The 72089-nt window shown below is 42.2% G+C and overlaps 1 protein-coding gene and 2 long non-coding RNA genes across 4 annotated transcripts; 1 reads left to right on the forward strand and 2 right to left on the reverse strand.

The window, feature by feature from the left end:
- The first annotated feature begins 27032 nt into the window (after positions 1-27032).
- On the forward strand, positions 27033-38506 carry ARL14EP (ADP ribosylation factor like GTPase 14 effector protein). Of its 2 annotated transcripts, XM_030560225.1 has the most exons (5): positions 27066-27120; positions 28468-28576; positions 33474-33982; positions 36250-36380; positions 37394-38506. In XM_030560225.1, exons 3-5 carry the CDS (start codon positions 33560-33562, stop codon positions 37620-37622), a joined length of 783 nt encoding a protein of 260 aa, XP_030416085.1. In that variant the 5' UTR covers positions 27066-27120; positions 28468-28576; positions 33474-33559; the 3' UTR covers positions 37623-38506. The 2 variants fall into 2 exon arrangements, with proteins under 2 accessions (XP_030416084.1, XP_030416085.1); XM_030560224.1 differs by lacking the exon at positions 28468-28576 and having other exon boundaries at positions 27033-27120.
- LOC115650373 lies at positions 27154-32889 on the reverse strand. The gene is made up of 4 exons (XR_004000075.1): positions 32782-32889; positions 31754-31829; positions 29069-29153; positions 27154-28113 (listed from the first exon to the last, which is right to left on the reverse strand). It is a non-coding gene; the product is annotated as an uncharacterized LOC115650373 (long non-coding RNA).
- On the reverse strand, positions 34631-50361 carry LOC115650374. The gene is made up of 3 exons (XR_004000076.1): positions 50349-50361; positions 47404-47408; positions 34631-35133 (listed from the first exon to the last, which is right to left on the reverse strand). It is a non-coding gene; the product is annotated as an uncharacterized LOC115650374 (long non-coding RNA).
- Positions 50362-72089: the final 21728 nt, after the last annotated feature.

The raw sequence follows: 72089 nt of genomic DNA on the forward strand, positions 1-72089 counted from the left end.
AGGGAATATTAGAAGCAGGCTTCTCGCAGAATATTGAGAGATCTGGGGAGAGGTTAGATCACATGTGGGTTGCTGCCCTAGTGAGAAGGAGAAACTAGCAGTAGGATTCACAGCAGAAAGAGCACCAGGGTAGGAGGCTGAGAGATCCATGGAAAGAAGCCTGTTGGAAAGGTCCAAGGAGAAGACCTAGAGGCAGGAAAGGTGATAAAGAACACCCCAGGGAAAGGTAAAAGTATGTTTGGGTAAAGATCCACATGTACATCCTGGAATCAGTGTCGTGAGGGTGAGCCCTGTTGTAAGGTATGAAGAAATTGAACTCATTTGATTAATGCAGGTGAAAGAAAGGGCTTCAGGCACATGAAGCAGTATGATCTTGAGACTAGTGTAGGCCCTGACTTATTGTAGGATGGGGGTTCCACAAAGGGTGGAAAGAAACCACCATGGCTTTGCTTTGAATCTAGGGGAAAATGTTGTATGTGTGATGGTGGACCTCCCGACTTGAAAGCTTGAGTCTTTTTCCAGCTTGAGCTAAAGGGACTCTCCCACTGAGAGTTGTACCAGGCCCATATCTTCTGTGGACTGGAAAAGATGGGGATGTGTAACATACACAGACCTACAGATGGATCATTGTTCCACATAGAGTGCAGATGATGCCTCTGGCCTAGGAAGGTGAATAATTTGTGTTTCTCATTTGAATTGTTGCTTGCTCTGGAAGAAGTTTACAGCTTTACTAGAGGGCTAAACAAATTGGCTTCCTATCTGCAATAGGGAAACAGAAGCATCGCTGGAGCAAGTAAAGCAGTCTGGCTATGGGGAGAAAGATTCATGTCTGTGTAACAAATACCAACAGTTCTTTAAGAATTCTCCGTGGGATTTATTTGCTATAAAGAAATGAAAAGAACAACTCACTATTGGAAATGAAGCATTGAGCATGATGCAAAGCAGAAACATCTTGTCCCATCCAGAACAGCTCTTCAATATGCATTGTTGCAGCTCTAGTGATTTTTGTCACAAGTCTCACAATATTCAATGGTTTTTCTTAAAGTTTTAGCTACAGGAGTAAGATAATTACATGAGACTCTCACCTTCATTTTTTAAAAAGTTTCTGCCCTTACGGTTGCAGAGAATACCCTGTGACTTAAGTTCACCCTAAGGGCTCAAACCAAAAGGCAAATAAAGAACCCAACATTTTTTTATCATTATTTTTAAGCTAATTGCAGATGTTTTGAGACCTGACTCGTGACTTTTGAAGGCTTGGGGTTGATAAGAGTGTACATGGTAGCATTTCTTTTCAGTGTAAACACAATGAGATGACTCTATCCATAGTCAGAGGTGAACAGGATCCACAGGAACAGGGGCAGCTCCAGGCCCCAGCACACCAAGCACGTGCTTGGGGTGGCAAGCCACAGGGGGGTGTTCTGCTGGCGCTGTAAGGGTGGCAGGCAGGCTGCCTTTGGCAGCTTGCCTGCGGAGATCCGCCGAAGCCACGAGACCAGCGGACCCTCCGCAGGCAAGCCGCCAAAGGCAGCCTGCCTGCCATGCTTGGGGCGGCAGAATGCCTAGAGCCGCCCTGGCCCTGAGAGCAGAGCTGAAGACAGTTTGTCCGGTCAGAGAGACACGAGCTTTCTGGTGATGAGTTTCGATGTTTCTTGCGGCCGCAGCTGGTTCTGTGGATTGTATTTAACTGACGTGACTGTGCTTGGGGAGGCCGATCGGGGTGTCTCTAGGAGCAGTCGCCTTCCGTTAAGTATTTTCCATGCTCTAAATAACCTTCAGACAAGGATGACCCAGTGGTTAGGAGACTAATTTGGGACACCTGGATTCAATTCCCAGCTCTGCCACGGACTGCCTATGGGACCTTGGGTGGCTCACTTAATTCCTCTGTACAATACAGTTAATAGAATTGCCCTTCCTCACAGGCTGGTGTGGCTATCAAGATTGTGAGGCACTCAGGCCCTATAGTAATGGGAGTCATCCATGTAGCTCTGATTGATAAAGAGACTCCAGCTTCACTAGAAAGCTTGCAGTGGCGCGGCTGTAGCAATGCAGCTGGAAGCTCTCTAGTGTAGCTGCACTAAGCGGATGGAAGAGAGCTCTCCCATCGGCATAATTACTCCAGCAAGCGGTTGCAGACACTCTCCCACCAACATAGCGCTGTCCACACTACCGCTAAGGTCAGTGTAAGTTATGTCGCTCGGGGATGGAGGAAGTGTGGGGGGGGGCTTGGTTCACTGGAGATTAAAGCATGTTAAGGAGAACTGGTTTCCCAATAACCCACTGAAACAATTTACCAAGGGTTGGGACAGATTCTCCACCCCGGGCAATTGTTACATCAAAACGAGATGTTTTTCTAAAAGATCTGCTCTGGCTGAAACAGGACGCTCTGCAGCCTGTTCTACACAAGAGGTCAGACAAGATCAACACAGTGGTCCCTTAAAACATACAACTCTACGAAAACTTGGGTGCAGTGCAGATCAGATAGAAGGGTTTTACAAAACACATCTCTGAACTTTGTGAGGTGTGTGTGTGTGTGTCTCTCTCTCTCTCCCTCTCTCTGTGGCAACCCAAGGGTCGAAGCCCCAGCATTTTGCACATTTAAAACCAGATTGAACAAAACACTAGTCGATAGACAACCAGGAATACTCCTTCCCTGATGAGAAGAAGGTCTCAATGACGTAACTGTTTTTCCAGCTCTCTTTCCTTTGGTAAATAGCAATGTAAAAAGTCCAGGTGTTTCTTAATGGGTTCTAAAATGAATTAGCGTGTATGTGTAAAATACACTAGGGCATACATGGGACTTAAGTGATGCATAACTAGAGCCAGAGTAGATCTGAAAAGGCCGGCAAACAAAGGGTTTGTTTCCATCCGATTTTTTCCCCCTTTTGGCAGAATGTCAGTTTTTTCTCAAAAAGCCCAACCTGAACCTTTGCTTGGGAGTGTAAAAAAAAAAAAGAGAGAGAGAGATTTTTCCCCCTTTTTTGACAGAAAATTAAACAAATGATAAAAATGGAATTTTTCTTGCAAAAACATCCATTTTGTTCGAAAGCCATTTTTAGTTGAAAAAAGGTTTGGATGACAAATGGTGCAGCCAGCTCTATGCAGAAACCACATGGGGGTTCTCTGCACAGGGGTCAATTGCCCCCAAGTGGAATTTCACCCAGTAGAAGAGTAGACTCACTCCTGGAGGGCCCCCTCATGGTTGTCTGTGGTGTAGCCATTCTTTCCTCTCTAGCACCCCCTGCTGATGGTCATTCTGGTCCCGTGGCAGTATGTCTCCTCTTGTGACTCAGCCCTCCAGCCAAGTCACATTTTAGTGCCTCCCCTTCTGGGGTAACACAACAAATAACAGTCCAATAGTCTTATAAAAGGTCTGCAGCCCTGACTCTGGGCCCCGTGGTCCTCACACCTTTCTCTCAGTCACAAATGTCTCCTTCTCGGGGACTTTACCCCACTGTCCCAGTGGCTGGTAGGGGAACCTAGGCCCTCCCCCTGCACTGGACAGCAGTCGAGAGACCCTATAACCAGTAGCCAAGCTCTGCTCTGTCAGACTGCTTGCCATCACCACCCTGGACTTCTTCCTAGCAACAGCCTTTCCAAATTCACCCTTCTCTCAGGGTTCTCCCCACAAAATCCCAAGCTAAAAATAACTCAGTTCTGCCCCCCCTCAGACTTAACCTTTCTATTCCTCTTACCTTTGCCTTCCTCAGGGGAACGTCTCCCAGGCCATGTCTACATCTAAAATATTGCACCGCTGGTTGTTACAGCTGTATTAGTACAGCTGTATAGGGCCAGCGCTGCAGAGTGGCCACACTTACAGCAACCAGCGCTGCAAGTGGTGTTAGATGTGGCCACACTGCAGCGCTGTTGGGCGGCTTCAAGGGGGGTTCGGAGAACGCGAGAGCAAACCGGGAAAGGAGACCAGCTTCGCCGCGGTTTGCTCTCGCGTTCCCCGAACCACCCTGCAAACCGCAGGGAAGGAGACCTGCTTGCTCGGGGTTCCGGGAACGAGAGAGCAAACCGGGAAAGGAGACCAGCTTCGCCGCGGTTTGCTCTCGCGTTCCCCGAACCACCCTGCAAACCGCAGGGAAGGAGACCTGCTTGCTCGGGGTTCCGGGAACGAGAGAGCAAACCGGGAAAGGAGACCAGCTTCGCCGCAGTTTGCTCTCGCGTTCCCCGAACCACCTTGCAAACCACAGGGAAGGAGACCTGCTTGCTCGGGGTTCCGGGAACGAGAGAGCAAACCGGGAAAGGAGACCAGCTTCGCCGCGGTTTGCTCTCGCGTTCCCCGAACCACCCTGCAAACCACAGGGAAGGAGACCTGCTTCCTCGGGGAACGCGAGAGCAAACCGCGGCGAAGCTGGTCTCCTTTCCCGGTTTGCTCTCGCGTTCCCTGAACCACCCTGCAAACCGCAGGGAAGGAGACCTGCTTGCTCGGGGTTCCGGGAACGCGAGAGCAAGCCGGGGAAGGAGACCAGCTTGATTACCAGAGGCTTCCTCCTTCCACGGAGGTCAAGAAAAGCGCTGGTAAGTGTCTACATTGGATTACCAGCGCTGGATCACCAGCGCTGGATCCTCTACACCCGAGACAAAACGGGAGTACGGCCAGCGCTGCAAACAGGGAGTTGCAGCGCTGGTGATGCCCTGCAGATGTGTACACCTTCAAAGTTGCAGCACTGTAACTCCCTCACCAGCGCTGCAACTTTCTGATGTAGACAAGCCTCCAGAGTTCGTTCTCTCCCTGGAAGTCCTGATCATGACATGCTCCTCGCTGCCAGAACCAGCTCCACTCCAGACTCCTCTGCTCAGCCGTGGATCCCAGAGCCAACTGCCCACGTGAGCGTCCTCCTGGATCCTGCGGAGAGCACCATGCTCTAGTCCCCAATGGCAATTGCAGAGTGTCTCCCTTGCAGCCCTCTTCTGTTCCAGACTTCCTTTCCTCATAGTCATCACCCAGCTCCTTTCCCAGTGTGGGCTTCATCTTTAATTAAGCCCACCAGGTAGGTTAAATAACCTCTCAGGCCCACCTTAACCCTTTCAGCGCCAGGATGAACCCTGTCACACACCCATGATGAACTTCACCCAAGTGGAATTTCCTACTCTTGTGACAAGTGACACGGGATCTTCAGTGAACACAAGGCCAGGCCTTCGTTTTCACATCTCATTCCAAAGATTCTCTTTAAAGTCTTGAGCCTGTGGGATGGGGAAAAGCAGAGACAAAATTAAGTCCCTGACTCAGTATGTTAAGGACGTTACAGCAAAATCCATCTGCTTGGCTGTACTTACAGTGCTAAAGTCATCCCCAAAGCCTTCATTAAGAGGGTTCGTGGCTAGGTAGGTAGTTTGGGGAGACTCTAACAGGGCTCTGAAGCCTAGGATCTAACAGGTGATGGTAGGTGATGAGAGAAATAGTTAGCTAAATACAGAAACTATTGATAACCCTTGCACCAAGTCTCTATAATTTGTTACAAGTGATGCCTAGCAGGGCCTAGGCAGTGCCATTGCAGCCCCAGATTGTGCTGCCATCCGGAGGCCCAACTTGGCTCTTGGGCCATGGTCCCAAGCTGCCTGCGGCCTGCTGCAATGAAGCTGATACCCACAGGGCTCCTGGAGGGCTGTTCATCTGCATATCCCCTCGCATCCGTACACAACTCAGAGCAGCCAACCTCACAGCAGTGCCACCCTTGGGCTACTCGCCCTGGGGAGGGGATTGAAGCTGGCTGCCCTTTTGGCAGTGAAATAGGGGGAAGAGGATGAAGTCATGAATGTCTGCCAGGTGGCCAGTCACTTCAGGAACAGGGGCCATATTATCTGCAGTGCACTAGCTGAGGGGCCTCCAGTCAGACTGGGCCCCATGCGTTACGTGCTGGGCTGACACATGTTCGGAGACAAGAGACTGTCGTTGAAGCAGACAGAAAGTGGGGGGAGGCCAGGGCCGGCTCTAGGCAGCAGTGAAGGAAGCAGGTGCTCGGGTCGGCCAATAAAAAGGGGCGGCACTCCATCCGTTATTGGGGTAGCACGTCCGGGTCTCCAGCAGCACTTCAGCAGCGGCTGAAGTGCTCCACTGTAGTCTTCAGAGGCAATTCGGCGGCGAGTCCTTCACTTCGTCTCTTCCTCTTCTGCGGCGGCAGCTCAATCGGGTTTTTCTTTTTCCTTTTTTTTTTTTCCTTCACCGCTTGGGACGGCAAAAAAACTGGAGCCGACCCCGCACAGGAAGTGCTTTCATGGCTCTTCACTTACATTTTGTGACACTTTACTCCATGTACTCATTTGGTACGTTTAGCAAGATATATCAGCCAGTGCCTGAGTTTCTCAGAACATGCCTGAAGCACTCCATAGTAAGTCACCAACCACTTGTAAAAGCCTCAGATGGATTCAGATGGTATAATGAGACAATCTTATAGAATATGGTAATCTATAAGAACAGCTAAATTTCAAGTTTGATTTCCTGATGCAAACCACGTTATAGATTTTCCCCCTTCTTACTATTTTTATGCTGATGGTCCAAGTAATGAAAAATAGGGTCTGTCTTAAAAAAATAAAAACAGTCAGTTATGGAAGCATGGGGGAATGGAACAAGCGCTCTCCAGTGTCTATTAAAGGGACAGTGTCAAAATGTATTTAACCAAACGTTGATTTTTGTTAATTAGAGACTTACTTACAGAATCTGAAGTAACTTAAAACATTATTGTGTTTTTAAACCTTTAATGCCATGTTAACATCTGACCCAGACAATCTAAATCTGCTTTAACATGTTAAAGACTATTCACCAGTGGCTAGATCCTTTGTAACGTTGCAGTGTAAGGGGACTGTAATGTGATGGATAATTTGGCCTCACTTCTTCATAAGGCTGAACTTTTTCTTTGCTTTTATTTCTGTTGCTTTATTTCGTGACCTGTGTGCGCTAATGCTTTCAAGCACTAAATGTACAGATTATACCATACTAAGTAAAAGAAGAAAAGCAGACTGTCCAGTACAGGAACATAACGTTTTGGTTATGAGTCATCAAAACAAATAAATGGTCCAGTGGAACATTCTTACACTTAAAATGACACATTAGTAAATATTCTGCTCAGAGATGTAAGGAAATTAATGTCCCAGGTGGTAGCCTCCTATGGCTAGAGGAAGAATCAAGTAGGGTGGGGAGAGAGATTGCAAGGGGAGGGAGAAAAAGTGAGAGGATATAATAGGTCAACTGCACTCAGGGAGGGTCCTCTTTTTCACGCAGATGTGTTTGTAGGCATTCAGGTGAAACTGGGGCTAATGAGAACTTGAACAAAGAATCTGAATGATACTCACTCCCCCTCTCAATTAATCATACTTAATTGCCCGGGGTCTATGATGTGGTCATCTTTCTTGTTCTCAAGTCAGGAAATAAAACAAAGTCAAGGAAGGCAGAGAAAAGTCCAGCTTCATGAAGTTGTAGGCCCAAAATAGTGTAGGGAGATGCAGGGAAAAATAGCATAGAATAGCTGTGAATTTGTAATATGAACAAAAGACCTTTCAGCACATGGCATAACAAAGCACAAAATGGCATGAGTCCAACATTTTTTTTATTGAAGGTCATCTTTAATGAAATTATTTATGAATGATCTTAGATGTTAGTGTTTGTCATAATGCTATTATTATTTACTTATATAGCACCCAAAATGTCCTTTTCTAAGCGTATATGTACTTGGATTAAGTTAAATCCATAATCAAAGCTATTCCAGTCACTTATAAAATATTGTATGACATTCCTGTGTTAGACTGATTTACTGTAAATTGACTTATGCCAGCATAATAAGTAGTAGTTTGGCTTTGACATTCTAAAGTAAATCAATCAAGCAATCTCAGGCTGAAATTTCACACCACGCTTTTTAGGTCTTGTGCAGAACTTAAATTAACATTTACAAACATAATTTATCATAGGTATTTTTATTTAGCTTTCAAAAGGACAAAGAAAGGCAAAGTGTAAAAATTCAAGCTGAGATTTCTAGATTGAAGGGCTTTTAAATAATGTTACCAAGCATAATGTATAACAGTGTCGTATTAGCTTTCAAAAGTTAAAAACCACATAAATTTAAAATAAGACTATTCATACTAGTACCTGCTAACATCACTATCATTTATAGACATACAATTGTGCTATTCTCTCTACAGATACATAATGATGCTTGAAATCCAGGGGCAAACGGAGTGCGGTCAGGTCACTCTGATGTGTCACAAAGCTGTAAAACTGCTGGACAATGCAACTGTCTCCTGCATTTAAGACAAAGTTGTGGAAGAGAAGGAATATAAATAAAACCTGATATTAGTAAAGGTTTCATGGAACAACTGCCTCATGTTTCTATAAGATTCTGAAGCTACACTGGTGATTCTCACAACCGCAGTTTACTGGTAAGTTTAGTAGGACCATTATTCTACAGTCATTCATGGACTACAAAGCCAGAGCCCTTTGTACCCGGCAATAACACAGCTGTGGAATTTGGGATAGAACTGAATCCCTACTGCAGAACAGCATTGCAGAATCTAAGGTTTCTAATCATTTTTTAAGAAATCATTTTCTGATTGTGTAACTTTGTACAGCTTCCTTGAAGTTTAATGGAGTTGTTATTTACTCCAGCAGAGAATGTTGATTTAAATTTCTAGCATTTATGGTTACAATAAAACCTAAATGTGAACCAAGTGGAAACCAATTCAGCAAAATCTGTGTTAATATGCAGAGACTATGAAATTTAGCACAGAGAGCTGTGAACTGACCCATTCATACAAATGGGATTGTTAATTCTGAAATCTTATGCTGGCAACTTCAATGTCAAGATTGATAACTGTTTCACTGCTGATCGCATTAGCAGAAACATCCAGCTAATGTGCTATTCTCAAACAACCTTCTGCATCTTTCCAGGTGCTAACAGCCCCAAATGTTTCCTTCCCAACTGTCCAAATCTCCAGAACAGTTCTCTCAGCACACTGACAACCAAGGCCATGTCTATACGCAGTGCCTCTGGTGAAGATGCTCTACACTGATAAGAGAGCTCTCCTGTCAGCATAAAAAGCCCACTTCCGCAAGCAGCATAAACTATGTCAGTGGGAGAAGCTCTCCGCTGACAGCGCTGTGCACACAAGCGCTTATGTCGCTCAGGGGATAGAATATTCACTGCTCTGAGCAATATAAGCTTTGCCAACACAAGCTATAGTGTAGACATAAATGTATAGGGCCAAATTCTTCCACCCTCATTCACAGAGTAGTACCTTATTCCATTAAAGTCCTTGTGTACAGGTGGCAGAATTGGGCCACTCGGAGCAGTATAAAATTAATGAAATTGATATTAAATGAAGGCGTGTCTACACAAACATTCATGGCAAGCTGGGGTGTGAATCTATCCTACACTAACCTACAGTGGAGGATTTGTCCCTTTGTTGATGCACATGAACAGTTTGTTAATGCACTTTGAGCTATTCCTGTTTCAGAAGGCTAGCTCAAAGTGCATTAATGAAGTGTTGATGCTCGACAGCAGTGTGCACACACAGTTGGTCTGCAGCAGGTTGGTGAAAGGTAGAGTAACACCCCAGCTTGTTGCGAACTAAGGGCTTGTCTTCCTGTACAGCAACACAGCTGCACTGCTGCTGTAGCGCTTGAGTGAAGATGCTACTACTCCCAACAGGAGAGCTTCTCCCGGTGGTATAGTTAATCCACCTTCCCCAAGAGGCTTCTTCCATCAAAATAGCACTGTCTACACAGGTGGGGGGGGGGGCAGGTCAATATAACTGTGATGCTTAGGGTGTGGATTCTTCACACCCCAGAGCCGTGTAGTTATACTGATATAGGTCTGTAGTGTAGCCCTGGCCTAAATGTTTGCTAGAGAAGCCCCAACGACCTATCAAAGTCAATACATTTTGGATCAGCTGCAAAAAGAATGTTGTATCCACTGTATTACTCATTTTCATATTTAATTCAATAAATCTTTTTAAAAAATAAGTTTTTAGCTGAAAGAATCACAGAATTGTACTCTGTTGTACTGTGTGCTGCAGAAATTAGATCAAGGTTGGCATGGAGTGCACAGGGCCCTGTATGAGAGATAATAGTGTAAGGCTGAATTAATGTAATGTGAACAAGTAATTCTTGTGCCCAATAGTAAAAATGAAAATGTGTGAAGGAAACAGATTATGTGGCACTCTGATTTAGCGATACACTTGCATTTTCTTGCAAATGAGGAACTAAAATTCCAGTCATTTGTATTTTGTTTTCAAAGGGATTTGTTTATATGTAAGCAGAGTCAGGATGAGCTCTACCCTGACATCTGGTGGTGAATTATGGGGAGTGTGGAAAGGAATTTCAGGTATTTGCACTGGCACACCCACCTCACCTAGCATAGCCCACGGCAGCCTGGGATGGTTATTTTGACAGCTCTGGGATCCCCAGTTACTTTGTTATTGGGGCAGGAAGAATAAAGTGGTGTTACCCTGATTATGTGAATGAGGAACTATGAGACTGCTTTAAGAAAGAAATGACTCAACCTCAATTAACTAGCACTTGCTAGACAAGGGACATGGGTTCCAAAACCCAGTGAATTGAGAGAGGTTGGGGACTGGTGTGTGTGTGCCTGATGGTATGGGCCCCTTTTGAGAGCCTTGAACACCAATTGCACATCCTCCTCTGTCCACTGTTAAAGAGTAGAGCTAATTTTGATTCCATTAGGAGTCCATCTAAAGGCTGCTGAGCTGAATTCATTTTGGGCCAATGGTGCACCAGCACTGGGGCTCCCCTACTATGAGCTGAAATCGCTAAGAGTTGAAATCACTGAAGAGCTGGAATTACTGAGCTGAGATCACAGAGTGCTGTGCTAACTAGTGGGGGAGCCTGAAGACCTATTGCTAAGCGGCTGGCAGAGTGGAGCAGTTTGCAGCATGTTGGAGCAGCCCATGGAACAGTGAGCGGAGTGGAGCGGTTTGCGGGGACAGTTGGAGTGGCTTGTGGGTGGCTGGAGGAGCAGCACAGCTGGTGTAGTGGAGCTGGTCGTGGTGAAGGCTGCAGCAGAACTCCACGGAGGGGCGGAGCAGTTGGCCTTGGCCCACGTAAGGTGCCCCTTACCACTCTGTGTGGGCCCCACCACCCTGTGTGGGCCCCCTCCCATTTCCACCCAGGCTGAGAGGGGTAAAACTCTGCACATAAACTTTTGAACTCTGGGGTGGCATTGACCAGAGACTTTTGGGTTGTTGGACTTTGGGGTGATTGGACTTAAGACCCTAAGGGGGAAAGGCCATTGCCAAACGTACTTGGAGGTGGGTTTTTTGCTTATGGTTTGTGTTATAATCCTGTTTGTGGTGTTTCTCCAATGTGATGCTGCATTGTTTCCCTCCTTTATTAAAAAGATTTTGCTACACTCAGACTCGGTGCTTGCAAAAGGGGAAGTATTGCCTCCTAGAGGCGCCCAGGGGGGTGGTATGTAAGTGTCCCAGGTCACTGGGTGGGGGCTTGAGCCGGTTATGCATTGTGTTATTGAAACAGAACCCCTGGATACTGAACCCGGCCTTTGTTGCTGCCAACTCAGAGGGGCAGAAGGATTACATGTATTATGAGTTTTATCAGGGGACACATTCCGCGAAGATTGGGCAACCTTCGAAGTACTGTCCTACAAACTGAGATACTCTACAGGGAGAGAAGCCACCATCAGGGAAGACCAGTATAGCCATTACTCTGAACTCCTGACTGAGTGCCCCACTTCTTCTGCTGCTGTTGTCTGATCTTTGGTGACTGGTTTAAATGGTCTGACATCATTGTTATGTAAAGGACTTGAAGGGCAACCATGAATCATCACCTGGACCAACAAGGTGCATATCTCCAACTCCTACCTGCTAGAAGAACCCTCATCTCAGATCATCTAGAGCTACTGATCTAGCATGATGCATTGAACAGGAAGCTGAGCTCCTTGCTTCAGCTCTTCAGTCTATTTTTGATCATTTAAGGGCAGATATTCCCTTCCTCAGGTGGGAGACAACATGGGGAGGGAAATGGGAGGGAAGGAACAGAAGGAAAATAGGCAGATCACTTGGATGTAAATCAGAACAATATTTTTTTTGTTTTCCTGGTTTTGTTTGGGAACAAGAAAATTTTGCTTGTCTTTGCACCATCTAGCTTTCCTTAATCCAGATTTATCTGAGATATTCTATGATTAAAGGCCCCATCCTGAATTCCTGGCATACCCCAAACTCATATTAAAGTAAAAGGGCAATTAGCATTACTGGAACTATTGACTGTGCAAGAAATGCAAGATCAGAACCTAAATTATTTGGAAGACTACAAAGAGTCAAAACAGGATTATAAAAGATAAAGATGAATTCTCATTGTTCCTGTGTCAGAAATATGCAAGATCACTTTACAGAAGAGCAAGCAGACTAAGTCTGTGGAAAATTGGTGCAAGCTGAGGTGCAGTTGTCAAAGCAAAATGCTATTAGCATTTTATGCTAGAATGAGAAACAGAGCAGGCAGGAAGATGCTGCACAGATTCTACACATCCGTGTTTCAAAGCACATTCTCTTCAGCCCTGAAGCAAAGAACACAGTATAGCACCAGCAGGATGTGCCTGTTCCCACATCATCTGTGAAGCTTCTCAAACAAGATGTGCAAATTTGAAGCAGCAGCCAAATCCTGCTCGGTGCAGAAAGAAGAAAGACATCAGTGAGTAGACAGCATGTTCCAGGCAATAAATTTGTAAAGGATATTAAGAAATCAGGGCAGAAAGGGCAGACTATTCCCATAGCGACTTCTCAAAGTTAGATGCCAGCAAGGCAGATGATTACCACTGAAACTGTTGAAATGGCAATAGAGAGAATCAGTAGTTTAAAAAAAGACAGTTACTGTACATTTGACCAAATAGATATTTATGCATTTAGCCTAGAAATGGGTCTGAGTCAAAACTCAGATCTAAACACTCGCAGAGTTTGTGGCTCAAAATCTGAATCCATTTTGAAAATATTCCCCTAACTCCACACACTTGCTTTGGGGTGTTAAAAATGCACATCTGCAATTGGTGGTTTGAGAGCATATCCATTCCCATTTGTGGAATATGGATTTAAAATAAAAATAAGCATGGAAAGGTCCCCAGGTATCTTTAGTTAAGGGTGATTTTTGTTTTTTACTCATTAGTTCTACAGCAATCTCCAAACTTTTGGCGACTTTAAGATCCAGTGTGAAATAAACAGCTATGCTGGTGACAAATATCAAAGGTGAACTTCAGTTCATGGCTCAGAGTTAAAAGAAAGTTCTTGACAACACATTTTTCACAGGACAATTGGAATCAACTAACTATGTGAGTTTGGTGTTTGCACTTGGGTTTGAGGTTTAATGTGTGAGTTTGTGGGGGACAAAATAAACATTTGTTCATATCTGTGATAAGGTATGTTTTATTTAAGAGTCATTCAAATGAAACCATTCATAGCTCCATACAAATGATAAAAGCAAATAGGGCAACTAAGCAAATAGCAACAGATTTAGGAAGAATGCATAAACAAATCAGATCAAAGTAACAGTCAAATAAGTGCTTTGGGGCCCATTTCTGCCACCTTTCCTCACATGGAATAGTGCTGTAGAGCAACTTGTGCACCCTTGCTTATGCTGATGAGTACTTACTGTGGCCCTGACTCCATATACCCCACTGATGTGAGACTACCTGCAGAGTAAGGTACTACTTATTGTGAGGAAGGGTGACAGGATTACTCTCAATGTCCTGATTCAGTACAGCTCTTCATCGTGTGCTGCAGTGCTTTGATGAATAGGGATGAAATTACTCCTATGCTTAAAGTTAAGTGCTTTGCTGAATCAGAGCCTCTTGAAAATCCATTCACTAGAAGCTAGAAAAAGGGTGTGCTAGGCAGGTGGAGCTGCACAGCCATCCCCCTCTACTCTTACTCCTCAGGAGAGACATTTTTCAGTCTTCACTTGTATCCTAAATCTTCTTCCATCCACTTAGATCTGGTGGCATCTTTTGCCTTCTGCCACAAATGATTTGTTCTCACCAACAATGGTTGAGCCACATTTTGCTATTGGAAGGGAGCAATGGCTGAGGGAACACGAACCACCTGCAGCAGCACTCGCCGTCACCGTAACCCTAATCCTAGAGCAGTGCAAATGGAAGGCCCCGGTGGAAAGCAAAGCCCCGCCCTGCACTCACCCAGGAGCAGTGGGTTCCTGTCCCCTGGGATTGGGCCAAGTTCTCTACTCCAGCCATTGCAAACTGGTGCCTGGGATTGCAGCGCCACACAGATTTGGCCTGCCGGAGAGGTGGACGGCCCAAATTTCAGTGAATGAGGTTATGATCCCGTGCCCGGGAATGGAGCACCATGCAACTCTGTGAGCCATGTCAACAGATCAAGAGCAGGGAACCAAGTCCAGCCCTGCAGCACAGGAGCCACTGCTGCCATGTGAATGTGGGGCACTCCCACTCTCCAGCCCCATGTGAAAAGGCACTAGGCGTACATCTAAAGGCACCTGGGGGTGGGGCTCTCACCCTTCCCCTGATCCTCCTATTAGCCCTGACACTGATCACAAATGCAGAGCGCTGAAAATGAGGTGGCAGATTATGCTAAAGAAACTAAGCACATCATGTTGAGGCTTCCTTCATGGTTCTTTTTCTTCATTATCCTTAAAGATAAATACCCCCCCACTGAGTTCAAGGATCATGAGATCAGGCCTTTAGTACCCAAATCCACATCAGGATCTGCTAGTGCAGACTACTGTGCATGTGTAGGGTACACAATTGATGGACCTTAATGCAGGAGTTTGGAGCCTTAGACAGGTTTAACCTTGTTGTAAAGACCTTTGTGTATATCAACAGGGAACCAAAAAAAACCCAAAATAACATGTTTTAAAATGAATTTTTTAAATAATCTGAAACACACCTGTTTGGTTTCCCATTTACATTTTGAAACCATATATTTATCCAGTTTTAAATTCATTTAATGCTAATTTTCTGTTCTACTTTTTTAATCCAAATGTTATCCAGTACTAAGTCAAATATCATACAGAAGTCTATATATATTACATCAGTGCTATTACCTTATCAACAAAACCTGTAATCTCATCAAAATAGGCATTAATTATATAACTAATTGCTCTAATTGTTTATTTCTTGAGTCCTGTATCAACTGTTCCATTATTTTGTCTGGGATGGATGTCAGGCTTACAGCCTGGTGGTCCAGTTAGCTTTCTCCCAGTCTTCTGGAACTTCCCCAGTGTTCCAAGGGTTACTGAAAATCAACATTAATGAGCTCCTTAGCCAGACATATTCAAACTCTTGGATAAAAGTGATTTGGACCTACTAATTTAAAAATGTCATAATCTAGTAGCTATTATTTAACATACTCTTGAGTTACAGTGGTAATGGAAGTGTTTCATCATCACATATGATTACATCAGCTGTTTTTTCCAAATATAGAACAGAAATACACCTCTGCCCCCATATAATGTGACCCGATATAACACGAATTCAGATATAATGTGGTAAAGCAGCATTTTGGGGGGGGGGGTAGGGCTGCACGCCCAGGTGGATCAAAGCAAGTTCAATATAATGCGGTTTTAGCTATAATGTGGTAAGATTTTTTTGGCTCCCAAGGACAACGTTATATCAGGGTAGAAGTGTATTTATTGAACACACTGTAAATAATAATGGAAGAAAGGCAGTTCTACCTTTCCATCTAGTAATGGATCAATACTATTATTAAGATCATTGTTTGATCTTAATATACTTTTGAAAAACCTCCTTATTGCCCTTAACACTGCTGTTCATAGAGGTCTCTTTATGTCCTTTTGCTTCCCTTATCAATTTTCTACAATTACTAATGCTTTATCGTTATTACTATCAATTTACCCTCTTTTTTCAATTTGGTATATATTGTTTTATTTTTTAAAGCTGCCTTCACCTTCCCTAACCAAGCTGGTTATTTTTAAATATACTATTAATAGCATCTTGAGGCTCTCGCAGTGCTTTGCAAGCATTCCTTAAGGGCAAATCTGTCATTGTCTTTTATACTGCATGATCAGGACCACAGAAAGCTGCAAAAAGGCAAGGACAGTGATAAGCCTTCCTCTACTAAGTGATGTGACCTGTGATGAAGCGTGAAATTAATGAAGGAGAATAATTCATGAGGTAAAAAAGTCACTAGAACAAATGCTTTATTTATTATATCCAATCTTAAAGATGGGGAAACTGAGATACAGACTGGTTAAATGATTTGATCAATGCCACCAGAAACTAATCAAAACTGAACTCACATCACTAGACCAATTAGAAAATCCTTTAGGAGCCCACTCATTACTTTGCAGCATCTGCTTTAATACAACAGTTTTAAAGCTTGGATATGTAATAAATATAGGTGTGAATAAACCTGCATTGGGAGAGAAACAGATTGGATGACTTAAGTCCCCATCCTGTACTCTGACAACTGTTATGGGACCTTACACTTCATTCATCTGTAATCTTGATAACCCTTTTACTCTAGAACTGAAGGGTCTTCCTCGCTATTGATTGGATTCTGATTTCATTTACACAGATGTAAAGCCAATCTAGATCCACTGAAGATGGATTTACTCTGGATTGACAGTAGTGTGGATGAAATCAGGATCTGGCCCAATAGTATCATCCTTACTGATAGACACTAGCTCTAAAAAATGTGAATACTCAGACTTGAGTGCTGTCCCCTGATATTTAATATAAATTGATGTCACAACTTGTATCAGGAAAATTTCACCTCATGAATTATTCTCCTTCATTAATTTCACACATTTCATCACAAGCCTTTCTCCACTGAGTGGTATTGCCTATCACCTTTTTTGACTGATAGCACTTTATGGTTTCTCTGTCAGTGACTTAAGCAATATAAATTGACTTTAGAATGGTTTTCTATTAATAGTTAGATGGAGAAATCGCAAATGTAGTAGTCTAAATCCAGTATCTGACACATTAAGAGCTATGCAATGTATTTTGGTGCTTTAGAATCCTGTCTGAATATCTGCTGCCATAAGTGTAAATTCCCTTTCTCACCTCTTTTAATATACTATATATAGGGTGACCAGATAGCAACTATGAAAAAACGGGACGGGGTGGAGGGTAATAGATGCCTATAGAAGAAAAATCCCCAAAAACGGGACTGTCCCTTTAAAAATGGGACATCTGGTCACCCTAATTATATATATATATATAACTATTTAACCCATTCTACAACACTCTAACAAAGAGTTCAAAGAAAGGGCATCATGACTCAATCATTACATATTAAAGGGATACAGTCAATTTAAAAATCACATTTGTATGAATTTTTTTACCTATTAAGTTTATACCAAAGGTTACTGTAAATTACAGATTAGCTGGAAAACATCTTCTATTTTTCAGTTTGTTTACTTTGTGCATTTGACAGTGTGTAGTGAGCTACAGTTTTTCCTTTTGTTGGTGTGGAGAGAAAAAAATAAAAAAATAGGAAAACATTAATATAAAGACACAAATTAGCTGAAGTTCTCAATTGTAACACCCAAACTAATTTTTGGATCTGTTTTTAAACTAGCTATATATATCAACTGTATGGTGGCATTAAAGGCCAAAATACTCCATTCAGACTTGTAAAGGACCTCTCTGCTCCAGTAATCTGCTCCGGCTACAGGCTGTCAGATATGCTTCTGCCAGAACCATGCCTGAAAGCTGTTTATAGCACCGTTTTAGCTAGCTGGTTCTGCTCCCATTGTTGGCTTGTCCCTAATGATACAAAGAACCAAAACAGGCTTCCATCACAATCTCTTTCATACTCTTCTAACTCATGTCCACAGTGAGTCCTCATACCATGATTATATGTAGAATGTCATCTGTTACCATATTATGCACCAGCTGTGTTTTGCCTGAGGTCATAGGTCGTAGGCTGTTATCCACTACCCTGTTACCAAAATTAGTTTCTTTGGATCACTAAAGTGACTTTTTTGGTTCACATTATGGCTTGCTGTATTTGTTCTGCCTAAAATTTACCTTTTTATTATCATCTGCTTAGACTCTGCTAAAAATATCAGATATTCAGCTACTAAATGATGGGCAAAATGGGGCTGGGGGGGCTCTACAATCACAAAGATGTCTTACTTTGTCCATGCTGTTATTGGCTTCTTGTGTACTGTGGGGAACAATTCAGAATTGTCAGGGAAATAAAATGATCGTATAAGTCTCTTCCATTTCTTAGTTCTATGATTTTATAAAATGCATAGTGCTGTGCAGCATGATAGCAAATCAGGTTAAGGGGACTAGGTCATTACAGAACAAGGGCATTACAGAACAAGGGCACATATAATTATAACCAGCGCTGTGTTGATAAGGCCTCAGCTGAAGTATTGTGTCCAGTTTGAGGCACCACGTTTCAGGAAAGATATGAATAAATTGGAGAAAGTCCAAAGGAGAGCAACAAAAATGATTAAAGGTCTAGAAAACATGACCTGTGAGGGAAGATTGAAAAATTGGATTTGTTTAGTCTGGGGAAGAGAAGACTGAAGGGGGACATAACAGTTTTCAAGTACATAAAAGGTTATTACAAGGAAGAGGGCAAAAAATTGTTCTCGTTCTCCTCTGAAAATAGGACAAGAAGCAATGGGCAAGATAGGTTTAGATTGGACATTAAGGAAAACTTCCTATCTGTCAGGGAACTGGAAAAAATTGACTAGGGAGTTCATGGAATCTCCATCATTGGAGGTTTGTAAGAACAGGTTAGACATCAGGGATGGTCTAGTTATTACATAGTCCTGCTTTGAGTGCAGGGGACTGGACAAGATGACCTCTCAAGGTCCCTTCCAGTCCTATTCTTCTTTAATTAGAAAGCTAGAAGTGCAGTGCCTCTGGCTGGACAGAAATGTCACCAGTGGAAAACTATCCATTTCTGCTTAAGTATATGGTACTACTATCAAAGCATGTATCAAAGCATCTATTAAAGCATGTATGCTCTACTTACTTATTAACTATTATTATTATTTTATTATAGCACCACTGATGTGCATGATGCTTTGCATACATGTAGGAATACACCACCTGCATAAACATAGCTGGAATTGCATAGCATCTCTCAGGATCAGACCAATGGTCTCTGCCCCAAAGATATTACATTTTTAAAAGACAAAGAACAGGCAACAATTAAGACTCACAAAATATTGGGTGACCTGGAGGTGGTTTCATCACAAATAGTGATGCAGCAGATTTTCTCGCGTTTTTTAGGATAAGTAATACTTCAATGCATGGTGGATTACTGCTAGCCTTCGGGGAAGATGTGCATTAAGGAGGTATTTAAAAGAGAACAAATTTAGGTTGTTTGCCTAAAATTGTCCTAGTCTAATAACAGTGAAAGTCTTCAGAATTTGAATTATATGGAATCTACAACTACATTGTTAATTTTTTTTTTTAAACAGCAACCCAAATGTCTGAAAAACCTATCAAAAAAAAGTTTGGCATGCCCTCTTCTGGCTCTATTGCATCACTGCACCCATAGTTGGTAGCTATAACTGAACATGCTGACAAACACAGCTGTGAGAAATTCCGCAGTTTCAATTCACCTGCACATGAACTTTATTTTTCAGTTATGATTACTGTGGGTTTGCACAGCCTGAGGGTACATTTACAGTTAAAACACTACAGTGGCACAGCTGCATCACTGCAGCTGTGCCGCTACAGTGCTTCAGTATAGACATTCACTGGTGATGTGCGGGGTTCTTTCCTGTAGTTAATCCATATCCCTGAGTGGCAGTGACTAGTTTCACCTAATGCTGCCTACACTGGGGGTTAGATCTGCATAGTGACATCTCTCAGGGGTGTGGATTTTTCAAACTTTTGAGAAACGTAACTATGCTGTTGTATGTTCCAAGTGTAGACCAGTCCTGAGTTTCACTTTGGGATTTGGCTTCATTTTAAAATTTTAGTCAATTTCTGTGCACTATGAGCCAAATTCTGTCCTCACATAGATACATGGGGCTTCCAGTGCCCTCAGTGCAGTATAGCATGTGTAACTGAGAGTATGTCTATACTACAGTGACACAGCAGCAGCTATGCTGCTTTAGCGCTATAGTGTAGACACTACAGAGATGGAAGAGGTTTTCTGTAGCTGTAGTAAATCCATTCCCTCGAGAGGTAGTAGCTAGGTCCAGTGATCCAGCAATGTCTACACCAGTGCTTAGGTCAGCTTAACTACATATTCAGGGGTGTGGATTTTGCACACTTCAGAGCAACGCAGCTAGCTCAACCCGTTTTACATGTAGACCAGGCCTGAAAGTGGAATTCATATCACATTTGACCATTCAGCTTTCACAAAAAAATCTGTGTATGGCTTTGGTTGCAGAAAGAACTAGAAGATCCAATGAGAAAGCTCTTCTTCAGGTCTGTGTGGCTTGAAAGCCTATCTCCCTCACCAACAGAAGTCAGTCCAATAAAAGATATTATCTCACCCACCTTGTCTCTCTAGTATCCTGGGACTGACACGACTACTACACTATACATAAAAGGTCCAGTGTCTGTCAAACATGTAGTTTTTAATGTATACTGATTGCGATGCTGGCAGACCAGGTGTTAGCTCATTCCAGAGTGCTAGGCCAATTCATTTGTGTATTAGCATAGATCAAAGTGATTGTTAAATATATGAGTGTGTATTTGGTGTTTAAACTTCATGAAAATTACTGGGATGTTACTTGCATTGTTTTCACTTATTTGTATCCTGTTATAATGTTGTAGCAAACATTTAAATTGTTCATAACCCTGTAACTAAATAACCCATCAAACAAGAAAGAAGCCTCGTGGAATGCAAATTAAGAACTTTAAGAAAAAAATGCTAATTTCAAAGCAAGTGATCATTGTGTGTGATGATCAGAGGTCAAAGACTCAAAATGCATTCCTTACTTTCCATCATCAAAGGAAAAACTTATGTGGATACTGACACCGTCAGTTTATTTTCTGTGAGAAGAAGCTGTAAATATGGATTCAAGGAAAGATCTTGCATCTTTGGACTGTGGACACTTACAGGGAGGTGTAGCAGATGAAAGCAGAAATTCCCAGAGACAATCTGAGTACCCTGAAAAGACTTTTGGGAACTGGTAGTTTATTATATCACTGTCACCATTTGGAAATACAAATTGTGACCCACCTGTGCATATATTTTACCTGCTTTAACCTTCAAAAACTCTCATTTCCCTTTTTTAGCTAATAGAACTTTAGTTAACTATAGCTTGGCTACCAGCATTGTCTTTGGTGTAAGATCTAGAGTACCAATTGATCTGGGTTAAGTTACTGGTCTCTTGAAACTGGGAGCAACCCGATGTGATTTTTGGTATAAGTGACCATTTTACCACAAAGTCCAGTTTGTCTGGGTGGCAAAATAGACTGGAGAGTCTAAAGGGGATTTCTATGACTCCATGGTAAGACTGGTATAATGATCCAGGAGTTCACATTTGTCACTGGCTTAGTGCAATCTAATTATAGAACACAGCGCTTGTTTGCGGTGTCTGCCCCGTTTTCTTACAGTCTTCCCTGAGCTTTGCACTCCAGACAGTGTGAGTGACACCTATGCATTTAAGTGGGTCTCTGTTTAGGTGTTTTGGGGCCAGAAAGTTCAGACTGTACTTAAGATTTACATGTGCAAAACTCCCACAGAAGTCAACAGGACAAAGCCTGAAGTCTTTTTATAATTTGTATCTGATAATTATTCAGGCAAAACTCCCACTGAAATCAATGGGAGAAAAATGCAGTAAAAACCCGCATAAAGAGTTAACTATTGGCCAGGCTATTTTACATTTTGTATTATAGAGTTAATCATTTTGCCTGAGCTAGTCACAAGTAAGGATGGCAATACACCTCTACCTCGATACAACGCTGTCCTCAGGAGCCAAAAAATCTTACCGAGTTATCGGTGAAACCACATTATATCGAACTTGATTTGATCCGTGGGAGCACGCAGCCCCCCACCTCCCGAGCGCTGCTTTACCGTGTTATATTCGAATTAATGTTATATTGAGTGGCTTTATAATGGGGTAGAGATGTATTTTGCTTTTTGTGTCTCCCTTGCGGTTTGTTTCCACTATAGGCCAGTATGGGATACCTAATCCTATCTTTATTTGACATGGCACAGATAGGCATACAGTTGTAACCATAATGAAGAATAAACCCTCTTCAAATTAACTTAATTTGTTGATTCAAGATCTTAATGGCTTAAACTGGAGTGCAATTACTATAAGCTTCCTGATTAAAAATGCACGTTTAGTCCATTTTTAATTTCTTTTTAATACAATCTACCACCACAAACATGAAGGTGGAGTTTAAAATTTCACAGGAAGACTCACCCTTTGACCAGTCCCCGTACTACCATCTGATTGTAATTTAAACAAACAGTCTGGTGTCAGCACCACAGCTGTTTAACTTGTCACATCATTCAGGACTTAACTGTGCAGAAATAAAAGCTGAGTTTGACTCTAAATCTATCTTGAAAGATCCCTTTTCACAGATCTCTCCAAATGCAATCAACAGCCACCAACAAAACAGCAACAACTACTTAAAAGATTCTAATGGTCTCTACTGCAACTTCCTATTTCCATGAGACAAAATTATGGCATTCCAGTGTTATAATGTTTATTTCATGACAGTGTATGAACACATTGCATTGATTCCCCAAAATGTTTCATAACTCTTTGTAATTGTGCCAGGAACCAACCACCCCACACTCAAAATGACTGAAGGGGAAAAGGAAAAGCTGGCAACTAGAACTGTGCAAAATTGTAAATATGAAACAAGTGAAACTTGTGTGGCTTCATTATACAGTGGATCAAAAACTTTCCAAAGGAGCATTTTTCCTTTGCAAAAAATCTCAGTGGGAACTGTGACTGTGACTCAGTGTTGCCACTGGGGGAGAGGAAGAATCTGAATGAAGCATTTTGATAAGGCTAAAACAGCCTGGGAACAGACAATGTACTTATACTTTGTTGTGGAGACAAACAGAGACACAGAGTGGGTGAGGTAACAACAACAAAAGATCACAGTATCCAGGGCCAGTGCAAGGATATTTTGCGCCCTAGATGAAACTTCCATCTTGCGCTCCCCCCCAAAAAAAATCACATACATTATACACAATACACAGTCACAAAATTGTGCCGCAGACCTTTTTTTTTTATCTGCCATGAGGCTGCATCAACTGTAAATGAAAAAAAATGAAATTTTATTCCTATCAGTCCTTTTTCTTGTTCACTATTAAAAGTAAAGGATAGAGAATGCATGTCACTTACTATAATTAACTATTTGAATTTCATCAACTGTTTGACGTAAATATTGATTAAGAGAGCAAGATGACTTTCCCTTAAAATTAAGCAATGTTGATTGTAATCAGAAATACACCTTTTTTAGTCACGTATACGTCCTTCCTTCATATCAAAATCTGACTGGGAGTGCTGCGGAACCCATTCTGCCTAACTAGCCATGCACCTCCAAATGATTAAAAACATCAAATGGTACAAACTCAATTTGAATGAAAATTTCCATTTTCTAACTAAATAGGTCACACACACTCAAATGGTTGCCAAGTGCTCTCTGTGGTGGTATGTTCATCTGCTCTAAATGCCTACTAACTTCCCTGTGAAAATAATCTTTGGCTTTGATCCAATTAAAGCAGGATGGAAAAGCTCCCCCTCCGGAAGACCTAAGACATGATGGCTGGATGACATAAACAGACACCTGTCCCTCACAGGCACTACCTCATAGCATGCCAATTGTGCTCAGGACAGAACATCACAGAGGAATATTATGCATTCAGTGGTCTCTACACTGGCCAAGCAACAGCACGACAACTAACCTAACCAGTCCATCCAACTTTTTTGACTGCTTCTTGGGCACTGGTGAGGGGTAACGGTGCCAGACTGAGCCCGGTGATGGGTGCAGTACAAGTCCACAAATTGAGGCAAAGTGCTGGGCCTAGAGTCCTGCTGAGACTGCTGTCCTGCACCAAGTGGAGCACAGCCTCCATGAGGAGAGAACTCAAATAAATATCACGCTCCTTCTGCATGATTCCCCCAAGCACTTCTTCAGGCAGCTGCTATGGGGGTCACTCACAGGCTTAGGCCTGCCTGTTGCAGGCAAACACAGCAGCAGGGCTTAAAACTCAGACAGGGCTGCCCAGAGTATTCAGGGGGCCTTGGGCAAAGCAAAATTGGGGGCCCCTTCCATAAAACATTTGCAATACTATAGTAACATATATTAGGAAATGTAAAAAATAACTAGCGAAATACATTCAAAAATTAACTTGTAATAATTTGAAAATACACTAAATACATTATTTAAAAACATTAAAAGCTATAATGGTCTGTATACATTTGCAATTACATAATGGGCAGATGATGGGTGATTGTGATGGTTGGCACCAATGGGCTGTCGCTGCCTGGGGGTGGTGCTGTTGTTGCCCAGGGCTGGGTGGGGAGCTGGGCTCTGGGTTCAGGGGTGCCCAGCTCACAGGGGCTGGGCTCAGGGATGTGGGGAGATGGGGTCAGGATGGTGTCCAGCTCAGAGGGGCTGGGCTCAGAGCTGGGTGTCAGGGCTGTGGGAGGATGGGGTCAAGGGAGGGGCCTGGGTGCACTGGGGCAGCTCAGCTCTGCAGGCTGCTGTTCTCTCAAGCCACCCACATACAAGAGGAGCAGGAGCAGGGACCAGCCAAGGACCAAAGGGGCAGGAGCACAGGCACCTGAGGCCGAACTGTGGGGAAGCACTTGCTTACCTTGTCCAGCACATGAGCATCAGGGTCTTCTTTCTTCCTCCACTCCACCAGACCACCGCTGAGGCTCTTCCCTTCTCCTGCCCCTCGCTGGGGCTGATGTGGCGGCTGATCCAGGGAGCAGCCCCCGCTTTCCTCCAGAAGCCCTTGTGTTGCGCCGTCGCAGGGCTCCTACCACGTGCGCTAAGCAGAGCTGCGCAGCTCTGCCCAGCCACCGCCCGCCCGCAATGAGAAAAATTGCATAGGCTGGAGCCCCTGCTCTGGGAGGGAGAGGGATTCTGATTTCTGAGCCTCTGCTAGCAGCCCAGGGATTCCCCTGGGTCAGCGCGCCTCCGGCAGCCTGAATCTCTGGGCAGTCGCAGCGGGACTCCCTGGGCTGCCGGCTGCCGTGGCGGCGCCCTGACCCAGGGGGCCCCTGGACTGCCGGCTGCCCGGTGTTTCCCTGGGCCAGGGGAACCCCTGGGCTGCCGGCTGCCGCGGTGGCGCCCTGACCCTGGGGACCCCCTGGGCTGCCGACTGCCGCGGCGGCGCCCTGACCCAAGGTCAGTGCACCTCTGCGGCAGCTGGCAACCCGGGGTTTCCCTGGGTCAGGGGATCCCCTGGGCTGCGGGCTGCCGCGCCGGCGCTCTGACCCGGGGGACCCCCTGGGCTGCCGGCTGCTGCGGCGGCGCCCTGACCCAGGGGGTCCCTGGCTTGCCGGCTGCGGCAACGGTGTGCGCTGACCCAGGGTCAGTGCACCTCCAAGGCAGCCGGCAGCCTGGGGTTTCCCTGGGCCAGGGGATCCCCTGGGCTGCCGGCTGCCGCAGCGGCGCACTGACCCGGGGGACGCCCTGGCTGCGGGCTGCAGCAGCGGCGCTCTGACCCAGGGAACCCCCTGGGCTGCCGGGGCGGTGCACACTGACCCAGGGTCAGCACGCCTCCGCGGCAGCCGGCAGCCCGGGGTTTCCCTTGGCCAGGGGATCCCCTGGGCTGCCGGCTGCCACGGCAGCAGGCTGACCCGGGGGACACCCTGGGCTGCCGGCTGCCACAGCGGCGCGCTGACCCGGGGGACACCCTGGGCTGCGGGCTGCCACGGCAGCGCGCTGACCCGGGGGACACCCTGGGCTGCCGGCTCCCGCCGGCAGCTCAGACTCCCTCTCTGTCAGAGCAGCAGTGGCCAGTCAACCATTTAAAATAAAAATTGGGGGGTGCTTTTTGGCGCCCTCAAATCTCGGCACCCTAGGCAACCGCCTAGTTCGCCTAAATGGTTGCATCGGCCCTGACAGTATCAAGAGGTCATGATTTTGTACCAGGAGCTGCTTATTTTGAAACATTGTGGAGTGACCTTATTGGAATGGAATTTTTGTTTCATTTCAAAATGCCTCTGTACAAGTTTATTTTCGATATTTTATTCATTTTTACTTTTCATATACAGCTTGGGGTAAATGTTATATAAATGTTGAACTCTTCAGATTTGGAACCAATTTTTTTTCAGAAGGGTGGAATGCCTGTAAAACAGAAATATCAACTTTTGACCCGCTCTTAGAGCATTGGTCTGCGGGGTGGATGCTGCCCTGGGTTTCTGAGCCTCACCCTGATCATTTGCTACCTCTACATCTCGTTCTCATTTCACACTGGAGAAGTAAGAAGAGTGGGTCAGGTCAGTTCCCAGCTCTGGGCTGGGCACTATTGTTTCAGGCTGGCTGTAGGGCCACACTGCTGCACGGGATGCCAGAGCAAAGCTTCGGGTTGCCAGCCAGGCTCGAATGCCCTGACCAGCCACACGCTTCCTGCGCCATCCGGGACAAGCCCGACGCTCTCAGTGCAGGCCTGGCAGAGCTCTGCCGGCGGGGCAGGGAGAGCGGTCCGGCCGGCACAAGCCCACGGGAGGGCAGACGAGCGCCGCAGCTTCCGCCGAACTGCTCCAAGCCGCCGGTTCTGCTCTGCTGGGCGGTTACCAAGGCAGCCCCGGCCTCAACCTGGGAACTGGGCCAGCAGCCGCCCATCCCCCACGCGGCTCGGCAGTCACGAGCCCCCGAACGGTATCGCCAGCAGGACGCCTCGCGCTGGGTTCTGGCGGCGGGGCAGGACTCGCCTCCGACTCCCTGTCGGAGGACTGCAGCCCGAGCCCCTCGCGCCCGGCCAGGCTCCCCGCGAAAGCAAGCAACGCGCAGGCGCAGCTTCGCTTCGCTTGCGCAGTAGCGTAGTCACGTGGGCGTCGCCACTCGCCTCTCTCTGGGGGTGGTGTGTGGCGCGCTACACGGCAGCGACTCTCTAGCCTTCCCGGCGGGCTCGGTACTCTGTGGTGCGCGGCGAGGTTTAATGGCGGCCCCTAGTACCGCGGCTCTGGTGGGGGGCACTCGGGAGTCGGGTTCCGGGGTGGCGGCACAAGGGCGGAAGAAAGTCTACGGCAAGGTACGGGGCGGCGGGGGAGGGGTTGGTGGAAGGTTCGCGGGATGGGGGAGTCGGAGCCGGGGGGCCCAGTGTGGCTGCCCTTAGCTGCGTCTACACCCGGGCTAGGTGGCGTGGCTGCAGTCGGGGCGGGGGTAGATTTCTTCATAGCCCTGAGCTCCGTAGCTGGGTCGATCTGAGTTTCCGGGGTAGACCAGGCCTCAGCGTCTGCACCGCTCTGTTCTGCAGCAGGCTGCGCATAGGTGTATTTCCTCTTCTTTTAAATGTACTTGCTATTAACTTTGATCTCTTGGTCTTGTATTATGGAATTGCCTACAATGTACATCTCTGTCACCAGCAGTGCTTGTGTGATTTTGTCTCTAATAAACCTTGCTTTGCTCCAAGTTTTGTCTTTGTATGCGGTTTACTCTAAAATCACTGATTTTCCCCAACCGTGCATCTAAGTGATAAAATAAGAGTCAAATGCAATATAAAGCCGACTTTGGTAGTACAGTACTGTGGTATGTTGAGGTAGATAACTGAAAGTTCCAGCTTAAGTAGCATTTGTCAAAAGTAGTGGTTGATGTTGTCTCAAAACTAAAGCATGTAAAACTTCAAACATCTAATAAAGCTGGCTATAACTAGTACCACTGTTTGGATATATATGAGCAACATGCTCTTCTACTGTAAATAAAAAGCAGCAATTTGACATGCCTAATCTCTGTCTAATTGGGAATGGAACAACCTGAAGTTGCAACTTCTGGTTGTTCTCCCATTTTCTCCTCATAATGCAGTCCTATCAGTCTAATTTTATTTCATTTCTTGCCACCTTTGCTTCAGTTTTCAGCTCTTGTTTCCTGCTTTCCCACTGTACTACTCCAAGTGTTCTTGGCTTGGCTTACACAAGTGCTTCATTGTGCCTTGAACATTTTTGTCACACATCACTTTGATCTGTTTGGGTTTGCACTGTTCAAGCAGTAAGTGCCAATTAGGAAATCCTGGAGATGTGAATTCAAGCTATTTAAAAAACAAAACAAAAAAAGCTCTGCTATTTATTGTGTGAAATTTTGTTCTGTTTCATTTTTGCACTATTCTAGATTAAAAAGAATTGTATATACTACATTTTTCCAGTTTGGAAATCCATCGGTTACATGTATGCCAACGAGTCACACACAAAACAAAGAAATGAGAACTAAACTTATTGTCCTATAAACTTTGTATTCTTATTGAATGCAAAGTTTATAAGACAATACGTTTAGTTTTCATTCATTTGATTTATATGTGACTCATTGGCATACACATAGAATGCCACATAGTATTCTTGTTGAATGCACCGTTGTGTCCCATTTAAAAGGTGCTTTCTCAAAGCAGAGCACAGCTGGAGCTTCAGGTAGCAGAATCCTCCATTAGTGTGGGTTCCTGCCAAGAACAGCAATTTGAAAACTGGATGGAAGTTTCATTTTAAGGAAAATGGATGCAGGTGAACTGCAAATACTTCTATAGTATTAATCTACTTTATTATTTCAAGTTCAGCTTCCAAGTATTCAACTTTTGAATGCATCTGCAAAATTGGGAACCTGTTTAATTATATATTGACTGTGTAATATGTGCTGTTTTTAAAGTATCAGGGGCAGGAATCATTCAGGCATACACACATAGTGAAGGATAAAACAAACACTTTTTTTTTTTCCTCCAGCACATAGTCAAATCTAGACTACCCATATGCAGTTTACACCACTTCCAGAATCATTCATTGTTTGTTAAATTTAACCCAAAGCAGATTTTTGGTAAAGGCCATAGAACTAAATGTTTTATATTTTATGTAAATATTTGATTTTATGGTTGTTCTGATTCACTCTAAAATGTAATCTGTAAAGTACAAGAATACTTGTCTAGCAATTCTTTTTGATATTTAATCTTACAAGTGAGGTCATTAGCAAAATAAAGCTAAAAAAAAGATTGGAAATCTTACCATACTTAAGAAATTGATCAGTGCAGCATGTACTAAAATAAACCCTGACAAGTATCTGAGTTGTTATATTTTCAGCTGATGAGTTCTGAAAACAAAAAGTCAACAATTTACATACCAGCCATAAGACTTTAAAGGAACACCGTCAAAGATCAGTTCTGTCTAGGGAAGAAATCACTTTCTATTGCTCAAAGTAAACAGTAAAATTCTAACAATTCAAAAATATTGGCAGGGGAAGTATTATCTAATTTGTTTACTTTGTTCACTTGATAGTTCTTCCTTTATAGCCAGTTTTGTTGTTTTGCCTACTGTAGTCAGTCATTTTGGTCAGTTTCTGTGGCTCTCTTAGGCCATGTCTACATCTAAAATTTTGCAGCGCTGGTAGTTACAGCTGTATTAGTACAGCTGTATAGGGCCAGCGCTGCAGAGTGGCCACACTTACAGCAACCAGCGCTGCAAGTGATGTTAGATGTGGCCACACTGCAGCGCTGTTGGGCGGCTTCAAGGGGGGGTTCGGGAACGGGAGAGCAAACCGGGAAAGGAGACCAGTTTCGCCGCGGTTTGCTCTCGCATTCCCCGAACCCCTCTGCAAACCGCAGGGAAGGAGACCAGCTTGCTCGGGGTTCGGGGAACTAGAGAGCAAACCGGAAAGGAGACCAGCTTCGCCGCGGTTTGCTCTCGCGTTCCCGAACCCCCTGCAAACCGCAGGGAAGGAGACCTGCTTGCTCGGGGTTCCGGGAACGAGAGAGCAAACCGGGAAAGGAGACCCGCTTCGCCGCGGTTTGCTCTCGCGTTCCCGGAGCCACCCAGCAAACCGCAGGGAAGGAGACCTGCTTGCTCGGGGAACGGGAGAGCAAACCGCGGCGAAGTGGGTCTCCTTTCCCGGTTTGCTCTCGCGTTCCCGGAGCCACCCAGCAAACCGCAGGGAAGGAGACCTGCTTGCTCGGGGTTCCGGGAACGAGAGAGCAAACCGGGAAAGGAGACCAGCTTCGCCGCGGTTTGCTCTCGCGTTCCCGGAGCCACCCAGCAAACCTCAGGGAAGGAGACCTGCTTGCTCGGGGAACGGGAGAGCAAACCGCGGCGAAGCTGGTCTCCTTTCCCGGTTTGCTCTCGCGTTCCCGGAGCCACCCTGCAAACCGCAGGGAAGGAGACCTGCTTGCTCGGGGAACAGGAGAGCAAACCGCGGCGAAGCTGGTCTCCTTTCCCGGTTTGCTCTCGCGTTCCCGAACCCCCCTGCAAACCGCAGGGAAGGAGACCTGCTTGCTCGGGGTTCCGGGAACGCGAGAGCAAGCTGGGGAAGGAGACCAGCTTGATTACCAGAGGCTTCCTCCTTCCACGGAGGTCAAGAAAAGCGCTGGTAAGTGTTTACATTGGATTACCAGCGCTGGATCACCAGCGCTGGATCCTCTACACCCGAGACAAAACGGGAGTACGGCCAGCGCTGCAAACAGGGAGTTGCAGCGCTGGTGATGCCCTGCAGATGTGTACACCTTCAAAGTTGCAGCGCTGTAACTCCCTCACCAGCGCTGCAACTTTCTGATGTAGACAAGCCCTTAAAAAACAAGGGAGAGGAGAAAAATATGTTAAATAAAAAAAATTTGGAATAACATTTTTTTTCAAAGCTCTTAAGTCCCCATTGGTTTCCAAATGTTATGTAATTGTAGAAACAGAGGGTAAATTCTTCCATTTCAGTCATGCAGCCCTTAGGAGCTCTTCAGGGCCAGAATGTCAATCAGTTCTCACATAGTTAAGCAGACTTTTCAGATAACCAAGAATTTTGATTAAGCAGAGTTTAGATCTATGTTTGACTGTAAATACATTCCTTTAAATACAGGATTGAGGGCTGCAGCCTGTAATCAGTTAAGCAAATAGCCAATGCATTTCAAATATAGCCAACAAAAACAAACTTGCTGCTCTTAAAATGAAAACCGCATCTATTTCTCAACCACTTGAGTAGTGTCAAGTTTTTTTTTTTATTATTTTTACTGTTGCCATAGCATTGAATGCTATTGCTGAGGGTTCTGGTATGTCTCATGGAATTTTTTTTAAAACTCAGAAAATTAACATAGCTTTGCTTAATTGCAAAGCCTGCGATAATACACAAACCAAGGCACAAAAATGTTCAGGAATAATAAATATAGTAAAAACTATTATTCTGTAGTATGCTTACTTCTGTCTTCAAACTGCTATAGAATTGTGCACTGGAAACTGGTTTGATGCTCACTGAAAATAGTGCCCTAGAAAGCCATTTGGTTTTGGATTTTTACTTTTAGAAACAACTGTCTCGTGCAAGACACCTGTGAACTGTGTGTGTCTGCAGTGACTAAATGGTAACATTCTGATGTGTTCCTCATTTATTCATATTTATATTTTAACTGTAACTACATTTTGAATATACATTTTGAACATATAGGTAACATTGATGTTAGGTTTAGGAAAACTCTGAAGCATTACAATCAAGGGGATTTCTGCTGCAAAAATGCATGCAATTGATTTTCATGGTCTCTGTTTTTAAAAGATATATTATCTAGTCACTGTCCTGTGTCAGGAAACCTTTCTAACCTTTAGACACTTACATAAACTGCTAGCATCATTTTTATATTGGTTCGGGTCTGAAACACTTTTTTTCGTTAAATATTAGTTTTTATTGTTGCTAGAATATTACATTTTGTGTGCTGAGTATCTTACTTTTATCTTGTTGGAAGCAGTAACTCAAGTAGTTCCAAAATACCTTTTTCCAGTGTACAGCTGGCTTTTGATATAGCTATAAATAAAAGATTGATAGTATTGTCTTCATATTTAGCTAAATATGTACACTTTATTCTTGTTAATGTTTCCCAATTTATATATTTGCCTAATCCTTTATTTAAAAAAAAAAATCATTTGGTTGAATTTATATCTCCAAGTTACGTTTATGTTCTTAGTTCAAGATTACTTGTGAGTGGGCCTGGCATTTTGAAAAGCAAGCTAACTCAATATGAATGCTTCTGTCATAACATTTTTCCCAGATCTGGACCTTAGCGTCCAAAATATGGGTGTTAGCATGAAAACCTCCAAGCTTAGTTACCAGCTTGGACCTGGTAAAGCTGCCACCAGCCAGGAATCTATAGAGTGCCTGGCGCACTGTGGTCTCCCCAAAACCTTCCCTGGGGGACCCCCAGACTCAGATTCCTTGAGTCTCACAACAAAGGGGAATAAACCATTTCTCTTCCCCCTCCTCCCCTCCAGGTGTTCCCTCTCTGTGTTCCTGGAGAGATATACAGAAGCAAGCTCCATGAATCTAAACAGAGGGACTCCACCCTCCCTGTTTCCAGTCCTGGAAAACACAAGTACCGAGATAGCTAATCTCCCTTCCCCCTTACACAGAGGGTATGCAAAGTCAGGCTTAGTAAATCTAACACAAAAAGATTTTCCCCCTGACTTCTTCCTCCTACCAATTCCCTGCTGAGCTGCAGACTTAATTCCCTGGAGTCCCCACTAAAGAAAAACTCCAACAGGTCTTAAAAAGAAAGCTTTATAAAAGAAAGAAAAATACATAAAAATGGTCTCTCCGTATTAAGGTGACAAATACAGGGTCATTTGCTTAAAAGAAAAAAAAATGAATAAACAGCCTTATCCAAAAAAGAATACAATTTAAACATTCCAGCAACTACACACATGTAAATACAAAAGAAAACAATATAAACCTATTATTGTCTTACTATTCTTGTACTTACAACTTGGAAACAGAGATTAAAAAGCCAGGAGACACAAAGATCACTCTCAGAGCCGAGAGGGTCAGACACAAGACGAAGAACAAAGAACTCACACACAAACTTCCCTCCACCCAGATTTGAAAAAGTCTTGTTTCCTGATTGGTCCTCTGGTCAGGTGTTTCAGATTACTGGTGTTACCCCTTTACAGGTAAAAGAACATTAACCCTTAGCTATCTGTTTATGACAGCTTCTTAACCCTTTGGCTTCAAGCACATGCAACTTGCACCATTGTGTTGCCCTAGAAAATCTCACAAAGCTTTTATTAAACATTTTTACACTTTTAAGGGCTAATGTTGGGCTTGCAACTAGCTTCGATGTGCGTATCTTACCAAATGACAGTGTATCTAAGATAGTACAGTTGGAATTTGTACTTTTCCATAGATGAGTTTAGATATTTAAAGTAGGTCAACATTTACCATAAACGTGAATACGAGCCTCCCCCCTTCCTGAAAGGACTATAAATATATACTATAGCTTAATTTCTGAATAAAATCCAACATATCCTCAGCCTTATCAAGTATAATACAAGGAAATAGAACACTAATATTTCTTAAAACTTAATTTTAGGGTTTTTTAACACTTGAACCTAGTCTCTCAAGCTCACAGATAAAGATTTGCAGCACAAATCTGATTGATTTTAATGCTTTCTCCAGGGTGATCCTCATAGAAACTACTAAAGACTACAAAGAATTGATTCTAGGCAAAGTAACAGTGAAATAGATTATACTGATCGAGTAACATGGATCCATGTTCAGTTGGAATTCAGCTCCATACTGCTAATGAATGTCATAAAATATACTATACCCGTCATGCTGGCTTCAAGACTAAGCAAGATCTATCTTCATCCGATCTGTTACTACTTCAGCTTAGGACTGGAATTACTCTTTCTGAGAACAATACAATCTGCTTCCATCATGCAAAAATTTACATTGACAAATTTGAAGATCTGCAAAAATCATGTTGTGACCCATTTAACATACACAGGAAAGTATCAAAGAAAAACTTGCGTGCAATCGACTTAGATGATGCAGCTTTTCTAAGTGCCAAGTTTGGAAGACAATTTGTACCTGGTTGGAAGCTTTGTCCAAAGTGTACACAGATAATCAATGGAAGTGTGGATGTTGACACTGAAGATCGTCAAAGAAGGAAACTTGATTCAGACGTATGTATATGGATCGATTTTTTTTCACCCCTCTAACCTCTACAAGCTAATGGGGTGGGGCTTGATTTGAGTCCTACATAAAGAAAGCTCTTAACTTGTTTCCTTAAAATGTGAAAGTTTTTTAATTTTTTTAATGTACAAGAGTTAATATTTATAAACCTTCTTTTAATGGGTATGTACTTTAAAGGGAGACTATCAGTCTCTTTTGTTTTTATACTAACTTTTTTAAAAAAATCTACTTTCTGTCTTGACGTTTTAGGGGAAAAAAAGGGAGGAGGTTTCTGCTCCCCCGTAGATGTGCGTAAAGGTCTCTTGTTGGGCTACTAGCTAACAAATTCTAACACGTTACTAAAATCTAGTGTAGACAAGGCTGGATGTACTTTTGATGTGTTAAACTGATCCTGTTAAAAGATCACACTTTTCCCGGGATTTTAATGCCGCTAGCTTAGCAGGTGATAAAGTGTTCACTGCCTGTCTACAGTAGTTATTTAGAACATGTTAGCTAACCTGTACTAACATGCTTGTAAGTCCTAGTCTAGACTCAGATATGTCTATATTGGCAAGTGAAGGACACAACTTTTGTCATTAATATTTTAAAAAAAAAAAAAAAAAAAAAAACCCTCCCGAAAGACAAAAGTTTTGTCGACGACAAGTGCCAGTGTGAACAGCACTTTGTTGGGAGTAGAGCTGACAAACAGCGGCTACACTGCGCACCTATTAGCGGCATGGCTATAGCGGCACGGCTGTGTCACTAAAAGCTGCGTAGTGTAGACATAGCCTAAATCATAGTGCTGCTAAATGTTCAGTTTGTAAATTTTTTTTTGTACAATGCTGGCTTTTTTGTCAGACTAAAGTATTGTGTAATCCAGCAGTTCTCAAACTTCATTGCACTGTGACCCCCTTCTGATAACAAAAATTACTACACGACCCCAGGAGAGGACCAAAAACCGAGCCCCACCACCGGGGCGGGGCCAAAGCTGAAGTCCAAGGGCTTCTGCCCTGGGTGGAGGGCATGTAACCTTAGCTCTGGGCAGTGGGGCGGGGGTTGGGCTTGGGACTTCCTGGAGCCCAGGGCCAACACCAGCCTTGGCAACCCCATTCAGATGGGGGCGTGACTCACTTTGGGGTCTTGACTCACAGTTTGAGAACCCCTAGTTAATCAAACAAAATCTGAATGATACATTAATTGCAGACTTTTTCAGTATTGCATACTGTACAGAAATCATTCTTACCACAAAAAATTGGCTGGAATTGTTTATGGTGGACTGAGTCTGTGATGTTGTGGTCTCAGTCCTACAAGGTTACTGTACTAAATTTGGCATATTTGTACTGCTGAACTTGACAAAATGATTTATTGTGTTACTTGTCTAGAAGGTAAACAAGACAAACTCATTGGTAGGAAGGAATCCTCCCTTTATGTACATACATTATTTCAGAAATATGGCACAAAGTTTATTTTTATTAGTTTTACTGTATATCCTCAATGTCCAATAGAATTGGTTTAGGAATTTCTGCATTTTGACTTGTCATTATCTGAGGCGCTATCCGGAACATGTCCGATCTCCTTTTTATTATAAAAATTCTCATCAAAAGTTTAGTGGCATCATGGGACAGTTTTTCAAATTCTACTACTCAGCTGATGTAAATGTGTTTAATATTTAAAATTACAAGCCATTTTCCTGTACATATTAACTCTTTTGGAGAGAATTATTTCTTGATCCAGTGATGTGAAGAAATGGAGATGGAAACTTTTTTTCTTTTATGTATTCAGAGGTTATAAGAGAAGAAATGGAAAACCAAAGACTTAATGGGAATAAAACCAGTATGTTAATTTACCATTTTGGGTTGCAGATTATGCTTCTAAGAGAAGATAGCCTTTGAAATTTAGAATCAGCTGTCCATATAGCTGTAGAGCATTCCCCAAAACTATATTTTAACAACAACAAAATCTGATAACCCTTATTAGGAAAGGGATAGAGATCAGAGTGAGTGAGAACCAGAAAGTAAGAACTCTTACAATTATTAAAGTAAGGCTTATATTACTATTTATTCATATAACTTGCATCTCTAAGGGTGGTACGGTTACCTCGTGTAATTGTTTTCTTTTAAGATTCAGATAGTCCACTGCTGATAGATGCAGCACTTGGCCTCAGCTTTGTGCTTAACAATTTACTTGAGGCTTCACAACATCCCAGCTTGATTGTCAACTCTCCTATGGATTTGGTTTGGTATTAATATTTAAAATGAAAATTTCTATCTTTGTTCAGGGGCGAACAGCTAAAGCTTTGAAGTCCTTGCAGTTTGCTAATCCAGGACGACAGACTGAATTTGCTCCAGAAAGCAGTAAAAGGGAAAAGAGAAGGCTACAAACAAAAAGCACATCGGTTAATTCAGACAGGTGGGCTGTTTACTATGTTAGTTCATGTTTAAAAATTGGGATGTTTGGATTCTCTTTCTTTTTTAAAGCTTGGAGGAGTGATGACAGAACTAAGCCTTTATTATATAGCCCAATCTCATTTTTGAGGTAACCTGTTAATTTTGTTTCAATATATAGAATATTACAATAAAATATTTTGTCAAACCAGAATAGAATAAAATATTAGTTAAAACGTGGCAACGCTAACTGACTGAATGTAGACGTAGCAATTAATTCCATGTATTATTGTGCAAAGTAAAGTGTGATGGTAGGCAAAACAAACTAAGCCAAATAATGCAGGCCTTATGAGAGGGAAATATTCATGCGACTAATCACCTTTCATTGCACTAAATTCAGTATAATTTTTGTCACACTTCTAAGGCATAAAAAAACTATATATATAAAAATAAATAAAAATCTTCCAAGTTAGAAAAGGGTTATCCATCATTTTGGGCAAGACCCCACAACTTCAGCTTTTTTTAATGTGGTTTTCCCACACACACACTTGGCTTTTTTTGTTTTCACTTTTTGGATTGACTAGAATTAACTGAGACATAAGCTCTGAGTAAAGTGTAAAAGGAATATTTCCTCAGCTGTCAAAGTACATCGTATATTGTTGTGTACAGTCTCTTGAAATGCAGCTCTACCTCTTGCAAAAGATTATTTTATTGTGTATTTGTAAACTGAATTGCAAGTGGCTTAATATGGAATGATGGTAAGGAAGAGATTGAGAACCTTCCTGTTAACAATATCTGCTCAAATGAGCTACAAAAATTGTGGCTCCAGTTTTCAAAGGTTTTAATGTATGTGGTTGGCAATAAGCAGTGAAGTATGTGTAATTTTTAGAATGGCTTGGTGTTAAACCTTTCAGCACAAGAAAATTGCTGACAAAGTTTAATTCCTCTCTTCGTCCATTGCTAACTATTTGTAATCAAGTAAACTGGAAGGTCTTCTGTTGTGAATTCTGCAAGTAACAACTGTTTTTCATTATACAGGCAAGTAATCCCAGCAAAGAGTAAAGTCTATGATAGCCAGGGACTTCTGCTTTATAGTGGGATGGACCTCTGTGACTGTCTTGATGAAGATTGCCTGGGATGCTTCTATGCTTGTCCCAAGTGTGGTTCCAACAAATGTGGAGCTGAATGCCGCTGTGATCGCAAGTGGTTATATGAACAAATTGAGATAGAAGGAGGAGAAATTATTCGCAATAAGCATGTGGGTTAATTTATAAATTTTTGTGTTGCATTCCAATACAGAATTTGATGGTCTAATGAAAAATCAGAGGAACCTATCATAACACAGATGAACAGTCTGTTCAGACTTACAAATTCATTGGTTGATATGGTTTTAGAAAGGTTCTTACTCATACTAATTGTGTATTGTCACACTTCATTCCACCTTGTACTCATTCATACAAACCAGCAAAAAAGGGATGGAACAATGCAGTGCTTGACTGTTCAGTGAGAGTTTTAAACTGAGTGGCTGGTTAAGGGCTAAAAGAAATTTGGGATTAGCCGCTGCATATGCCCTGCTCTGTAGGGAGAGCTCTTTCTCCATGCATCTCTCCTTTCTCACCTCTCTCCTTGAAGACTTAGTAAAAACAAACATGAACACCATCTTTTAAAAAGAAATTTAGTCTCTTTTTAAGTTTAAAATGTAAGCAGTGGCAATCATGACCAGTATTAGCAAGTGTATAACAAATAGTAAATGCTGTATTTTATAAAATGAGTCTTGGGACTGTTATAACATAGTTAAATATCTAACAATATAGGGGTTAAATCAACATGTTCATTGCACTGGTTTGCTATAAATATACTTTTAAAATATAAATAAGCTCTGTCCTAATTATTTAACAGTATTTAGCACTTAGGGGTGCTCTCTCACAGATAGCAGTTGAAGTTTCTGCTAGTTGCACCACTGTAAAATCCTGACTTTAACACCAAAGGTATAAAGACTGTCAGCACTACTTGTACAAACCCATTGTTTTGGAACTTGATAACTGGGATGTGTGCTTAAAAAAAAAACAAAAAACAAACAAAAAAAACCAAAACCTTTCCTGAATGAAACTTGACACATACTGTGTCTATTCGGTTTTGAAATAAAACTCAGTAACTAACTGATTCCTAATGACAGGAGCACAGGTATGGAGGCAGGACTCAGCAACACATTGTTTAAATAGATCTTTCCCAGGTAACCTAGCTGTGGTTTGTCTTCTGTTTTTCGTTTGTTCGGGTGGGGGAAGGGTGCCTTTCTTTTGAAGATACCTGAGTATTACAGCACATTTGCTAAAAATATCTTTGATTCCAGTTGAGAAGGCTAGATCATCTTTCCTGCTATGGCTACTCTGTGCATCCTGCTTAAACAATCACTTGCAGATTCTCGCTAAATAGATTAATTAAAGTGGCTTAGAATCGTAGGCCTGGTCTACACTGTGGGGGTGGAATCGATCTAAGTTATGCGACTTCAGCTACATGAATAACATAGCTGAAGTTGATGTACTTAGATCTACTTACCATGGTGTCTTCACTGCGGTATGTCGACTGCTGACGCTCCCCCGTCGACTCCGCTTGCACCTCTTGCTCCAGTGGAGTACCGGCGTCGACAGGAGAGCGCTCGGCGGTCAATTTATTGCATCTTCACTAGAGGCAATAAATCAACCTCTGCTGGATCGATCACTCCGGAGGTAAATGTAGACATCCCCATACAATGCTGTTACAGCCCCAACCGCCCTGTCCTCAGCCAGGATACTGGTTATGGCCAGTTGCTGACGCTGCCCCTTGAAACTATGGATAGTTGACAAAATGTAGAACAACCTGAACGCTGTTCTCTTCCACTGGGGACTGGTTCAGCAGTGGACAAGAGCAAAGCCATCTTTCAACCCACTTCCTAAACTGAACTGAGTGAGCAAAAGCTGAATCTGGCATACTTTACGTTTGTGGCCATGTGCATGTGTGGCATCTGGATTGTAGTGACTTCCATAACATTTGTTATCACAAGCCTATGATGGAATTGCTTCTCACTGTTTCGCTTCTCTCTTCAGCTGCTACAGGGGATCATAGCATAAAGAAACTACTTTGTGATATAGTTCTGTAACCACCTGCCAGATTAAATATCTAGTTTTACACGTAAACATTTTTTCATGTTCTTTGGAATTGTCAGTGCATTGACATAATTTGATGTACTGCTTTACTATAAAATCATCTTTGGTTTCTAAATAGACTTGTAGTTAATTCTGTAGTAAATGAAAGTTCAACGTGGCTAATCCACAGTAGACTGAACTGCATATTTTAATGGCTTTTTTAGGTAAAGGTTTACACATGCAGCTGAAAATAGTCCAAATGTCTTTCCTCTGTTGTTTAGACTAAAATAGTCAAACTGCTGTGCAAACCAACTGGGTTTAAATAATTTCAACCCAAGAGTAACTTTATTATATCTAGCTTCAGACAGAATTAAGATTTCACATCTGAGTTTTACAAAACTCCTGGAAATAAAATTTTATAGTAGAAATGCTAATAAATCCTTAACAAGTAAGACCTAGCAGCTGTACAGTTAAACACAGCATTGTTTTTGAATAAGAGAAACATAGAAACATAGTCTTACTGAGGCTTCAGACTTATTTTGTCAGACTTTTGGACTATTTTGCATAAATTTTGCTCAAGGATGCCATGTAACTATTGCTGTTTGAAGGATTGTCTTGGTAAAATTTTGTAATCATGTAATTTTGCTGTTTAATACAGGGGTTCTCAGGACAAATTTTTTGGTGGCCTCAGAGTGTGGCCACCAATTTTTGCTGGTGACCACTCACACTTTTCCCTAAAATACTTAATTAACTTTAGGAAAAAATAAATATACACGTCCAAATCATTGTAATTTATTTTTTACTAGCTAATAAGCCTGTTGTGAAAGTGATATTAACAAACATACAAGTATCACTTTTCACAGCAGACGTACTCAGCCCCAGCAAGCCTGGGTACAAATTAAGCCCTTGATGGAGGGGAGGAGGGCCAAGAGAGGCTGCAGGGGGCTGCAGCCTAAAGCTCCATGGCTGGAGGATGTAGCCCAAAGCTGCTCAGCTGGGAACCCAGGGCTGGAATCGAAGCCCCGTGGCAAGAGCCTGCCCCCTGCAACCTCAGGGCTGAAGTCCAAAGCCTGAGCCCTACTTCTCCTGGGAAGGTGAGGAAGTCACTGGCTGCCTGCTTCTCCAGCATTGTGACCCAGGTGTCTCCAGGGGTGAGGGTAACCCTGCTGGTGGCCCCAGTAACCAACACCAAGGCAGTGCATCCAGGAGCACCAGGGAGGGCCACTGCTTTGTACTTTCGAGCTCTTCCCCCTCCCCCCGCCCTAATAACAGTCCAGGAGGCTGTGGCTGCATTTGAGAAATGCTGGTGTAGCATAGGTATTTTCATTTCCAGTAAATGATGTGAACTCAGGAGGTTTGTAGCTGTAGAACTAAGATTTCAGATTTCTGGTTGGTTGTATGTAAAATTGCTGTTGCTAACTTCATGGGTTTATGCTGACATCTGCTGGTACTCATGAAATATTAAACTCCAAATCAGACTCGTACTGAATTTTAATCTGCTTACTTTTAAGAAAATGTTGGATGTTCTTTTCTTTTATCATTGGATTTTTGATTCATTCAGTGCTAACTATGAAATAATTCACTGAAATGGAATGTAAAAAATCTCTTCACATTCGAAGTTCTGGTACGTTTCAGAGTAGCAGGCGTGTTACTCTATATCCATAAAAAGAACAGGCGTACTTGTGGCACCTTACAACATTAAAGCACAATCTGACTCCTTATGCTATCAGCTTTATAAGAAATCTTGTAATTTTTCATAATCAAATGCAAATAAATTACAGTAACTTTTAACTTGGTCAAATGTACGTAGTCTTTCCACTTACTACTTCAATAGTAATGTTATGTACATGTTTGAAGTTAAATGAAGAGTTAAAAATTGTCTTCAATTACCATGCAAGTAAAAATAATGTGGCTACTGTTAGTCTAACAATTCACCGGAAACATTGGGTACTTTCAGTGGTTGCTTTAGACAGGAGTGCCTAACTGAAGGCTGTCCTTAGTGCAGGTTTCACTGTAACAAGAGCAGAGGAACTCTTAATTTGCTCAGAACTCTGTTCAAATACCAAATTTGCTGCTCCTTCTAGGAAGTGGTCTCAAGGGATTTTGTTTCTCTACTCAGTTTCATTCCTATCCTTATTAAAGTCTAAAGATTATATACTGTGAGAACATGAAGGGGCATTCTCTGATATCTCCATCTCCATAAATCAGAAAATAGGTGTGTGGTTACAGCATTGTTTGTGGGATAAAGATTAAATTAAATGCTCAAAGTATAATCATAATTGAAAATGCAAGCCGTAGTCATTTGATTTGCTGATCTCAGTGAGTCTAATTTCTGAAAACCTGCCATTTTGCCACAATATGGAGATGTGCAGACCAGTTGGAAGAGAAGTGAGGACCCTGTGATCCCCACTGTATGCTGTTCTCTTGGGACTGAGGATTCCGTGAGATGCACTTAAGTTCACTTTTAATTCTTCTATCGGGACTAGGGTTCGTCTTCCTTTCCTTCTTTTCTTTTCTTCTCTTCCCTTCCCATGGAAGTTTGGGTGATCTGCTGGAACTGAAGGGTAAACCTACTTGGATTGAGGTTGGAGATGAGGAGCGTATTCATACTGGCTCCTGCAGAAGAAATGCTGTCAGGGACTTCCTATTGTGGTGTTAACGAAGTGCAGAGTGAGAAGGCAGGTAAGCAAATGCAGAAAGGGCCACCCTTGCTCTTTGGTCTGCCCTACTGCACGGTTGTGGAGTCCAAATGAAAGGTGTCTGCTCTTAGATGAATAATGCTGCTGAGATGACAATTTACAGAGGAAGAAACCATCCTTCCCCCCATTTTTGCCTTACAACGTATCTGCCCAGGAGCTTTTCTTCATTGGTGATAACCTTTCCAGTCAGACATTTAATAAGTAATTTCATCTCTAATTCTGTACCAACCTCCTCTCTTCACAGTGCATTATAAAAATGAGAATCCTTGCTTGTTCCTTTAGTCTTTCATGCTTGGTGTGGGAAGAGCAAAGACCAGTGAGAGTGTAAATAAGGTGGCATGCAACATCAGTCTGCTATCTCTGCAAAGGCAATGCAAAAACGTATAGTCTGATTGTGTTGTCAGAAGTGATTAGCAATAGTTAATTGTGACTTTTTTTTCAGGCGGGCTCAGTTGTATGAATATCTTATCTTTTGCCTTTATCAGTGATCATTTAAAAAACTTCAGTCTGCTCCTCTTCTAGTTTATGCAGCAAGGTCACAAGCAGTGCATGTTTCTTTAATGAGACTCTATATGATACCCAGGCTCTATAAGCTTGTTTCGTAACTGCACTTATCATTCTATAGCCTTTAATGATTAGAGCACAGTAGTTTGGTTTCCTAGTATCCTGCAAGTAGATGAGCTCTATAACATGAGGTAACAGTTGCCTGCTTGCTTGAGTAGCCTGTAAAATGAGCTCTTCCCTGCTACCTATACTGTGGTTACTAGAGCCAAAATCAGAGAGATCAATCTATTGTGAATCTTAAACGATGATTTACCATTGTCCTGAGGCCTTCAGTTTCTGCTATGAGAAGTATCAGGCCTGACACTGGTGTCATTTAGTGGAATGAACAGCATATTAAAGAGATGTGTCTGAAAGTGTGTACATATAAAAAGAAAAGCTGTGGTCATGGTATAAGGTAGGAAAGCAATGGCTCTCACATCACCTATAGAAAGTAGCCAACTGTCTCTAGATTGTGGTAACATTCATGCTGAATGCCTCCCAGTGCTGCTGTTTTTTTGTTAAAATGAAAGCCAAGCTCCTGTCCCTGATGGTTGTGTTAGTATAGCACATCACAGGGACTGGAGACTGTTTCAAGGGAAAATTTGTTGAAGCCTGATCAACCTGAGACAGAGGAAATAGACCAAAATCATAATATGGGCCACAATGTAGTTTTTGGTGATTGCCAGCAGGCCATAGTGGAAAGGTGCAGGAAGAGGTTAAGAAAAAGACAGGCTAGAGTGAAGCAGTGCTGGCAATAGGAGAAATGGACACAACAGTTTGAAACATGACTATATGGTGACAGGGAAGATGTTAGCATAGGACGCAATTGTTGCAATCATGCCCCATCTCCACAATATGCAGTGCTAATGGGAATGGTTCCTTAATACCTATCCTTCCAAACCTTACCTCCCATACCTTTCATGGGAAAGACTACAGTGCAAAGCCTGTTTTCCATTGTGGACTTCTCTGTGTTAAAAAGTTCTGTCATAGACTGTAATCTAGGGGTGTCATAGTATCTTTCCCCAATCTGAACCTTAGAGTCCAAAAGTTGGGGTACCAGCATGAATTCCTCTAAGCTTAATTACCTGCTTAGATCTGATAAGCTGCCACCAATTAGGAATTCCAGTGCCTGATACACTCTGGTCCCCCCAAAACCTTCCCTGGGGACCCCCAAGACCCAGACCCCCTGGATCTTAACACAAGGAAAGTAAACCCCTTTCCTCACCGTTGCCTCTCCCAGACTTCCCCTCCCTTCTCTTCCCCTCCAGGTGTTCCCTCCCTGGGCTCCTGGAGAGATAGACAGATTCACGTTCCATGAATCTAAAACAAAGGAATTCCACTCTTCTCCCCTCCCTTCCCCTTCTCTGTTAAGTACAGACTCAATTCTCTGGAGCCTCAACAAGGGGGAAAAAATCAAACAGGTCTTAAAAGCAAAACTTTTAATAAAAAAAAAAAGTAAAAGTTATCTCTGCAATTTAGATGGTAAAAGTTACAGGGTCTGTCAGCTTATAGAAACTGAAGAAAAAGCCTCCTCCAGCAGAAATACAATTTAAAATACTTCCAGCCAAATACACATTTGCAAATACAAAAATCAGTCAAAAGACTATAACCGCCTTTCTTACTAAATACTCACTATTCTGAATATATGAGAGACTGTAGCAGGGAGATTGGCAAGAAACCTGGTTGCACGTCTAGTCCCTTCCAGGACCCAGAGAGATCAAAACCAAACCCAAAAAACACAAACAAAGGCTTCCCTCCACCGAGATTTGAAAGTATCTTGTCTCCTGATTGGTCCCCTGGTCAGGTGTTTGGTTCCCTGTTTGTTAATCCTTTACAGGTAAAAGAGACATTAACCCTTAACTATCTGTTTATGACAAGGGGAGGGCAAACTACAGCCTTTGGGCCAGATAAGGCTTTCAGTCCAGCCTGTGGGATTGCCTGCCCTGGCCCCACTCCACTCCCAGAAGCAACCAGCACCACGTCCCTGCGGCTTCTAGGGAAAGGAGGGACAGAGGGTTCTGTGCACTGCCCTTGCCTGCAGGTACTGCCCCCCGCAGCTCCCATTGCCCGGGAACGGGGAACTGCCGCCAGTGGGAGCTTCGGGGGTGGTACCTATAGACGAGGGCAGCATGCAGCGGCGCCACCTGCCCCACCCCACCCCATTCCCAGGAGCCACTGCTGGACATGCTGGCCACTTCCGGGAGCGCCACAGGGCCACGGCAGGCAGGGAGCTTGCCTTAGCCGTGCTGCGCACCACTTCCACCCTGGAGCCACTTGAGGTAAGCAGTGCCAGGCCAGAGCCCACACCCCTCCTGCACGCCGACCTCCTGCCCTGAGCCACCTCCCACACTCCGCACCCCCTTGCACCAGAACCCCCTCCTGTGCCCCAACCCCTTGCCCTGAGTCCCTTCTTGCACACTGCACCCCTCCGACATCTCACACTCCTTCCTGCATCCCTGCCCCAGTCCTACATTCATAGTCCTGCATACAATTTCCCCATCTAGATGTGGCCCTCGGGCCAAAAAGTTTGCCCATCCCTGCTATAATCTGTTTACACTCCACTGTGCAATTGCATCTATAGAGACATAGATGAATGATTTAGCTCCATCCATTGAAAGTCAAAGGTGAGATTGGTTTTCTGTAGGTATCTTGAGCACTGAATCTCCAGACAGTCACAACGTTGTCCCATCAGTGGATCTTCCAGCCCCAGCTCTAATCTGCCCTTGCAGCTCACTTGTTGGTGTTGCTAGACACGAACCTCTTCATTACCTCTAGCTTGTATTCATTCTACCACCTCAGAAGGCTCTGAATGCTGTTTTCATTTCTGCCCTCATATGCATCCAGGCTGTCAAACAGCAAACTCCAGAAGCTTTAGGATACAGCCACCTAAACTGATGTCAGGTGTCCATGCTGGGAAATGGTCAGTATGAACACTGAGCCCATGGATTCTGGGATTTACATAAGAAATTCCATAATCCTTGGGAGAAAGGTGAGAAGCCCTTACAAAAAGAACCCCTTTTCTAGATGGTGACAACTCTCAGGCCCTATGCAATAGCTGCCAAGAATGCACTCAGACAAGCAAAAGGAAAATAAGTGGTTGATGCAAAACACCATTGTGATGACATTGCTAGCTGTTGTGTAGATAGATATAAACCAAATTGTGTACTTGAAAATGGTTAATTTGATGATGCCCCTAAGAAATATCACAGCTGGGTTTGCTACCACAACTGTATTGCAATGTGATGAACCTTTTACCTGCATTTCATTGGAAGTCTTGATAGAGCAAGCACTTAGAAAAGACTCCTATGCATTTTTATCCACTGCCAACATCATACAGTAGCTGCAGCCTAATACCATTTAAAAAGCAGCATTGGCAAATTACCACAGTCTGCTGTCTGAAATATCATTCTTTCCATATGCTTAAAGTAATGGTGAGATACATGGACATTTCAGTGCAATTTTGGTTCCTGTGCTTTTTTTAAAAAAAAAGTCTGTCAACATTGGTCAAACAAATAAATGGTGGTTGGGAAGATTATCTAAAGAGATCTCTAGATTCAAACAGTCAGTGTGAGTGAAATTAACTGAAAATGTAAATCTTTATGGTGCGTGGGTTTCTCTATGCCTTGTGAGTCTGTAAATGAATCAATACAGTTTATTAAATTTGATGAAGTTTAACCAAATAGAACAGACTTCCTTAACTTGGCCAAGTTGTACTGCATTATTAAACTGAATAATACGACCGTATAAACTTGCAAGTCATCTGCTTTATTTCCTCATTTTAAAAATTCTTCATTTTGTTCCACATCCAACTTTATTACTAATCTTGCTAGACTAAAACATGGTTATATTTTGGAATTCCACAGTCTTGCTTCATCTATAAATCTCTCAAACAACTAACGGCATACATAATTTTTTTCCCCCATCATACATGTATAGTATTGAAAGATTATTTCTTCCCATCCTCACTTGAAACTAATTGTATGTTGTTAAGGTGCAATCGCCAATTTTTATGATTTACTATATGGCTATGACTTAAAATTATGTAGTTTATAGCATAGTCCAAAACCCCCAACTTTTGATACTCTTTTATAAATAACAGAAAAGCAAAATCTTTTATAAACCAAGTATTACAACCTTGAATTCCACATGCATTAAAAATATAAGGCATAATGGCAAATAAACATAAGTTATTGTATTTAAAATTTGTCATTAGAAAAAGTTTGCAAAACCAAAAATAGTATAAAATTTACACAGGTGCCATCTAGACAAAGTTGATGTACTCAAGGAATTAATCACAATGAAAGAGCAAACCAAAATGGCTTAGATGGTACTGATTTATGATACTTTCTCCGAATACAATGAGTTGCATGATTTTCTTTTTTATCTCTTACCTGCACAATATTCTGAGTTTGTTGACATGAATACCACTTTAGGACTGATCTAACTTCTTCTGAAATCAATGAGTGTCATATTATTGAATTAAATAAGTTAGAACAGGCCCTGGTAGCTGAGATGTGAAATGCCCTATTTTTCGTGGTGGAGTTGATGTTTTTACACAGTGATAAAACATTTCCTGGGATGCTGTCTGTTTAATTGATTCAGCAGCTAATGCTTCTACCATGGGTATAGCAGATTCAGGTAATTAATTATTGAGAGAAGGGATTCTGTTAATGTCTGCCAACACCTATGCTACTGAAAGGCATAACATAAATAATGCATGAATATATCTCAGGGAAATGAGTTGAGGGTGAAAGTGAATGATACCTCCAGCAACTAAAGTAAAACAAGTTCCCTCTGCATAAGTGCCCTTCTTTCATGAAGGGATTGTATAAACTGCTCTCACAAATAACCAATTTTAACTGCTACCTGTCAGCTTTTTATAATCTTTCCCCCTTTCTTCATAATCTGGTCTTGGTCAAATTTTAAAACATTATGGATGCCTTTTTCATTAACTGACTTTTCATGCTCATGAAATAAGGCTGCATAACACTGTCTGAAGCTGAGCATTTGAGGTGGGCAAGCTGAACAGGCTTCTACCTTTAAAGATCTACAAATGCATCTCAAGCCTGACCTTGAGCCTCCTTTTTGGCAGGACAATCCTGAGATTGGAAAAACATAGACTTAGTGTTGAGCTGAAGTTTAGGCATTTAATAATGTGGATAAATACCTAGGTGCAGATTGAAGTCATCAAAATTATTTCACTTATGCCCTGGGCATACTTGGAATCCAAGTTTCCTGATGTGAAGGGTCCTCTGATGCCTTCCATCATGGAATAAATTGAGAGGTATTTTCTTCAGTAATAACTGACTCCAGTGGGCACTGAGAGAGGAAAAATCTTTGATGAAAATAATTAGGGGAAGAGTTAAGGTTGTGCAGGAAACCTTAACTTCAATATTTCAAACTTCAGTTTGAAACCTGAATTTTTTTTTAACTTTTTTTTTGTTTGGTTGGTTTAGTTTTTGTTTATAGACTCCTATAAATATTTCACAGTACGGAACTGAAGCACAGAGATTAAGGGCGAGGTTTCAAAAGAACAGAAGTGTAGGGGCACATAAAGCAGCCACAACAATATGCCTGCTTGGGGACACAGTTATGGTTACACAGATTATGTGGGCAATTGCACATTTGGTTTTGTTTGTGTGTGTCCTTTTAAAAATCTGTCCCTAAGGGACATGAACACCTCCACACATGGATGAACCCAGAATGAGAAAGCATTAGTTCTACTCTTAATCCTGTGCTCAAAGCGCAAGAGAGAGAGATGTGCATGCACGCACACAATCATTTCATTCCTCTCACCTGACTTTGGAGTTCCTTTAAAAAAGAAAAAAAAACATATCTTTCCAGGTTCTGGATTATTTTCCATATTTTTATAATTGTGAGGTGTAAGGTATTTTCCAGTTGCTTTCTCAGTTGCATTTATTAAAGTATAGACATTAGAAAGCTCACCCAGACAAATTTCCTATAGCATTCAGAGGGGACTTAATCCAAGGTTTGCCATAATCTAGGTCAGTAACTTTCCCCCAATAATTCTTCCTTATGAGATGCTCTAAAAGTTTTGACTTGCCTTCCAAACTAACTGATCCTGTTGGGAAATGAAATTGATTAGGATGACTTGAATAACTTTATTTCAATGCAAGCCTACAATTGGAAAGGGTTAAAGATTATAAACGCTTTTAAGTATTAACATTAATGGGGTAATCAATTTAAAAATCACAATTTGTTGGAGTATGTTTTGCCTTCTATTGTTACAAGTGACACCTAAAACTACTGTAATAGAAAAAGAAATGAGTAACAAATGTTTTTTTTTTAAGTTTATTTACTTCTTGTATTTGATGGTAATTTGTGCATAGTCAACAACATTGATTCCCAATAGAGAGCTATTCAGCCAGTCAGTCAGTTTAAATGCTCACTGATGTTGTTTCACACACAGCAACAGGGAAGAGAGAAACAATTTTTAAATAAAAAAATACAATAGTAACACCACAAAACTTTGTTGGGGAACTGACACCAGGGGCACTTGAAACTACCTCTACTCATTTCATAAACTGGCTAGATTTCAAGTCACAGTGTCCTTGCATACACAAACTATAGTAGGAATGCTATAGAAATAAATACCCACTATAGTAATAATAAAGCTTCATGTCACTGATTATTTTTAGTTGTTTTTAACTTCACCAATATCCTTTTTAAATGGACTAGTTCTTATGTTTTACTATACAGTGGCAGAGCTTCTCTTAAATCCAGCAGAGGGCATCGTTTTACTACAAACTTGAATGGTTACGTTCCTAGAGTTAGCGTAACAGTACATGCCTGCAAGCACAGTGTACAATGAGACTCCACGTGGGTTCAGGGGTCCACAATAGCGGAGCCATTCAGGATTGAAGCCAAAGGCAAGAAATGGGCTTGTGATGTGAGGATCAGGCCCTGTAGATAGGTACAGTTTTAAGTATGAGGTTAATGTTAAAATCATAGAGAAGTCAAAATGTTCTATGCTTGCTTTGTGTACTTTGACTCATTGTCTCTGTTTTTCAAATTTGTGGTGGATCTTTAGCCTTTCAAGGCAACATCGATGTAGCTCCACTTTTAAATGCAATAGATTATTTTAGTGTCTCTTAACTTCACTGTGAAATAATGGTCATAAACCTTTAATTTGGTCATGCCTCTTCCTGTGTCCCACTCCCCCAGCCCAAAATCACCAGGTTACCATATATTTCTTCTAGATTGCCTGATGTTGTCTGGATCAGTCCTGCAGACCTTATCGCAGCAAAACACTTGTCAATGTTCACTCTATTGTAGAGGTGCCATGTATGCTGTTACAGTTAAGAACATTAGTTTTTTCAGTATAAGTGCCTCTCTTGTGAGGTGTTTTACTCAGTCATAATATTTGACTGGCAAGCTTAAGGGGCCTTTAAAAAAAAAACAAAATTAAAAAACTTTCAGAACCATTTGCCATAAACTCTCTGCAGACTGCAAGGTGAAGTTGCTACAGCAACCTCTCAGGGGTGCAGCAGAGACAACACCTCTCAGACCCTCACAAATCCCCAAATACAGTCCATTATTTGTACTGTACATTGATGTCACTGCCCCCCATTATACATTGTAAGGGCTGGATAGGTACATGAGAGCTACATAGTGAGTACTCTTCTGTTTGCTCTTCTAAGGTTTGAGGGAGCTCTGTTTGACATAGTACTTTTGATGGGTGGACTGTGATGAACTCACATTTCTGCTTTACAGGTGATGGCACTGTCTGCCCAGCCAAAAGATCACATGACATTGCTGCATGTTAAACTGGGAGGGAGGGGGAAATGCTCTTCAGTCTTGTCTTCTAGTCTTGCATATGTATGTGTTCTTAGGGATTTTGGTTTGTATCTTGAAACCCTTCATTTTTGTCACTGAAGAAGTGAGAGCTGAGAATATGTCATTGTCACCTTATCCCATTTGTTTACCTGCTGAAAAAGAAACCCTCTAGCCAAAAGATTAAACCAAAATTTCAGATAAGCTGTTCACTCAAAAACGCTGTGTTATCTAGGTTTTTCCCTGGCAAAACCCTGGGTCCAGTTGTGCAAACGTCTTCATGCTGCTGAGTTCTTATCCCTGTAGTCTCACTGACTTCAGTGGAAGTATTCATGTGAATACGGGCCAACATTTATGTATTGTGGAGCAGACAGTTCGAAGCTGACTGTTCAGACCCAGAAAAGGACAATAGGCAAGTTTAAAGTGTCAACTAATGCTGACAATGGACCAAAAGTCTTTCTCTTGCTATCCCCACATTAGAACCAGCACAGTCACAGCTCACCTTAAGCTGCCATGTATGTTTTAGCACTAACAGATCAGCAGAGGTGATGCCTGCAGGTAACAGTGACGCTGAGGCCAAGAAGCCACTTAGTTCCATGGTGGTCAGCTACTCAGACATGAGCTTGGTGCTGGCATGCTGAGAAGTAAAACTTTTGGCTAACCTTTGCAGTGATGGTCATTAGCTATCTTGGCTGCTCCTTTCATGAGCTGTTCTAAAAGATTTTTAGTTGTGCAGGGGATATGGGCAGGGATAAAATAAGCAATCTGGAAACTTCTGAATGTATTTTTAATTTCTTTGGTGGTGTATACAGTCATACGAACACCAACTGGGCAGAAACCCACTGATAATGCATTCACAGCAACGAAAGCTGGTGCATGACATCTGAAAGCAGATAGGCAAACACATTCATATGATTTTCCTGTTGCAGGTGTTCTTTTTCATCTTTTTCTTGCTTGTTCTCTATTTTCTCTTTTGCCTCCAATTATTTAAAAAAAAAAAAAAGAGTTCATCCTGCTTGCTCTGTGCTAGATACCTCTAGTTTATAGCCGCCACTTTCTTACCTTTTATATGTTATGCTGCTGATTTTTTAAGGTACAGCACTGAGCCAGATCCACTCCAGATTATACTTGCTGCAGCTGGAGTAAAGCAGAGTTCCTGACCATGGAAAATTCAGCAACTGCAATAGTATGGTAGTGGGAGATGGTTGCTATTTCTTCTCCTTTGGGGGGTGGGGGGGGGAGAGAGGCTTGAAACCCTGTTCTCCCCCCAGATTGGGTAATTCTGTTCAAGGATGGTGGAATACATTTATTCAGCAAGTTCCTCATGTACCACTAAGTGGTGGGGCTCCTATCTAGTCCCCAGAAGAAAGTTGCCTGTTGCAAGATTATTCAACATCAGTGAGGTTAAATGTAGCCCACTGACTTTATATTTTTAATAAGTTAAATTAAAAATACCCAACTTTAAGAAAGAGATTCAGATGTTGGTCCCAATCCTGTAATTTATGCTTCTTATGAATCTTAGTAAAGTTACTAGTGTGTGAATGTTTACACTGCTGGGCCCTACGAGGTTTGTCTGACCCTGCTTTCTGAGGATCACCCAAATGCAAGACACCAAGTTATATGGTACAAGTTGGCAACAATTAGAGTAAGTTTGTTTGAATACTCTTGAGAGGCAGGCTCCCCTGATGCCTGGAATCGATGGAGAAGATGCACAGACATTTTTCTACATATGTCCATGTTCTATAAGGTAGGGTATGATGAAAGGGAGTCCCATGTTTAGTTGGCTTTTACTGACCCTAACAATTATTCAAGAGCTAACTGTTAAGTCAAGATATTTTGCTGTTGGAAAATTATCCTATGTTTTTTCCCCTTTCAATGTAATCTGAAAGGCTCATTCATCACACAATTACAGCTGGTAGCTTGTTTGATATTTTGATACCACACTGTGAAATGGACATTTATCCCTAAGGAATGGAGCTGTAATTCTTTTCTACCTTGCATCTCTCCCTTTTGTCTGACTGCTAATTTCACAGTTTGATTTTTTTTAACTGAACTGAAAGCTTGCCTACCATCCAGCACCAGTTGGTGATGCTCCCTATGTGTCAGAAATTGCTACTGACATTTCAATTTTGCTTTATTTCCCCCCTTTCTTTGATAGTATTACAGAGAAAATTTACATTTGAATAAAAAGCAAATAGTGCATGTCAGAATAAGCATGGGAGAATGTCAAATTGTTTTTTTCCCATTACAACTCTATTTCAAATAGGATAATGCAATTAAAGGATAATTACTAGAAGTGAAAAGCCAAGGTTATGATCAGAAATGGTTACCCTTTCACTTAAGCCCTGTCTTGCTAAATAAAATATTCTTATGGGGCAACTTACTGTGCTGGAAAATACAAGACACATATCCAGAAGCAACCAAATGTTTGGCACAACCAGAAGAAGTGCAGTTTTATGTATAAATGATCATATTTAGAGAAGATGAAAAACTAGGTGAGCTTAGTTTTCCTTAGATTTATTGCTCTTATTAATAATGTGATTGTCATAACTCTCCCACTCAGATCTGAACCTTAGAGTTCAGAACATGAGAAGCTAGCATGAGACCTCCAAAGCTTAATTACCAGCTTAGATCTAATATCTAATATCGCTGCCACCAGCCAGAAGATTCCAGTGTCTGGTCTCCCCAAAACCTTCCCTGGGGCAACCCAAGACTCAGATTCCTTGAGTCTCACAACAAAAGGGGAATAAACCATTTCCCTTCCCCCTCCTCCCCTCCAGGTGTTCCCTCCCTGGGTTCCTGGAGAGATATACAGATTCAAGCTCCGTGAATCTAAACAAAGGGATTCCACCCTCTTTACCTCCTCCCAGATTTCCCCGCCCTGGGGACGCTAGGATACTCCCTGCTTCAAGTCCTTGAAACACAAGTACCGAGAGATCTAATCTCTCTCCCCCCTCACCCAGAGGGTATGCAAAGTCAGGCTTAGTAAATCTAACACAAAGAGATTTTCCCCCTCCCTTTATTTCTTAGCCTTAACCAGTGAAAAACACTCAAACAGGTCTTAAACAGAAAGCTTTATATAAAAGGAATGAAAAAGGACATAAAAGGGTCTCTGTATCAAGGTGACAATATACAGGGTCAATTGCTTAAAAGAAAAAATGAATAAACAGCCTTATCCAAAAAGAATACACTCCAGCAACTACACATATGTAAATACAAAAAAAAACCAATATAAACCTATTGTCTTACTATCCTTGTACTTACAACTTGGAAACAGAAGATTAGAAAGCCTGGAGATTCCTGTGGTCACTCTCAGAGCCGAGAAAGAGAACTGACCAAGAACAAAGGACTCACACCCAAAACTTCCCTCCACCCAGATTTGAAAAAGTCTTGTTTCCTGATTGGTCCTCTGGTCAGGTGTTGTTTGTTACCCCTTTCCAGGTGAAAGAGACATTAACCCTTAGCTATCTGTTTATGACAGTGATAAATTAGCTTTAGGACATAATATTAATTAACAGTATATTAGTTACATTTTATTGCCAGTAACATAACAAGCTTTGAAATAGTAGTCAGTCTAAATTGCTGACATGTTTTTCTATATTCTGAGCTGTAGTTTCATTTCTCTTGTGTCCAGATAAGGCATGAGCAACAAAATACTGAGAAAAAAATTATTATAGACTCCACAAAGCTACCTGCAACCGTTTATTGTATATGGTTAGCCAAATGCTATTATTAAACTAGAGTCTAGTCAAAAGTAGTACTAAAAGAAGTTTGTCTCACCCATGAAAGTGATCAACATGGCAGCCTGGCTAAAAAACAGAATAATGTGTCACTAACTGGAAAATGCACATCATTCCATGCTTATGGGGGAGGGATAGCTCAGTGGTTTGAGCATTGGCCTGCTAAAACCAGGGTTGTGAGTTCAGTCTTTAAGGGGGGCCACTTAGAGATCTGGGGCAAAAATCAGTACTTGGTCCTGCTAGTGAAGGCAGCAGGCTGGACTCAATGACCTCTCAGGGTCCCTTCCAGTTATATGAGATAGGTACATCTCCATATGTTATGTACAGTCAACCTGATTCTGATCTCAACTACTGCATCACTGGCAATCCAGATAATTCTACTGAAGTCAGAGTTACTCCAGGTTTACATTTATGTGAGTGAGATCAGAATCTGGCTCATTAGATCTAGCCTGGAAACAAATGGATTTCAGAAAGCGAGCAATTTGTCTCCTCAGCCTCTAGCCCTATTAGATAAGAATCACCATTATGAGTCAAGTTTTCAAAGCTTAAGTTTACCTTTCCCAGGGCTGCTTTAGGATTTGTGGAGAGCAATGTGATGTAAATATGCCCTGTGCATCCTGAGAGGAGTGGTGTCCATAGGACATCAAGATGACCATTTTTCACTAGAAGCAGGAAGTTTGAGCAACTGGGAAGAGGATTCAGCATGCTTGTCACTACTGGCAGGGCATAGGCGGTCCAGAGGGGCCTTTGGCAGTAGGAGCTGGAAATGGTTTTCCTTATAGGAGGAGTTGGGGGCAGGGGATGAATATCCATTATTACGTAGGTTAGGCAGGGTTTGGATGCTGTTCAGGCAGAGTTACGAGTACCGTCATTAAAGAAATATTACCATAATCCATGTTAGCATTGTCTTGTTACCTAGCCCTAGTTCACACACTGGCTGGCTTCCCTCGCTGCTTCTCCTATCTTCAGATATTCCTGTGGCCAGGCTGCTTGTCTGATAGGCCCTAGTCCACCCCATGATGCTGGTAGTCTTCAGGGATCAACTCTCTAACGTGCTTTTTCTTCTGACCAGATGGCCCTCTGCAAAATTGCCTCTTCTGAGGGATAGAGCTCCTCAGGGCAGTGTCCCAAACACCATGGCTGCCTGCAGCTGCACATGCATAGGGGGTGTAAAATTGTGTTTTTTCCTAATGAAAGATTCTGCAGAAACCCTGGCTTCCATAATTCTCCACAAGTATTAACTGATTGAGTGTTAGAGAAATAAGTCATAATGATGTGGTTCTTAAAATTCCTCCAAGTGTATTAAGCAAATATCACTAGAATTAGGGGCGAGCCCAAGCTGATAGGTTCAGATGCGGATCTGGATCTGAATTTACCCAGAGTGTGGGATTATTGAAATTCTGCTTTTTGGTTTGGGTTCATAAAGAAGACTGTAACAGTGCTTCAATAGAGCAAGATTCAAATTCAGAGCTCCCTTTTCTAATCAGTTTTTTTTATGTTCATAAGATAAAACAACCGTCCTTACAGTTATTATTTATTTATTTTTATTGTGATGGCACCTAGAAACCCCACTCAGCGATCAGGACCTCACTGTGCTAGGTGCTGTACAAACATACAGTAAAATGAGCTTACAGTCTAATTCATGATTCAGTTTTTTCCTGCCCCGTCATCTGTAGTGGGTTAATGGGAGGCTGGCAGGAAGTGTGGCCCAAATGTTAAAAAAGGAAAGCAGCATGCATTATAAAATGTAAATCAGATTTTTTAGTAAATTTAGTAAAATGGATAGAGATTTTTTTTGATATTTTTAACCTGACTCTGCTGCTTTAAATTAGCATGTAAAACAAAGTTATAGGAGGACACAAGTATTAGTCATACACACAGTCAACATATATAATAGGATAATGACTAATGTGGGCATCACTCAAAGGGAGCCTCCACTATTTTAAAAAAAATCTCATTGCAACTGATAGTAGTATAAAGGACCTAACATCAATCAAACATAGGCCCTGCCCCTTGACACCCTGCCCACCTGTCACCCTAAGACCCACCTCCTGGAGGTATCACTTCCGAGGTTAAGACGGACACGTGACTGGAAGCAAAGGGTATCATGTAACCTCTCTGAGAACTCCTCCCACCACCCTCTACCAATTAGGATGGGCTTTGCCCTCCATAGAACTGCCCCGAGAGGAGATTTGACCAATCATAGGGTGTTCCAGGGCGGGGTGATCCATCCAGAAGTGGGTTGCTTGACTGCTCTAAAAACTCCTCCTTCCACTCTCTACCAGTTAGGATGGATTTCAGCTGCAGAGGACCTCCCAAAGAATGGATTTGACCAATCAGGGGGCTGAGTTCCAGGGTGGGGTGACCCACCCAGAAGAGAGTTGTGTGACCCCTCTAAGAGATCCCCCTACCACCCTCTACCAATCAGAGCACAGGACCACCTCCAGAAGACCCAGCACCATGTGGAAGAGGCCATTTCATTCCAAGAGTGTGTGTTTTAGAAATTGTGGAAACAGTGAGAAGAAACATGAATTCCTTCACCACCCCCAAGAGAACTTCAGACTTTGTTTTACCAACAAGGGCCTTCAACCACCTGTGCTACATCAGCAACAGTTCCAAGGAGGAGGAGGGAGTGGCCACAAGAAGCCCTTTGGCCAGCCCTTGATGGATACGATGGAACTCGATCCTGAAACCCAAGTGCTTGTAAGGCAACATAATGAGCGTGACAGCCTCTCTTTGTCCACCCCATGGAGGAAGGTGACCACAGTTCATGGGAGTCACCAGTGGACAAGGTGAACGGAACAGACATCGCTCAGGTAAATTAACGATTAAGAAGTGACAGTCAAGGAAGGGGTGTAAAGGGGTTAGGAACCAACCCAAGGTTGCATGAATCTAAAAAAAAGCAGTGGGGGGGTTTACACTGTTTCTTTTCTGAAAATTTCTTTACAGCTTGACGATGCCTTTCCAGAGGCCTTTGAGAGCCTACATGCTGGTAGCTCTGTGAGAGTAAATCTATCATGCATCAGCTGTTTTTGCTTGTGTTTGAGACACAGATCTCAAGAGGACAATCCAGAAAAGGACAAAATGGAAGAATGAACCAACTCAGACTCCCTAATTGTAGGGGTCATGGCGTCCATTTTCACAGAAGGCTGTAAAAGGGTGTGATAAACGAGGTGATTAAAAAAACCTGTTTATATTTGTCAGTATGAATATGTCCCCTCCTTACTTGTGTTAGTAAAAGACGGTACAAGTAACAATCATATCTATACAGACAGCTTTGTTAAAGAAAACATATTACACTCCTCAGGAAGTTGGGAGTTTTGGCAGGGTGAACCCTCATTTTCAAGCGGCCAAAAAGCATAGTAAAGCTTTGAACAGAAGACAGGTAACAGCTTGGCTTTCAGACCAGGATGCCTATGCTTTACACAAACCAGCTCGAATATGTTTTAAAAGAACCAAGACCATTGTTTCAGATGTGGATGCGCAATGGCAGGTAGATTTGGTGGATATGCACCGGTTCTCCAAACACAACAGTGGTTTTAAGTACATCTTAACAATGATAGACGTTCTATCCAAATATGTCTGGGCCTTAGCCCTAAAAAAACGAGACAGGATTTACAGGATTGAAAAAGTTCTAGTGGAGAAAGGAAAATGGAGAAAAAAGCAGCTACTGGTGAAATGGTTGGGGTGGCCTGAGAAGTTTAACAGCTTGATGGAAGCTTCTCAACACTGTGACATTTAGATATGAACGAAAAAGATTCCTCTTGCAAAGAGAGAGAGAGAAAGATGAGCGACAGCGGGTTTTACTTCAGTTTGCCTAGTAACGCCAGCTCTGGCGTTTTTCCCAAAAACACCAGCTCGAACTTTTCAATATGGATAATTAAGCCCCTGGATCTCCCGGGTGCCTGGGAGGTGGGGTTAGTGGAAATATAATACCCGCACAGCTGGAATACTATCAATGAAGACACCCCTTTCGAAATCACCTTTGGAGATATGGCATGGAGTTTCATCCTATGACGAGGTTATTACTCATCCATATCCAAATTGCTGGATCATATGAACAGTACCGTGTATCGTCATCCCCAACCGACTGAGGTGTTCATGAACTATGACCCCGTGGGTAGAAAAGTTAGACTTAAATCCACCGATTTTACTTATATATTTTCTACTGGTGGGGAGCTAGCTAACATTCTGGGTTTGGGCCCCATGCATGGCATCTAAAAAATCCCCTTCTCGGCAGACATCACAAGAGGTTTCAACTCCTTGTATCTATACACGGATATCATAGAACATCAGTTTGTGGGGGACTTTTTCATTCCCCTGTTACGCTGTGTTCCCGTCCTAGGAAGGAATAATGAGTTTGTCACCATCACCTACGATCACCACCTCATTACGTCCCTGTCAGTAAACACCCCATCGACACCATCACCACTGAAATAAAGATAGATCAGAACAGACATGTCTCATTTCGCTTCAGCAAGGTGATCGTCAAGCTGCAACTCTGTTCCTGGAGAGAGCGAGGTTTCTAAAAAGCAAAATGCTATGGTGACTCTAAAAAATTACAGCAACCCACGGTCTACAGCAACTATTACAAAGCCCAGGCTAGATACGCCTCTCCTGGATATCATGGGGTCCCCATGATGGACGGGGCTGGTGTGGGCGGAATATTCCATAGCATCTTTTGAAAAACCATACCGCTTTTGAGGAGGGGGGCTAGAGATTATTAAATTCCACATAAAACCGCCACTCAAAACATAGCATAGCACTGTTCTGGAGAAGGTGAGCAATCCAGCTGCACAGGAGGAATCAGGGCTGATGTACGTTAAAAGGAGGAAGAGAAAGAAAAATGCATCATCCCCGTGATGCATTGGTCTTCCAAAACCCTTAACAAGAAGGGCTTTGATGCACAGGGCCAGCCATAAGTCCAAGAGGAAGCCTGGGCGAAAGAAGAGATGCTCTCTATCTGGTTAAAGAGAGATATTTTAATTAATTTGTTCACTGCGGATCTGAAGAGTGCACCAAATCCGAACTAGACTTGTCCCTATGCAGACAAGCATCGAGAAAAGCATCTCCATCAAGGTGCCACCTCTAGTGGCCATTATGAAGGCTGCCCTCATTGACTTTTTCATAGCAGGGAATGGCATATATTATATGGATTTAAACAACACGCTGCTGTACCTTTTGTAGCAAGACTGTAAAAGGAGATGGAACTGAACTTGCTGGGGATGCCGAGGTGGGCCTGATGATTTACCCTATGGCATCTATTTTCAGTCATTTGGATGTCATGCTGGGAGATTGCCTCGTAAGCCAAAGCAACAACTGTTACCCTTACTGGACCTTTATAGAATCGGTGCTCAATTACAGCAATGACACCCTCACTACACAGTTTTCTGCCAGCCTGTTTACAAAGACACTCCTGGACAACACAAAGAAACGGAGTTGGATGGCAGTAATTTAGGGTTTGTGAGGTGGGCAAAGCTGATGGCCCTGAGCAGGACAATAGAGTTTTTGGGTCATCTACACAACGACCTGTTTTTCAAGAAAAACTTTTATTGGAGTGGATGTGAAAATTAAACTGACACACAGTAAAGATGCCTTCTGTTTAATGGGCGATGCAGCCGAAGGCTTTAAATTGCACATTGTATCAGCGTCCCTCTTTGTGAAGAAAGTACGGGTGGCCCCCGGCATCTGTTTTGGGCATGTGCAGGCCCTGCTTACCTCTAATGCTAAATACTCTGTGGACCATGTGGAAATGAAAGTGTTTAGCATCCCTTCAGGCAGCAGGATCAGTAACCAGGAGAACCTGTTCTTGAGACAGTTATCCAAAATGCTTGTCCTTGGGTTTGTGGATAATGATGCCTTTAATGGAAGTTACACTAAAAAACCCTTTCATTTTAAACATTATGATATTCATTTTGTGGCCTTGTACGTGGATGGTGAACAGGTATCAACCAAGCCTCTGCAACCAGACTCTGAGGCCGGACGCTGCGTGAGAGAGTACAAGAGTCTGATACAAACAGCTGGTAAACACATGAAAGATCATTCTCTGTTAATCAACCCATGAGGAGTTTGCACAGGGTTACACCTTGTTTGCTTTTGACCTGTCTCCCAACCAGGAATGCGCCGGTCACTATTCCCTGATTAAAACCAGGACCCTGAGAGCAGAAATACATTTTGGGAAGGCTTTGACAGTCACCATCAATATGATTGTGTATGGAGTTTTTGACAGTATCATAGAGATAAATCAGAGGAGAAATGTTCTGTTTGTTTACATGTGAATATGGACACCATGCAGCTCTCACGTGCCTTATCAGTGGACGCTTATACAAAAGAGAATGTCTTAGATGTGTTCCCTTGTGATTGGCTCCCTGGCAGCAAGCTGTCTCAGAGACCCTAGGTTTGGTGGTCAACACACATCCATACAACCAACCAGGTGAACACTGGCTCACCTTGAATCTGGCGGAGCATAACCCTGGAAAGTTTTTTGACTCATACGAGCATCCCCTCAAATAGTGTGTTGTTTCCTAGAAGCATTATGAATTTTTTAAACGAAAATGCCACTTACATTGTGTTTCACACTAGACAATTACAAACCCCCCACTCAGTCACCTGCAGCTATCACTGCATGTTTTTGTTACATCACCATAGCAAGGATTTATCTTTTGACCAGATTTTAAAATTGTATTCTAACGACTTAGTACAAAACGACTGGATGGTGATGAATTTTGTAAAAAATATAAAATGTAAATTCTCAGGCATGCCTAGCCTCACTTAAAACATGTTTCAACAAACCCAGACGAGTGTATCTTGCAATGATTTTCATAGCCATGTTACCCAATAAGGCACCCCAGGTGAGGGGTTTAAAGAAAACTAATGTTTGGTGGGTTTGTTTTTTTTTAACAATGACCAATTCAGAAAAAGTACATGTAGATTTTTTTTTGAACATTTATTTAAAGCAAATTTATTTAAAGCAAAAAATTATCAGTTTAAAATTTTTATTTTTTTTAGAACATGAAAAACATTACACACTGAGCCATTCAGGTCTTTTAGCCAATTTTCACTTTTCAGACAGCAAAAAAGGCATCAGTGTTCCTCAATCACCTCTGGTGTAGGTGGTCGAGGCCTTCAGGCATTTCAAAAGATCTCTGTTGGCGATGTTGCCCATGACGGAAGATGGGCTGTTCAGTTCCGCTATGGCATTCATAAATACATCCCATCCTTCACGTACCTGTCTCCTAGGAACAGAGCGCGTCTAAGTGACGGCCCTGACTAAGTCAAGCATGTTAGAACCATTACCACTGAGACTTTGTACACAAAAGCCCCTTTATCATTCCAAAAAGAGAGATTTTTATCCTGGCCCAGTTTATTTAGCAATACTAACGCATTCTTCCTATAACGCTTATTCATGTTATCCACCACCTCCTGAGCAACTGAGTCTGAGGTCTTTGGTGTTTCTGGGGGTTTGGCAGTCACACTCTGTTCCTGTTCCAGTAGAAACAGACTTATTTTCCCTTTATCCACATCACTCTGCTTCACATACTTTAGGTACCTTTGAAGCACAGAGCTGTAAAGTTTAGCCTTTTTGTATTCGGCTAAATCAGTCCTTGCAAGAACAGACTTTGTTTCAGCATCCAGTAAGCGAGTTGCTGTCGTTTTGATATTTTCCTCCACCAGAGGGGTAGCCCTTAATTGCTCCAGCTGGCGGCTGGGCACATTTTTTCTGCATACTCCATTATTGATTAGTCAAAAGCCCCATTATCAAAACTTAAGAGATCCGATAAAATCATAATAGTGGATTTCTTCACCGGAGTTAGGTTTGTAATATACGTGGATGGCATCAGTCCTCCCCTGAAAAAGAGCACCCCTAGTCACGAGAGGCTGAGGAAGCTGGGCTTGGTTTAAGAAATCTGCAAGCTCCCTGTCGGTTTCTATCATCACTTCCCACTCGTGCTCCCAGAGGGTCCTCACTGCATAACCAAGTCTTTTCAGATAGTCAGTCTTGAGCCGCCTCTTGTAATGAAGAAACACAAAAGCTGTCCCCATTGTAGGGTTCTGTGCTTTCTCACAATAACAGATGACACAGCCGTGGAAAAAACACCTATTAAACTCAAAGGCTGTGCATACCCTGTCAACGACAGCATAACCGTCTAGAAAGCAGGGACCTACCTGTAATTCCCCACCCTGTAAAGCATGCCATATCTCTATATTTTCTTTGTAGCGGTATACATCAGCCACTGAATAGAGGGGGTCAAATGTCTCTTTTTCTACCTGTGATAGTTGTCTGGAGGGAGAAAAGCTACTGTGTTAGGCTGCAAAAACATAAACCTGTACAGATGCCAGCATTATGTACCAGAAAGGCTCTATACACAATTTTACCTCTGTGAATTTACCAGGGCCCCTCTCTACAATATCTCCCATCTCTGTCATTTTCATGATCTCTTCTCTGTACAAGATACAGGCTTGTCTCAAAATTTTGACATTCTGCTGACAATAATATGCAAGTTCTTTCTGCAAGTCAAACATCTCACATCTGTTGTCCCGATACCAGTCAAGAAATTCTGCTATCTATGTCATAGTTCTCCACCCTGGACATAGGCCCCACATAATTCTGGTTTTCTAAAGTGTTAAAAAAATGTGGGAAATATCCTTTGCAATCTTCAAACCCCATCATCTGTTGGAGCTTGCTAAGCTTCATGGGCAAGAGATTTTAAGAGTCTATAAAACGAATGCCCAGGGCCTTAACTTCCACACACATAAGTTTACTACCCTGAATTATCAGTTCTAGGCACATCTTTTCCTTCAGTAACTCTCTAACGATGAAGTACACATCGTAACCTTTGGAATTGTGCTCAAGGAGCATGTAGTCCCAGCAGTTTTTGCCAATAAAGGTCTTAACAAAGGTAGAAGGACACTCACCGCCCTTAAATTCCCAGGATTTTTCTGTCTTTAGGGACATAGAAAAAATGTAATTGGGCACATGCAACCCCGTCTCCTGCTGCACTGAAAATCGTAAAAAATATACTTTTCCGATGATTCGGGCTTTCTAATGCTATCTATAAAACACAGGTGGCTGTCTATGTCACCAGTGATCAAACCTTAACACTGCTTACAATGCCTCCCTTTACACCTGTGCCCCTTGTCCATGTAAGACTGACACTGATCACAACGTTTTAGACAGGCATTCAACTTGTTTTTTTCAATGCACAAGCGACGTGTCTATCTAAACACTCTTTGGAGAAACAATACTGTCTACAACTAGGACTCCATGGCCACACTGTCTGAGCATGTTGCACTCAAGCAGAGGCAGCAACAATACCTGCAAGGGTGGTCGTGACTGTACAATGTGTGGCAAAACTCACAATAATTTTTCACACCAAACTTTTTCACATCCAGAACCCCATAATAATGCTCACCATGCAACAGGATGAAAAAAAGTCTTGGGGAACCCTGGGCCTCCCATTTTAAAAAAAATCCCACCTACCTTTTGCTGCATAAATTACCACCTGTATGTTGACTCCTAAATGCTGTTCAAATGTTCCTATGTTGCTGAGCATAATCTTTTTTTGATCTGACCACTCCAGTTTCTCATGCAACTTTCTCACCCTAACAATTCTGCATCTGTGGGTTTACAGTTGGACATGACAGCCAACAGCCCACCCGCAAAACACAGATTGGTACTGGTGTCAGTCAGGTCTATTAAACGCCGTCTCTTTTTATGGATCATTTCACTATTGAGGATAGAATTTAAAACTCTATGACCACCCGCACCCAGGTTTTTTACAACTGTCACAATGAGGTGCAATGTCCCATCCACATGCAGCTCTACATTACTCTGTAACAGCTTTGAGGTCTGGTTTAAGAAGTCTTCAGCAGACAACTCATCCCTAGTTCTCCTTACCAAAAACAAAGGGTTGGTTAAATTAAGACTCTCCAAACGTAACTGAACATAATCATCACGAGCTACTGTACTGTTAACGTCATCGAGAACTAACTGTATCTCCCTGCGTATGGCTTCAATGACCGGCTGAGCTGAATTTATTCACTCAAAATTGACAAAACGAAATTCTTCACAATATACCAACCCCCCAAATCTAGGTAATTCCCATTGCCAGCTTCTCGTTCGCTCCATATACATGTCTGTTTGGGGGTCTGCATCTGCATTTTCAGGGTTTCTTGGGGGTTCCTCTATGGGACTACCATCTGTGTCTTCTATGTCAGATACTATTTGAGAGTCGGACTACAAGGGGCCACCACGAGGATCATCAGGAGTAGACCAGAACCTGTCTAGAGAGCTTTCTGGGGAATTTTCTAAATCAGACTCTGTGTGTGGAGATGTCTCTGTAGCTCTGACTACAGCATTGTCAGGAGAGCTGCTCATGCCTGATTAAGAAAAACAGATGTTCCAATTTAGCATCAAATAAACATTTTACAAAACTTAACTTTACCACCTTTCTCACCCACGCCCATGTATTTGCTTAAAATATAAAACCTCATAAAATAACCAAACCAATAAGCAAAATATATTTACTGGACTTCATCCATCCATCAGCCATTGCTGCTGGTGAATTTTCCTTTCCAACTGTCTCTTTCCTTTTTCCCTTGTGTTTGGGCTTTTGGATTAAAGAACAAGCAACATTTTTAGTTAGCATTATTCCCCAATTAAATTAAAGTTCCTATTCAATCTGTGTTACACCTGGTGCTTTTTAATTTAACAGTAATAATCACAACTATAGTTAAAAATGGGGTTTTACCTGGCCCTGGTGAAAAGCAGCTTGAAGTTGCTATTTCCATGCTAAACAGATCACACTGCAATAAAGATATTTAGTAAGGACAGCGTGGACAAAGTATAACATTATATAATATATATTTTCAGAGTTAAAAACAAGCAGCATACCTACTCTTGCAGTCCAACAGCTATTCTGTTCACGATAGTTTCTGTTGAAAGAGGACAGTCTCAAAAAACCTGAGGTTTTTATACCATCCAAACTCTTTGTTTCAGAGTCTGTAGTTAGCAGGTTGATTCAATCACATACAACTCTGAATTAACAGGTTTCAGAGTAGCAGCCATGTTAGTCTGTATCCACAAAAAGAACAAGAGTACTTGTGGCACCTTAGAGACTAATAAATTTATTTGAGCACAAGCTTTCATGGGCTACAGCCCACTTCATCAGATGCATAGAATGGAACATATAGTAAGAAGATAGATATATGTACAGACTCTGGTTCCTTGACTCTGTATGTATATCTATCTTCTTACTATATATTCCATTCTATGCATCTGATGAAGTGGGCTGTAGTCCATGAAAGCCTGTGCTCAAAGAAATTTGTTAGTCTGTAAGGTGCCACAAGTACTCCTGTTCTTTTTTCAGAATTATCAGATATGTAAGGAAATTAGGCACCCCTCCCCAAAGTTCCCTTTTGTGATCTGAGGGGTGGGAGAATTAAGTTGTCTGCTCAACTAGGCTGCTTTTTTAATTTTTTTTAGTTAAAATACATTTTTCTGTTTCAATCTAAAAACGGAGCACTGTAGGGCTTTGTTACAGTATTAAACAGTAAATCACTATACACAACAATTCTTAATGTTACTGATATCAATGAATGTCTTGGTTTTGTTTTGTTTTTAAACATGTTTCTTTCATGCTTAAAGTTTTTGGTCATTTTGAAATAAAATGGATGCATCACAACCATAGTAAACACCCTACAAATACCTTTTTAAATGTTTTTACAACAAATGCTTGTTCTATAAACGTATGGTGGAGGTTTGTGAAACCTTGAAACATTTCAGTTTTGGGTTAGATCCCTGTTTAATTTTTTAAATATATTTTAATGATGTTGAGTTGCTAGAAACGGTGGCCTATAGCGTTCTACCAACTCCTGAGGTTTTATTTAAACTGTCCAATAGAGTTCTACCAACTCCTGGGGTTATATTTCAGTTAATATTAATCAGAGCTCACCATCCCCACCCACCCAACTCCCTTACACTGGGTGTACACTCATCAAACTTAATTACTGATCACTAATACGTTTAACCCTGATGGCAATAAGAGTGGGTAATCTAGACCTACAGATTCAATAGAGTCACCCTCGCTATTCAGTGAGGGTGTGGTTAAACTATCAGCTCTATTTTATTCAAACACAGTCTCAAACATCCCTGTTTTATATAGAAGTATTATTTTTTTTGCTTTTATTTTAAACACATTTTGGTGTGGGGGTTTCTCCTCAAGATTCTACTACACACATTTCAGCTTTTTGCTGTAAACCACTCTGTTTTACACAAAGACGCAAGAGCTAGTTTCTCACACACTATTTTTTTATTTAAAAGACGTACAGCCCCTTGAAAACAAACCAAGATGCTCCATCAAAACACTTATCTTACTTAAGGGCCACACAGATCTTCTAACAGAAACAAAGAGAGTTATAAAGCCCTTTTCAATAGATATTTTTATTTACAGCTACTAAGTTTTATATCGCATGTGTGTCCCCTCACCATTCTCTAACTTAATCCTTTTAGATTTCTTACACATAGTCTTTTTCTTAAGTAGTGGTTCTGTAACTTTTTGTGTGGACCAGATGGTCAATATAATGCTGTAAGCAGGCATCTGATGGTTTGGTCATTTTCTTTAAAATACTGTCAGGGTCTTGACCGAATTGCACAGCATTTACAAAAATTGCACACCTTTTCCTACATTTTCTTGGGTTAGGCACAGACATTACAAAGTATAACCTATGGCAATAACACTGTTTAATAAGCTTTCCAAACACAGGTCCCGGAGCCTGCAGTTTATATCCTCTGAAGTCCAACTCACATACTCATGTAGCTGTTGAGCTGGCATGTCTATGACAGAGCCCTCACAATCTTCAAAAAGCTTTCCCCTAAAGCAGTGATTAAGGACAGCAGAAACAGCAGCACGTACAATAGAACACATGGCTTTTTTATGCTCACAATGTGGCACTGGCTCAATTAGTTCCATGCCATGCCTCTTCCTTAAATCCATATAGTTGTCATCCTCAGCATCCTTGTCAATGATTTGTACTGACATTGCGCAAAAGCAAGATGGGCCCAATTCGACTTTCTCCGTGGACGGTCAAAGGTCCTCAGAGCTAAAACAAAGTCTGAAATTCTCATGGGGTGGTGAAAGAGTCCATGTTTCCTCTCAGCATTTCCATGAATTCTAAAACATGCATTCTTGGAACAAAATGGTGCTGCTGCACTCTGATTGGTAGAGGGCAGTAGGGAGAGCTCTTAGAGTGGTCACATGACCCTGTTCTGGGCAGGTCACCCTGCCCTGGAACTCCCCCCAGTTGATCAAATCTGCTCTCACGGAGGTCCTCTGTGGCTGAAACCCATCCTGATTGGTAGAGGGCAGTGGGAGGAGTTCTTAGAGGGGTCACATGACCTATTTCTGGGCAGGTCACCCCGCTCCAGAACGCCCCTTGATTGGTCAGATCTCCTCTCAGGGTGGTCCTATGTGGGGCAAAACACATCCTGATTGGTAGAAGGTGGTGGGAGGGGTTCTTAGAGGGGTCACATGACACCCTTTGTTTCCAGTCATGTGTCTGTCTCGATCCCAGAAATAATACCCCAGGGGCGGATCTTAGGGTGGGTGTGACCTGAGGGGTCAGGGGTTGGGCCTATGCTTGATTGATGGTAGGCCCCTTATACTACTGAGGAGCTTATAGTGTTCCTGCATGTTTAAAATGGAAGAACAAGACTCTCCATTTGGGAATAATGATCCTCAAGGAACCAAGATATGGAAGGAGAGCTACTGTGTTGGAGAGTTTCTCTCCTCTTTCCCTTGGAAAAAGCCCTTATCCTGCTAATTGGATGAATTACATTTAAAACAGGAAAGCTAAAATGTCTCATTTAGTCTCATTGTACTTGGAATCCTTTGACCATAGTGAGCTACAGAAAAACTTCAGGATTGATCTGGAGTACACAGAACCCATTTTCTGTTAAAGTGTATTAATGCCAGGGTCTGTGCAATTAGTGAAAAGTCAATTCCCATTACTAGTTAACACTATTGAATATCTGCTTTCTTTAATAAAAAGCCATGTCCAATATAAAGAGTGTAAATCAATAAGCAGCTACATTTAAATCTAGTCTGCCTTCTCGTAAAATACACAGACACACTACACTCTTAAAGCCTAAATGTCTGCCAAAAATGCTGTGTTCTCACATGCTTCTGAATAATGTTCTGGTTGCTTCTGTGTTTCAGTTCTTCATCAGCAAATAATTTACTAATTTCTAAAAACTTTTCAGTAAAACTGCCAATTTTTGGTAGAATGTTTGTGTTAATTTAGTACCCATCAAAAGTGTTTGAATGGCTGAACTCTTGTATAGAGCTGAATCCTCTACTTAGTTAGAAATGGGTACAAACCCAGGCACTAGAAATACAGGCTTGCCTGCACTGAACCACCAATTTGCCCCCACCCTGACCCAAATTGTCCATACCAATTCAGTCATTGGTGCCTCTGATTAGAATGCTTACATGTTTGTTAATTAGTGCTAACTGTAGTTTTTATGATGGGGACAATTGTCTAGGGACAGGATTATGGGCCTCATGCAAAAACCATTAAAATCAATAGAAGTCTTTTGGATCAGAGATGCCACTGATCATTTTGGAGAGGCTACCATACACACTGGTGCATAGTGACAAGGGTTAGAATTGAATTAGCTGCTCTAGCGATGACCTTTGTATTTTATTTTGATAGATATTCCCCCGCCCCATGACTGAATTGGAAAGCTACAGTGTATAATATTGGAGGTGTAATATAAACTGGATGCAAACCATTATCTTTTGTCATCATGTTCTCAGCTTTTCCTGAGATGAAGTCCAACGGTGAGAGAAAAATACATTTGATTTTACAAGTATTAGCTCTTTAGTATTAAACAGTAGTGTGCAGATCTCTATAACTATTCAGCTGGAACCATATGTCAATATCCATTCAACTGAAGTTGTTGCCCAATTGAAAACGCACACTCTGTGCTAGTAACTTCCCCATATGAGGTACTGCTCTGGAGATTTATGCTAGCATTTCAAATTAGGATTATGTCATCTGATCCTGCCCAGCCACATGGGCTGGAAAGGAAGCACAGTGCTCCAGGGATTGTCGTTAGTTCCCAAGAGCAAAGTCTCATCCCAGCCTGTGCTGCAGCATGGGGTACAAGGGAATGAGGCCCACCTGAGACTTCCTCTGGACTGAGACCCAGTAGAGTTCCCCTCACCTTTGGGGACATCAGGCCCCAGATCAGTTCCCCATTCCCCAGACACATCTGTTGAAGAAATACAGTGGACCATTCCCCAGAAGTAGAGGCCACACCTGTTTTTGTTTCCACTGAAATGTTTTCTTTGACGGTTTTATTCCAATAAAAACTGAAAAATATCCAGCAAATGAAAAATGAGCATTTTTGGGAGGGGAAATTATTTGTTTGATGAAAACCAAAACATTTAAGCAAAAACAGGCTTTTTTGCCCCATGAAAATCTCCATTCACCAAAAAAAGCATTTTTTTTTTAATTAAACAAACTGATGAAAAATTTTCAGTCAGGTCCAGTCCCATTCCTCCATCTGGTCACAAGCTCTCCTGTCCTCCCTTCATTCCTTTACCTACTCCCTTGCTCCCTCTTACCCACCCTCTCCTGCTATTTCCCTTTATCTCACCTCATAGATATTAAAAACAATGAGGTGGAACTGACATTGCCAGCCACTATTGATCACTCTGCATACAGGATGCATCTTTTCCCCCCCATTTATCATAGGCTTTATCATTCATTCAGACAGTAAACACATGTATTCCACCAGCCTGCATTGCAGCATTTAGCAGTGGAGGAATAGAGGACTGCATACAAAGTTTTTTGTTTTGGGAGCTCTGTGCCCCTACAGTCTTACCATAGCTGGGTGTAGTAACTCCAGGTTGAGCTGAGCTAGATATACCCAGTAATAGGGTGCATTCGGTTCCAAGCATGCTCATTAGCTGTTTGAAGCTGCTTAGATGACTTCCATTATGGGCAAGCAGCCTGGCAGGACACATCCAGAGTCACTCTCTGCAAGTGGAACTAAAGGGTGTTCAAAAGGAGGAGAAGGAGGAGGAGGAGGTTTATAAATAGGAGAAGTGGGAGCTAGCTCCAAGGGCTCCCTGGTGGAGCTGTGTAAGGTTCTGAAGGGTCAGCTGTGAGGATTGTGTCTAGGACTTTTGCCTGTTGTTTGTTGGATTAAAAGTTTATTAGAGAATGTTTAAATAAAAATGATACAAAGAGTTCAAAGCGTCAGTTGTTGGTCATTGGGGGCAACATACTACAGGTACTCTTACCCCATGGGAGAAGAAGAAGAAACTAGAATTTGCTGTGGCCTGTGCAAATTGCAGATTGTTGTTGCAGAAACTCAAGGGGAGTTTTGAGGGAGACTGTGAGACTATGATTGGTTTTCCAACTTTTAGGGCCAGGTATGTGCCCTATGGGGAGTTTAGACACCATTCAACAGAGACTGAGAAGGGTAAGTCCAGAGAGGAATTTTAGGGGAGTGTATGTTTGTGTGTGCGTGTGCTCATAATTATATTTTTGCATTTGAACTTGTGATAATAAGTGTTAAAATTTTGGGGACCTCCCACTCCTCAAGTGTTATCTATAAATGATTTGTCATTGATAATACTCACAATTGTTTCAAGAATTAAGTAAATTGGGGGTGGGGGTACTAGGTGTATTTTTTTCCTGTAGAAATTGTGTTATTCTCCTTCTATCAGAGATTTAACTGTCTAATAGCTATCAAAGACCTGAAAAGGCTAAATAAACTCTGTCTGTGGCACAGCTGAGAAGTAAGCTGAGATTCAGGAAAGGGGAGGAAACATTATACCTTATATTAGCACAGTGCTTTCCCCAAGTCTGTTAAGCAAGGATTATCTTTTGTAAATCAGCTAGCAGGATGGCAACCTGATCCTAATTGGGGCCTCTGGGTGCTTCTGTAACACAAATAATTAAAATGAATTAAAAGCGATGTGAAGAGTAATGGCAGAATTTGTATTCATGTTGCCAGAGTCCTTTAATTTCCAGTGATTTTATTGTTTGAATAAATACAGTAAATCAGTGAGAATTATATTATTTATGATAACCACACCAGAGTTTTGTGGGTCTTTTCCCCTATCTAGTGGCTGGACTAGTTTAATCAGTCTGCTGCAGTTGGCAGTCTTGAGGGTTAGTCCTTAGCTCACCTGACTAAGCCTTTGCTTTAAGTATTGGAAGTCTCTAGCTCAAGACTCTCTCTGGCTTGCCCTAGAGGAGTCCCAACCGATACTGTATATTTGGTATAGTAACTCCACAAGTGATAAAATTTCATATTCAATGAAACTGTATTTCCTGTTACTGCTGTCACAATGCATCTAGTGGATTGACAGCTACCAGTGTGATGTGCATGTATAATTCCTATATTTAGCAGAATAGTTTGCAAATTTTCTACACAGTTTGATCATGTAAAGTGATGACTGCTTTACTAGACAGCTGAAATTTATACTATCAGAATGTAGGAATGGAAAACAGAGCTCGCTCTCATTTTAAGTAGCCACTTGTAATGCTGTATCCTGGTGAAGCTTCTATCCCTGTAGGTACTTTTTCTTAACTGAAGGTAGAGATTTTCAGCTGGAATGTCCAGTAGATAGGTATGAAATTCCTAAATATACTGTGGGGCACTAGCACTGTAAAATTTATTCCAATAATTCTGATGTCCCTATAAGGGGCTATCTTGGAGCAGCAGTAGATTTAGCTGGGGCAGCAGTGCATTTAGCTCTCTGAGCAAAAGGTTGTCTAAGATCCCAGACAAATAAAGGTTGTGAAGTACATTGCTCCA

This window comes from Gopherus evgoodei, chromosome 4 (assembly GCF_007399415.2).
Source record: "Gopherus evgoodei ecotype Sinaloan lineage chromosome 4, rGopEvg1_v1.p, whole genome shotgun sequence".
Taxonomy (NCBI): Eukaryota; Metazoa; Chordata; order Testudines; family Testudinidae; genus Gopherus; species Gopherus evgoodei.

What these genes read in the sequence shown, in the direction of transcription:
- ARL14EP (XM_030560224.1), top strand. Translation starts at nt 33,560, where the DNA reads ATGGATCCATGTTCAGTTGGAATTCAGCTCCATACTGCTAATGAATGT. An exon ending in GAAGGAAACTTGATTCAGAC is followed by an intron (nt 33,983 to 36,249) that starts GTATGTATATGG and finishes ATCTTTGTTCAG; the next exon opens with GGGCGAACAGCTAAAGCTTT. An exon ending in ACATCGGTTAATTCAGACAG is followed by an intron (nt 36,381 to 37,393) that starts GTGGGCTGTTTA and finishes TTCATTATACAG; the next exon opens with GCAAGTAATCCCAGCAAAGA.